Source organism: Vigna radiata, chromosome 3 (genome assembly GCF_000741045.1).
Source record: "Vigna radiata var. radiata cultivar VC1973A chromosome 3, Vradiata_ver6, whole genome shotgun sequence".
Lineage (NCBI taxonomy): Eukaryota > Viridiplantae > Streptophyta > Magnoliopsida > Fabales > Fabaceae > Vigna > Vigna radiata.
The window spans coordinates 10,330,522-10,382,802 of NC_028353.1; the positions used below are offsets into that span (position 1 = coordinate 10,330,522).

The 52,281-nt window shown below is 30.5% G+C and overlaps 7 protein-coding genes across 9 annotated transcripts; 4 read left to right on the top strand and 3 right to left on the bottom strand.

Moving 5' to 3' along the window:
* Nucleotides 1–278: 278 nt before the first annotated feature.
* On the bottom strand, nucleotides 279–2,626 carry LOC106757488 (60S acidic ribosomal protein P0-like). Its single transcript, XM_014640160.2, has 5 exons — nucleotides 2,211–2,626; nucleotides 2,038–2,106; nucleotides 1,280–1,378; nucleotides 799–1,191; nucleotides 279–640 (listed from the first exon to the last, which is right to left on the bottom strand). Exons 1-5 carry the CDS (start codon nucleotides 2,466–2,468, stop codon nucleotides 500–502), a joined length of 960 nt encoding a protein of 319 aa, XP_014495646.1. The 5' UTR covers nucleotides 2,469–2,626; the 3' UTR covers nucleotides 279–499.
* Nucleotides 2,627–11,211: 8,585 nt separating this feature from the next.
* Nucleotides 11,212–15,076, top strand: LOC106757063 (auxin transporter-like protein 1). The gene is made up of 9 exons (XM_014639647.2): nucleotides 11,212–11,852; nucleotides 11,947–12,128; nucleotides 12,405–12,590; nucleotides 12,720–12,832; nucleotides 13,004–13,187; nucleotides 13,283–13,380; nucleotides 14,065–14,272; nucleotides 14,384–14,641; nucleotides 14,728–15,076. The coding sequence occupies exons 2-9, from the start codon at nucleotides 11,958–11,960 to the stop codon at nucleotides 14,932–14,934; spliced, it is 1,425 nt and encodes a 474-aa protein (XP_014495133.1). The 5' UTR covers nucleotides 11,212–11,852; nucleotides 11,947–11,957; the 3' UTR covers nucleotides 14,935–15,076.
* Nucleotides 15,077–20,343: 5,267 nt separating this feature from the next.
* Nucleotides 20,344–24,880, top strand: LOC106757016 (anthranilate synthase alpha subunit 1, chloroplastic). Of its 2 annotated transcripts, XM_014639601.2 has the most exons (9): nucleotides 20,344–20,570; nucleotides 21,383–21,567; nucleotides 21,657–21,846; nucleotides 22,780–22,931; nucleotides 23,289–23,404; nucleotides 23,486–23,732; nucleotides 23,821–23,877; nucleotides 23,986–24,138; nucleotides 24,231–24,880. In XM_014639601.2, exons 1-9 carry the CDS (start codon nucleotides 20,390–20,392, stop codon nucleotides 24,720–24,722), a joined length of 1,773 nt encoding a protein of 590 aa, XP_014495087.1. In that variant the 5' UTR covers nucleotides 20,344–20,389; the 3' UTR covers nucleotides 24,723–24,880. The 2 variants fall into 2 exon arrangements, with proteins under 2 accessions (XP_014495087.1, XP_022635143.1); XM_022779422.1 differs by lacking the exon at nucleotides 20,344–20,570 and having other exon boundaries at nucleotides 21,503–21,567; nucleotides 21,668–21,846.
* A 456-nt stretch (nucleotides 24,881–25,336) lies between these two features.
* LOC106757017 (anthranilate synthase alpha subunit 1, chloroplastic-like) lies at nucleotides 25,337–32,542 on the top strand. Of its 2 annotated transcripts, XM_022779002.1 has the most exons (11): nucleotides 25,337–25,662; nucleotides 27,235–27,401; nucleotides 27,469–27,658; nucleotides 30,592–30,743; nucleotides 30,911–31,026; nucleotides 31,098–31,344; nucleotides 31,417–31,473; nucleotides 31,590–31,742; nucleotides 31,852–31,932; nucleotides 32,021–32,107; nucleotides 32,181–32,542. In XM_022779002.1, exons 1-11 carry the CDS (start codon nucleotides 25,434–25,436, stop codon nucleotides 32,511–32,513), a joined length of 1,812 nt encoding a protein of 603 aa, XP_022634723.1. In that variant the 5' UTR covers nucleotides 25,337–25,433; the 3' UTR covers nucleotides 32,514–32,542. The 2 variants fall into 2 exon arrangements, with proteins under 2 accessions (XP_022634723.1, XP_022634722.1); XM_022779001.1 differs by having other exon boundaries at nucleotides 31,098–31,473.
* Nucleotides 32,543–34,113: 1,571 nt separating this feature from the next.
* LOC106757618 (mucin-5AC) lies at nucleotides 34,114–39,428 on the bottom strand. The gene is made up of 5 exons (XM_014640331.2): nucleotides 38,821–39,428; nucleotides 38,525–38,642; nucleotides 36,552–36,666; nucleotides 34,894–35,991; nucleotides 34,114–34,711 (listed from the first exon to the last, which is right to left on the bottom strand). Exons 1-5 carry the CDS (start codon nucleotides 39,017–39,019, stop codon nucleotides 34,454–34,456), a joined length of 1,788 nt encoding a protein of 595 aa, XP_014495817.1. The 5' UTR covers nucleotides 39,020–39,428; the 3' UTR covers nucleotides 34,114–34,453.
* A 2,614-nt stretch (nucleotides 39,429–42,042) lies between these two features.
* LOC106757616 (arginyl-tRNA--protein transferase 1) lies at nucleotides 42,043–46,709 on the top strand. Its single transcript, XM_014640330.2, has 6 exons — nucleotides 42,043–42,312; nucleotides 42,999–43,037; nucleotides 43,495–43,645; nucleotides 44,091–45,209; nucleotides 45,528–45,843; nucleotides 46,342–46,709. Exons 1-6 carry the CDS (start codon nucleotides 42,201–42,203, stop codon nucleotides 46,456–46,458), a joined length of 1,854 nt encoding a protein of 617 aa, XP_014495816.1. The 5' UTR covers nucleotides 42,043–42,200; the 3' UTR covers nucleotides 46,459–46,709.
* A 2,296-nt stretch (nucleotides 46,710–49,005) lies between these two features.
* On the bottom strand, nucleotides 49,006–52,274 carry LOC106757782 (protein yippee-like). Its single transcript, XM_014640573.2, has 6 exons — nucleotides 51,471–52,274; nucleotides 51,292–51,391; nucleotides 49,942–49,985; nucleotides 49,528–49,636; nucleotides 49,387–49,442; nucleotides 49,006–49,291 (listed from the first exon to the last, which is right to left on the bottom strand). Exons 2-6 carry the CDS (start codon nucleotides 51,385–51,387, stop codon nucleotides 49,207–49,209), a joined length of 390 nt encoding a protein of 129 aa, XP_014496059.1. The 5' UTR covers nucleotides 51,388–51,391; nucleotides 51,471–52,274; the 3' UTR covers nucleotides 49,006–49,206.
* Nucleotides 52,275–52,281: the final 7 nt, after the last annotated feature.

Genomic DNA, 52,281 nt, shown 5'->3' on the forward strand with positions numbered 1-52,281 from the left:
TAACGTGAAAATATAAAAACAGTGTTTTTGTCGAGCGATCAATTGTACTTTTCTAAGTCAAATATTGAATTTTGTCTTTAAAATTAGTAATATAAAAAGGTAAAAGTTACAAAATCATATGGTAATAAATATAAAAAATTAAACTATTATTCTCAATGTATAAGTTTTTAATTTTTTCATGTAATCAAACTGGAAGGTATAGCAGACACAGGCTTCAAACATGGCTATAAGCCTTTTTCATTTTCCAATGAATTAACCTTTAACCATGAATAGTATAGCCCAAGGGAAGATAATTCAAGTTTCAACACACTAGTAAGTTATGTGAGCTTCTAATAATTTTCAAGTGTCAAAGGTATTAGTATGAGTGCGAGCACTAAAATTTATTATAAAGAGTAACTAAAATAGGAATGATCAAAACAGAAAATATATAAGAAAAAAACTATTTTTACCAAAACCAGACAGCAATATTTAAACTATACTCAACGTAACCACTGACAACTTAATCAAACAAACTGAAGCCCATGTCGTCATCGGATTCTTCTGGTTCTTCCTTCTTTTCCTCCTCCTTGGAGGCAGCAGCTGGAGCAGAACCAGTAGCAGGTGCGGCAACAACAGCAGCTACTGCAAATTTACTAGGATCCTGCAATCATCATATCAGTGGTTATGAGAAAGTTTAAAAATCAAAGCAATATATCTCAAGAATCAGCAACATACTCTTTTTCAGTTGTTACTGACAAAGTTTTCTGTCTAAGCTAATGTTAAATGACATTGGACACAGAAATATAGAGCAACATATACCTTCAGGTACTCCTTAACCTCGTCAGCCTGGGGGAACGAATATTCTGTGGCCACTGCAACGGCGAGGACGTTCTTAAAGGAATTAACGAACATGTGTGGTGCAGCTGCAATTGTAGGGTAGGAGATAGCCAACGACAGTGAAGAGAGCATGGAAACACCATCAGCAAACATATTAAGGAGGTCGTCGTCAGTGAGGTCAAGAACCGCAGGACTAAACACCGAACCGTTGTCATAAACAGAAACCACAACAAGCCCATACGAGAATGGCCTTATCGCAAGCTTCGAAAGCAATGCAGCTTCAGAAGACCCAACCTTCTCACCCTTCCTAATCAGTTCCACAGGAGTGATAATTTCCACAGTACCCTTGTTAATTTTTGTAGGAATGTTCAGTACCTGAAATTTGTATATTTGTATCAAATTCATGTAAAAGAACACCATACTAACTATATTCAGGTTCTTTGGAGAACAAGATTGCAGAAACCTGGAAAAAGGAAGTTTGAGAGGGATCCAACCCTGTGTTGCCTGGAGGAACTACAACATCAATAGGTGCAATCAACCCAACACGAGCAGGAGCTCCCACCTGTAAAAACACGTTTTCAAACGCCAATTAAAGCTAAACTTCTTCGACCAATCATAAACCAAAATATCAACAATATACTGAATTTTATATATATATATTATTTTCTCTCTTTTGAAGCACTTATACTTTTTCAACTTTGTAATTTCATCTTTAGATTTTTACCTGAATTAATATCCCTCGATTTTAATTGGAAAACGTTGATCTATAACTTAACATCATAGTTAAAACCGTGATGTTAAGCTCAGGAATGATGGAATGGAAAACTACAAGTAAATAGCAGGGATTAACTTGGCAAAAAATGGGATCTTTGGAAATATAATTGTATTTAAATCTATCACTTTAATAAAAATCAACACGTAGGATTATATAATATCAAAATCGATCACAAAGAAAAAACGTTGCAGCTGAAACGTGTAATGCGAACTACAACATTAACATGATGAATTAATGAAGCGCAATCAGCATAACTAGAGCAAGACAAGAAGAAGAACAGAATTCTCCGGTGGCAGTGGACAATTTTTGAAATGTAATTCCACAAGTCCAAGGAACAGTAAAAAATCAATCAAACCATGCATGCATTGGAAGGATGAATGTACCTTTACTTATTTCAACACAAAAGAAGAAAAGGGTAAAAACAGGATCAACGACAATGAGTGTACCTTGTACTTGGCAACCACTTCGCTGACCTCCTTCACGTCACCTTTGGTGAAAATCAACCCAACATTACCCTAATTCAGGCAACAATATACTTATTAACTTTGTCTTGAATGGTTAGAATAGTGTTAAGCATTAATCGTACGTATATTGTGAGAATATTAAAGCATGCACTGACCACTAGAAGAGGCACAAGGTTGAGGAAGGCCTTGTTGCCGGTGCTCTCAGCGTGGAGTTTGACAGAGCGTTTCATCATGGTGTTCTTTCCCATGAGCACCACGGAGTCGCCACGTAGACCCTGTCGGATGTTCTGAAGCTGGTTGGATCCCACGTTGTCCGCAGCCACCACCAGAATTTGGGTGTAGTTATCCAGAAGCCGACAGAGTTTGGCATCGTAGGCTATCTTCTTCTGCGCTTTTGTCAGTTTCACCGCCATTGATAATGCAGCTTAATTCTTCTACTTCCAAAGAGGACCAAGACAAAGTTACCTGGCTATGGCTCAGTCAAGGTGGACAGCTAAACGCCGCCGTCTCTTTAACCTCCTCTACGGTGGAAATCTATCTAAGACAAACAAGAAAATTGTTAGAAATGAACTGCAACTATCCGTGAATACACACTCTAACCTCACCACATTTGGTTACTAAAATAGCATTACTAAAATATCCCACGGTTATACTGGACCTACAATTATGTTTGACTAAATCACTAACAGAAAAACAAATTAATTCTTAATTACATTCTTATTCTTACTATTATTATTATTATTAATTATCAATCACGTCTCTAAAATAGATGACATTCAATTAAATAAAACACCAAATCTAAAAGATATCTACACATTGTTACGCATGAGTTAAAATATTGGTAATGGGCCTAGTCCAACTTACATTGCCAATGTGATTTCGGCCCAAATAGAAAGTCAAAGAAAATGCACCTCGCTTGACTTTTTCTGTTAGGATGTATGGGAACGGGAAGAGTGGTACGAAACAGAGGAATTAAAGGATAAATAAAGTACAGAAGTGGTTGGAAAGAAGAAAAGGAAATGACGATCTCCAATTCTTCGTTTTGCATTGATATAATTGTTGCAGCAGGACTGGACCAAGAACAAGAATCTTCACTTTAAAACCAACTGTACAAGTTCAAGGTATAATTGTTTTCAGAATTTCTTTCAATTCCATTTAACTGGAAATGAAATTGGAACAATTTTCTTAGTTGTTTGTGTTGTCTGAGGTAGCCACGTTGTGTAAGTTAAACATGAAATATTATGCATAAAGAAGAACGTGAATTTTACGCTCTTTTTATAGTAACTAAATCATGTTGGGGTTATTGTGTTTGGATTCGAATGTTATGCACCGCTAATGACTTAAAATACCTTTTTTACATTACTAATTCATAATATAATAACGTGTCACAGTATTGTGATAGATGATTATTCTTTTATGAATCAATAATATATAATTTTTTTTTATTTGTATTTGTCTTGTTTTATATAATTGAATAATTAAAACTTTTTAATAATGTTCTTAAAAGTAATTAATAATTATTTAAATATTTGTCTTTTTATTAAGAAAGAGATGGCTTTAATATCATAAAGAAAGGCAGTTAATAAAAATCTTAATTAAATTTTTTCACATATATTAAAATTGAATAAAATGAAGAAGTTAATAAAGTCATTTTATATTTAGGTAACATTAAGTTTAAATCCATTGTATTTAGGCATTGCTTATGACTCAATTTCCAATGGAAATAAAATGCGATGGTTGGGATTGGGTAGGGTCACCCCACATGCAATGAGAGCTACAACCTACAAGCCTAGAGCATTTTAGGGGTATCATATAGTGCTTTAGATAACATTTTTCACATTATAGAAAAGATATTGTCGTAAAATTAAAGATTTTAATTACTGAAAACACATTTTTTATTTCCATAAAAAAATATTTAAATTCTCTTTTCAGTACCTACCCGTTAACATTTATATAAAACAACAAGCGTGTTCCTACATCATTGAATTATAAGCCTACAAATTTTGAAAAAATGTATTATTAAACCAATAAAAATGTCCTTTTTCTTTAAAAGAATGGTGAGGAACATAATTGTATGTAATTCTGTTTAAATTCAATAAATAAAAAAGAACTTTGTGTAGTTTAATAATTGTAATAGGAATTCATTACTTCCTAATAGTTTTTTACCATGTTACACTGAAATTCAAATGTATACATATCACATGTACTACTCTCAGTATTTTATTTCTAATATAATTCTAATACGTGATAACACTCGGATTTTTTATTTTATTTTTTTATAACTTAAAATACGTACTACATTTGAAATACAAGAAAAAGCATATAATTGATAGTAACTTTTGGCATGTATAATTCTTTGACTAGTTTGAAAAAGGTATTATGTATAATGTAATATTGCAGTTGAGAAATGTTATAATTAATGGAATTATGGAGATGATAAATAGGTCGAAATCCGAAAAATGTTGTGAAATAAGTAGGTTGAAAAGAAAGAAGGAATCGAAAAGAGTAAAGGAGTGATTACTTGGGAGCCATGCTACTGTAAGAAAAATGATAGCCATTGAGAAACATGATGAAAGAGATAAAGTTAGACATAGATGAATTATAAAATATGAAGTCTAAGTCATTTTGTGACTTTCATTCATATATATATATACTTCCACTCATCTTTCCTCTAATCATAACTAACAAAATGGGAATCGAGTACTTCTATAGAACCCTATGGGACTTAAGAATTCATCATTCTTCCTCCCACACACATCATTATATCACATTTTAACTTTCAACTTTAGCCATACTTCAATGTCACCAAAACTCTATACATTTTCTTTTCAATCATACGTATCATTTCACCATTTAAATGTTCAACAATAAAAAATAATGTTATTTCTAATCATAGTAAAATATATACCAGGTTTGAATTGTTGATAATTCGTATCCACCACACACTTGTTACTTTGTATAGTTGTGATAAGAGGTTTTAGAAATTGTTGAATTTGACAGACTTGGCAGAAAAGAGGAGAAATTATGGAAAAGTGGGAAATGAATATGAAAGAGAGGTTCCCCAACCACTAACCATTTAGTTTGTTCATAAATAAGAAAATCTAATGGAGATCTTCTTGATAGAGATCAACCCCAACTTTCTTTTTCCCACTAATGATTTTCTCTCTTCTTTCTAATACTGTTTAAATATACATGTGTGCACAAAATTATTTTTTTATAACATACTATTCGTATAAAATTTTTATTCACTTTCTTCATAGTTATTTTTTATAATAAAATTAAATCATTTTCTTTAGTAAATTTTATATTTCAATATTTTTTGTCATCCACGATGTTGGAACCATTTTTTAGTTTATTTTTCCATTATTGAATATTTTATTTATTTTGTATGTATTTTTAATTGTTTATTGTAATAAGAAAAAAAAATAATAACGATTATTTAAAGTAATGTTAGTTTTCTCAGTATATATGATAATAAAAATACAGGTTTGTGGTGCGTCCATATTTCTATTACTCAATAAACATATTTATATTACGGAAAATAATTACGAAAATTGTTTAATACTCATGGAAGAGTGAGTAATTGTTACTTACACGCATGAAACAGAGACATAAAAGTAATGTAAATTCTGGGAAAACATTTTTAATTTAATCCCAAATTGATAAAATAATTGTAATCCGTGTAGATTAAATAATAATTTAAGTAGGGATGGCAACGGGTCAGGTCGGGCACGGATAGTGCCTACCCGCAACCCGACCCGTCGGATAAAAACGTACCCGTCATCTGACCCGCTATCTGCGGGTACCCGTTTAAAAAATATCCGCAGGTATTTTAAAACCCGCGGGTACCCATTGGATACCCGTTTTCAACACGCAAATATTTTAAAAAAACTATTTTATAAGTTTTTAAATGAAATAATCCAAATTAAATTGAAAAAAAAATTGAAATGTTTTAGATTTAAAGTTAAAGGTACTTATATAAAGGAAACTAAGGACAGAGATGTGATTTTAACTTCTAAGCGAGTAACAAATATCCGCAGGTACGGATAATACAAAACCCGATCCCGACCCGATAAGAAGCGGGTATTAAAAAACCCGCTAACGGGTACTTATTACCCACGGATACCAACTATCCATAATGGATTTAATCCGCGGGTACCCGCGGACACAGGTTTTTTTTTTCATCCCTAAATAAGAAAATAGAAAAAGAGTGGAAATGAAGAGATAAAAGGAAAAATTTAAGTTGTTTACATCAAAAGAAAGAAAATGGAAAGTGAAAATTATAATTATAATAAATTTAACTAATATAATGCAATAAATTTAGCTATATATTAATGTATTTTAAAATTTAATGTAAAAGATATAAGATCCTATAAATTTTTAGTTTTCAATTGATTTAAGGACCTATTTGAGTACTTTGTCTTTTCTAAATTGTTTTAACAAGTGTTCTTTGGTTTTAAAATATCTCGAATAACATCATCAAACGAAATTCATCACTCACATAACACAATTTCATAATGCATTGATATAATCCATCTATAGAATCAAATAAACTAAATTTACTATTTGTTACTCATTTAATTACAACCAACTTAGTCCACAACAAATACATATCAAACGTTTTTACCAATTTCATTGAACGTAATTAGTTTTATCTGATATATATATATATATATATATATATATATATATATATATATATATATATATATTTCTCTTACCTCTTAATTGAATAATATTTTATTTTACATAATTTACCAACAAGAAAGAATCTTCAAACAACTATTTAATGCATATCGAACTAAAAATAACTAGATTAGTCTTCTCCATTTTATGACTGACGAGTTAACTATTTTTCACTCATCATAATTAATTAGTATATAAATAGAATAAATTAACTTATCAAATTATATTTTTTAAAATTTTAATTTTTGTTAATAAAGTCATAAATTTTTACTTATAACTTTTACTTTTAAATAATAAAACATATAAGTGTTCTCTGTATTTTTTTTTTTACTTTTAAATCACCTTTTTAAGACTTCACATATGTTTCTTTTTTTTATAATAGAATTTTTTTAAATAAAACAGTGTAGTAATTAGTATAAATAAATGCACTATTTCACAAAAGTTATAGTGAGTCAATCAAATAAATTTATTGAAATTGACTTAATACGTATTAAATTAAAAATATTCAAGTTAATATTTTCTTATTTATGGGTAGTAAGAGATTTTTCATTTATATAATTAATTAGCATGTGAATTGACTTAATTTATTTATCAAATAATATTATTTTAAATTGTATATATATTTTTCAATAAATTCAAAACTTAAACTTATTCATTTATCTTTTAAATAATAAAATATCTTAGTGTATAAATTTGATTTTCTACTCTTAAATCAATTTTTTAAGACCTCACACTTGTCCTTCATTTTTTTTCTTATAGTAGAATAATGCATTTTTTTTTCTAATAAATTATGCTAGAAATTAGTATATGCAATTCACTATTTCACAAAAAACAAATACATTAATTCACAAACGATAAACTGAGATAAACTGAGTCAATCAATTAAATTTATTGAAATTAATTTAATATATATTATATTAAAAATAATAAAAGTCTTCTCCAATCTAATAAGTTATAGATTTTTCAGTTACCTTAATTAATTAGCATATAAATTAACTAAGTTAACTTGTCAAATAATATTTTTTAAATTATATATATTTTTCCAATAAACTCATAAATTTCTATTAATGACTTTGACTATAAAATAATAAAATAATTTTTCTACTCTTAAATCAATTATTTAAACTTCACACATTTGTCTTTCATTTTTTCCCTTGTCATAGAAGAATGATTTTTTTTAATACATTAATCTAGTAATCAGTAAAGTGAATTCATTATTTTATAAGTGAGTCAATAAAATAAATTATTAAAATTAAATTAATGTATATAAAATTAAAACCAATAAAATATTTCAATCAATCTATGACGAGTTACAGATTTTTGAATTATAGTAAGACCAAGTTGACTTGTTAAATAATGGTTTTATAAATTAAATTCTTTTAATTATATGCATGTTAGTAATAATATCATGATACTTAAATAACTATATTATTTCAATGAAACCAAGTAAAAATGAAAAAAAAAAAACATGTAATCCTTATAATAAATTTGAAACTTAGTCATTTATTTCTTTAAATATGAAACAGATAAAAGTTATGTAAAAGTGGGTTCATTTTTACAACCATGAAGTAAAAATGACAATATTAAATATTTTTAAATTTCTTAAATAATACACACAAAAGTTTTTCAGTATTATATTATTATTATTTTACTTAATTCATATATTTTTTTTCTTTATTATATATAATATCTGTACAGAATAACAATCATACAAGTTTAAATTATATTAATTTTTTCACTATTATTATATTTGCAAGTTTGATTTAAAAATAAAATATTCTTATTAAAGACGGGTAGTTTGATTTAAAAATAAAATATTCTTATTAAAGACGGGTAAGGATGTATGGTAGACTAGTCATATAATCTTATATAGCCTTTTAAGTAACTCATTATATTTTTACAATTTTTGCTTGTTCATATTTTTATAATTTTTTTTATCCATACTCCAGTTTCTCATTATTTAAGCATTAATATTAATATAATTTGTTAAAAAGAAAATTAAGAATCTTCTTAGGTAAAATTTCTTTAACCAATCTCAAATGCCAATCAATTGAATCTGCCTAAGCTTACTAGTCAATTAATAATTGTAAGGGAGTTTTGTTTTAACTCTTGCAATGCATTTAATGTCACACTTGAATCATTATCAAAATTTAATACTAATTTATAGTGTCATTAAATATTCTTAAATTATTTATAAAGTAATTCATTAAATATTTTAAAATGGTTTGATCTTATTTATTATATTTAATTAAGTTTTAAATATATAATAAATTTGTATATTTTAAATTAAGTCTCTATTAAATACTTTTCATCAATCTAGTATTCAAGATATTTATACTTTTCGATTGAGTCAATAAGATTTAATCATTTGATACTGAATAATTATTATTTTGTTTATTTATTTTCACCTATCAAGAAATATAAAGCTATATAGTTAATATAAAATAACATTGCATTGTAAAATTATAAGATATTTTATTGTTTTTATTGATCCGCTTTGAATGATAAAAATTATTTAATTATAAGGGTAGTTATAAGTAATGATACGAAAACATTAAACATTATTTTCATCACTGCATTAATATGATTTTGTAATTTAACATATTTCTAGCTAAAACAATACAAATTCCTAGTTATCTACTGTATTTTATATTAACTGTTAAATTTTACATTTATTAACACATGAAAATAAATAAAAAAATAATTGAAAAATATAACATTAGTATCACAATTAAACTGTATAAACAGTATAACTCAATTTAAAAAGTATAAAAGTTTTAAGTAGTTATAAAAATAAATCAATAAAAACACGATTAAAAGATTTCAAATTTATTAAAAAAATAATACTTAATTAATCATTCTTATTTTTCTTCAATGCTAATGTTATTATATCATAGAGACAAGAGGAACTATACTTATATGTTCATGTTCGTTCTATTTTTATGAAATAGTTATATTCATATCTTTATTCGTGTACTTCAAGTAATTAAAGTAATAAAATTTGAAATTTACAATTTTTTTAACAATTACAAAAGTCAAAATCATTGTCCTTTTAACAACCAATTTTCTTAATCACTACTTCAGAAAAAAAAAATCATGTAATTTTTAAATTACCAATAATTAATTTTTTCATTTATTCACCTTTTTCAAATGAATAATTAAAAAAGATCTGAATTATAATGTATTATTTATCATAATTTCAAAATATTATTTATATATTTTAAAAAAAGTATTTAGTTATTATAATTTTTAATTGCAACATAATTTCTACAAATTTTAAGTTTCCCGTTTCAATATTAAAACAACTGTATACCATTGTGTATTTATAAATTTCATAAAGTAATACACAAATGTTTTTCTTTAGTATTATACTTTTGTATACTTTATTTATATAAGTTTTTTTTTTTAATATGATACTTTTGTGTTTGATTTTGAAATGAGAAAGTCTCATAGAAGCTGTCAAGAATTTTACTGTATTTTAAATGAGTCATATATGATCTCATATGACTTTTAAGTAACTTATACTACATTTTTACAATTTTGTTGGTTCAATTTTTTATTTTCTATATATATTTTAGTTTCTCACCATTTAAAACATTAATATTAATACAATTATACGTTGTTGAAAAGAAAAAAATGAAGAATCTTTTTATGTAAAATTTCTCTGATAAATTCGAAACCTGAATCCAAATAAAGGCTTAAATTATACTTAAAGAAGGAGAAGGTCAACTATTAAGGAAATTTTAGTAGTAAAAGAAATTTAACGGGTTTGTTCCAACGCTTGCAACATTAAACACATATTTAATGTATTTAATGCTTGGATGTTTTTAAATCATTGTACGTTTTGACTTGTATCTTCCTTTATTTGTTTATTTATTTATCAGAGTTAATTACGTTTTAAATTTAGAATAAATTTGAACAATTGTAATAAATATTTATTAATTATTTTCATTAATTAAATTTTAATTTTTATAATTTTTTAATTGAATCTTATCCTTTACCATTTTGAGTGAACTAGAAGGGTTGACTATAACCATGATGGATTACTTTATTGTGTTAATAAATACCATAATATAATTTCATATTTTGTAACAGAATACCTAAAAAAATATAAAATATAAAATATTCAACAAATAAAAGAATTGAATCAATTTTAGAAGTATCCAATTTTTTGATAATATATAATATAATTAGGTAAGCTTATTTATCATGGCTATTATTTTTATTGTATCCTATACTGAACTATACTGAAGAAGAAAAAGTATTTATATTTTAATGTTGCTTCTCTTTTGATGAATTATTACTTCTACCCAAATCTTCATTTGTGGATACAGTTAATAAAAATGGAGGAATGAGTAGTGTCACTGTCACACAAATGCCTGAAAATTACTATTCTACTGTCACATTCTCATTTCTCACCAGCCATTTTAAAAAAGTCTTGAGTGACAGCCAAACCAAAAGGATATCACAGCAGAGACAAATAATAGCAGGAGAGAGAGAGAGAGAATGCAGAAAAAAAAGATCACACTATAAAGAGAAGGCCAAGCCAAACCAAAGACTGTGACAAATGTAACCACAGTTGAAATTCAAACACTTTTTTCTTGTTTTGCCTATTGCCTATGGTTTCTCTCCTGTACGTTTCTGTCAGATCTCCATTCTCCAACTCCAAGAGTTCAGCTCAGCTCCCCTGACTTCAACTTTTTCATTTCCCATTATTTAATAAACAGTAACTGTTTCTTGCTCACTGGGTTTCCGCTATCTACATGCATTGAAATTGCTACTACACTAGCTGCTTCTTCTGCCAATTTCTCCGCATTTAACACCCTGATGAACTCAAAAAGTTGGTTGAGGGTAGGAGTAATAAAGTGGAGATAGGAGTTTCAGTTTGTAATTATGAAACTTTACCCGAGTGAGTGGTAAAGCCGCAAGAACTGCCCACAGTAAGGAAATGAGATAAGTACTCTGGTTTGGAAAGAGTTACAAGGAACCTTCCCTGATTTGCTGCACCTTAAAGGACTACCTTCCAAGTTCTCAGTTATAAATCAGCAAGAGAAACAAACCCTTTCAACATTGTCCAACTTTCTTGCTTTAGTTGTGTTCTTGAATTTTTGGTACTATCTTTCACACACCAAAGTCTCTTCCCTTGTCAGGTTTTAGCATATTTTAGTTTAGATCCTAAGTCCGTGTCTCTATGTGTTTTAACAGATTGGAAAAAGATGTCGCACCAGAAGCAAGGAGAAGAAGCCATGATGTCCAGTCTCACCCAAACTGGCCAGCATGAAGAGGGAGAGGAAGTCAAAGGGGAGACGTCACAATTTACCTTAAAAAATGCTTTCTGGCACGGTGGTTCTGCCTATGATGCTTGGTTCAGCTGTGCCTCAAATCAGGTAAATATGAGTCAGAAGGGTGTGAAACCATTTGCAGATAACTATTCTCAAGTTTTTGTGTATATAATATCATTTGCTTGAAAGGTCATTTTTTTTTTCAATGAATCTCAATATTTACAAATTAGCTCTGGTTCTTGGCTTGTTCTCCTAAGCAAAGGAGTCAAGGATTTCTTGTGTCAAGATACGAGATGAGATTCTGAGGTTGAACACAGTTTTGATTCGTCTGAAGCACAAAAATGTAAAAAAGATGTTTTTTTTTGGTTTTGTGATGTGCAGGTTGCCCAGGTTCTGTTGACTCTGCCTTACTCTTTCGCACAGCTGGGGGTGGTTTCAGGCATTGTATTCCAAGTGTTCTATGGCTTGCTGGGGAGTTATACTGCTTATTTAATTAGTGTTCTGTACATTGAGTACAGAAGCCGGAAAGAGAAAGAGAATGTCAGCTTCAAAAACCATGTCATCCAGGTGAGATATCCAAAGAACCTATATAACAAACAATTGAAAGACTTTTTACCCCCTTTTCCACCCTATACAGTGACATTTTTGTTTTTACTCTTAATATATGAAACAAGTTTCCCTTCAATTTCTTTGCAGTGGTTTGAAGTGTTGGAAGGCTTACTGGGTCCATACTGGAAAGCCATAGGATTGGCCTTCAATTGCACTTTTCTCCTCTTTGGATCTGTTATCCAGCTCATAGCTTGTGCCAGGTATTAATTTCCTCATTACTTAAATGTATCTACTTCGATCTATTATACCGGGTTAGAATGTGCAACACTGGCCTAATAGATGAGCGTGAATTGATTGAACCAGACATGTATCATCGTATCCAAAAGGTTTAACTTCTTTAAGGTTACATAAACTCTTTTCTTTATATGCAGTAATATATACTACATCAATGATCACTTGGACAAGAGGACTTGGACCTACATATTTGGGGCTTGTTGTGCCACCACAGTGTTCATTCCATCATTTCACAACTACAGGATATGGTCCTTCCTTGGTCTTGGCATGACCACATACACTGCTTGGTATTTGACCATCGCATCACTTGTTCATGGCCAGGTAAGCAAAATCAACAAGTTTTTCTCCTGTGAGGTTTCTACTCTTTGAAATTGTCTCAACTAAACTTGGTTTAAAAACTGTTATTCTTTTGATAGGTTGAAAATGTGACACATTCGGGCCCAAAAAAGTTGGTTTTGTATTTCACAGGCGCCACCAACATACTCTACACTTTCGGCGGGCACGCCGTCACAGTGTATGTACCTTATTATAATATTTTGCTTATTAAGTTGGACAAAACAATCATGATATTGTTTTTTCTTTCTGTCTGGGGCAGACATCAGAGAAAGATAATTGGAGAATTTCACTGCACGGTTCCCTTTCTTCAATTGCACCTTTATCATCCTGCATTCATTTCTAATGACCCTCGGAAATAGGACAAACATTTTATACAACACTTTTGAATAGCAATTACTATGGTGTCTTGGCTCACAGTTATACTCTGTCATTAGCAGTGAAAAATTGTTCAGACCCCACCTCAACTTTTTTCTACTTCGTTTAGAACTAGATTAATGATTTTTCTTCATCCCGACGACTCCGTGAATATAATATAATTTTGTGGTATGTAAAATAACAAGGTAGCGACATTTTACCCTGTGGTACGTCCTAGTTATGTATTCCACTCGAGTCAAAGGTGCTAGAGACACATAAGCTGGAACATAAATACACACATTAATTATGTTTGTTTGTCTTTCCGGCATTGTCCACGGTAAATTGTCTGATTGTTCAACTAGCTCACTGGTGCCAAATTTTTGGCACCAACATTATCTTGGAAATTCAACGGGTGGCTTATTCTTCCTCTTTGAAATTCTCATACATTTGTAGATTTAAGTTAGAATGAACAGTAATGAAGAGCATGTGATACAAATATATATTTCAGGGAAATCATGCATGCAATGTGGAAGCCTCGGAAGTTCAAATATATATATCTGTATGCAACATTTTATGTGTTCACCCTCACTATCCCCTCTGCTGTTTCCGTGTACTGGGCATTCGGTGACCAACTTTTGGATCACTCCAATGCCTTCTCACTTCTCCCGCGTACTGGCTGGCGTGACGCAGGTGTCATCCTAATGCTCATTCACCAGGTCCTAATATACTTTTCCTAAATTACTAGATAATTCAAAACCATCACGTGTTAAGTTGAGATTAGTCTATATATCTTAGTGATAGTCCGTCTTTTTGTATGTGGGTTGCAGATTATCACATTTGGCTTTGCTTGTACGCCATTGTATTTTGTGTGGGAAAAAGTGATAGGGATGCATGACACAAAGAGCATATGCTTGAGGGCTCTAGCAAGGTTACCTGTGGTGATACCAATATGGTTTTTGGCTATTATTTTCCCTTTCTTTGGGCCCATTAATTCAGCTGTGGGGGCTCTTTTGGTGAGCTTCACCGTTTACATCATTCCCGCTTCGGCCCATATGCTCACCTTCAGATCTGCCGCAGCAAGACAGGTATCTCTATGATCAAATTACTAATGATATTTGTCTATGAAGACCGTAATCTGATTATGACTTATTTATTTTGGTATTTTAAACAGAATGCTGCGGAAAAACTGCCCTTCTTCATTCCGAACTGGACATTGATGTACGTGGTGAATGCATTGGTTGTGGTGTGGGTTCTGGTGGTGGGCTTTGGGTTTGGAGGATGGGCTAGCATGGTGAATTTCATCAAACAGGTTGACACATTCGGACTATTTGCCAAGTGCTACCAGTGTCCACCCAAACTCACCAACCATCACTCATAAAAACCATGTTTTTTTTTTTTTTTTTCTTTTCATGTTGTTGTATTGTCCTGTTTAATGTCCTCGTCATATTACTTTTAATGCTTTTGAACATATATGATATTATACAATAATTTCTTATAATACTTCTTACATGTTAACTTAACTTTTTTTCTCCAATTTTTTTTTTTAATATTTATGTTTTTAATCGCTTGGCCTCATCATAAACATCAATATGACTAGCTTAGGGATAGATGGTGGCCATGAAGGAACAGCTAGTAAAACCTGCACAAGTCCCTATGATAGCTTCCATTTTTAATTAAACATGTTCCTCAAAACCTTCAATCAATGAGACTGTAACCAGCTGGATTCTGATTACTCTGCTGGATATTTAATCGCATTAAAATACACCATTATAAACAAAAAGTTAATGAAATAGTTCAGAAGTAATTTAATTTAATTCCCATAAGGTTATGTTATGACTAAATTTTGTTGTAGGAGGAGATTATTTTGTATTTCTATATGCTTGAAGCAGAAATTTTTCTTTACAAATTTTAATATATTTTATAAAGAAACTATTAAGCACTACAAATTTTAATCCATGACAGATTTGCTTGGCATAGAATATCATGAACTAAAGGTTGTTGAATGACTGTGTTTATTGAATAAGATAAAGCTATTCTTTTATACAGCCATTTCCGAAAATGACATCTCCAGTCATTTTTTGAACAAATCTGAACTTTATCAACTCAAACATTGTATTAAAATTAATAATGTTTACAAATTTTATTGAATAAAAAGTTAATTAATACTCATGTTTTATGATGATATTCTGTATACATAACTGATTGAATTATGTAAAATTTTATATTTGCACGTATAGAATAATATGCATGATTTAATATTGAAAAAAATAAAATAAAATGATGTTCTCGAAATATTGAGAAAAACATTATATCTAGAAAAAAAAATAGCATAAACCATATTTCACAAAAGAAACACGAAATACATGATTTGATGGTTCATCACAAATTTCAAAATCTCCTTGTTTTAAACAAAATACAAATTTAATTGTATTTTTATTGCACCAATCAATATTTTAAATAATGATAAAATAAAAGATGATTATTTTTAAAAATTTAATTATTTATAAATAAAAACTATTATAAAATAATAATAAAGTTTATAGTAAAATATAATAATGTAAGTTTTTTTAACCTCTATTGGAAACTTCTAAAGAGAGTTGTTTTTGTGTTTCCATTAGGAAGAATAGAAATGTGTCATGAGCATGTGGATCATATTGAAAGCACTCCAAGAGAGTCTATTGATGCTTATGAAAATTGATTATAAATGTAAACACTTCAATCACTTATACAAAACATAATACCGTTGATATCTACATGGGGGTTACTCCCTCCACCTCCCCCATTTCCACCCTCTACCTCCCCAACTTTTGGCCTCTTTTTTTTTATTACAATAATATCCTTTTTATTTACTTTTTTACCCTTTTAACTTTTTTTTTTTTTTTACTTTTAATGTATTTAGAGTAACCCTCAATCTTATTAACTTTACTTTTACTCTCACAGACCCACCTCCCCCCTAATTCTCCAAATTGACATCCGCTTTTACTTCATTTTGATCCAAACTCTTCAAACTTTGCTTTGCTATCCTTGGGTGCGGGTGCGGTGGTGTGGTGTGGTGGTGTGCCCTGTTCCTGCGTGCAGTGGTGTTTCGGTGGTACGACAGTGGTTGGCATTCGTAGTGCGGGCTACAGATCGTTTGATCGTTGGTCGTCTAACAGGTGTTTCGTCTCCCATGCTGTTCTGTTTCTGTTTCTGCTGCTGTTGTTGTGGTTTTCGTTTATGGCGTTTTGGGGTGGTGGAGTGCTCAAGCAAGGAAGTTAAGAGAGCCATGAAAGATAGCCTTGTAAAAGCAAAAGGGTAATTCTCTGTGTGTTTCATAGAATGAAAAATGTTGTCTTTTGAACAAGTTTTGATTTTTTTTTTCTGTATGAACAACAGTAGAACAGAGTATCTCACAGATGAGTAATAAAGAAGGATGTAGAAGGTGCAGGATGTGGTGGAACACCCACTCATGCTTTGAACCTACAAACGCCTGAAATTAAAAATGCACTTACCTCTGCTACACTATTATTGGGAATGTAATAAATAAATATAGGGGAAAAAACCAAGTGTTAAGTTTGCTGGAGGGTTTTCAATTGTATGTTTGAACATTTCCTATATACATGTAAATGGAAAAAATCCGATAATAAATGTTCTTTATGGAAAAAATCCGATAATAAATGTTCTTTAATTTTTTGTTTACAAGAATTAATTATCAATAAAAATATTATGTGCAGAAAACTTATATTTTAACCCATTGATACTATTCAATCTAGAGTGTTCCATCCTAAACAAGATAATAATTTAAGATATAGGAAAAGGTTGAAAAAGCAAGGTAGTTTTGTTAATTAATAATTAATTGTTATGAGAAGAGGAACCATAGAAGAGGAACCATTGATAAGATGTGGATAATGAAAAGATGGAGCAGAACAAGGATTTGTAGTTTGTAATTGCATTCAATATAACGAATGTTGTCATTCGTTTAAGATAATACGAACGTTGACTTCCGACAACGAATGTTCATATTCGTTTGTTTAAAAGTTTTCACCTTATACGTATGAAAAGGATAAATTAGGAATGAAAAAATAAAAAAAAGGGTAAAGGAGGAATGGGGAGGTAGAGGAAGGAAATGGGGAGGTGCAGGGAGTAACGCCCTATCTACATGTACATGTACCACTGAGTTTTAAAACACTAATTTCAAGTGTAACTTGGGCTATATATGTAAACTTTTTTTTTTTTTTTATAACAATTTGAAAGTTTTTTTTTTTTTTTAATTTTTTACATTTCACCTACATATTTAAAATTTTATTAAGCCCATCTAACTTTTTCAAAAATTCATTCTTTTAACCTTAATAAATATAATATATTTTTTATTTTTTCTTTCTTACTAAAGTCACTCACCTTTTTTAAGACATTATAAAATCTGATTTACATTTTTTTTCAAAAATTTATTTTTAAAAATAATGTAATTTAATTTAAAATTTTAATATTATGTAATATATGCTTATATTTTAGTAATAATTAAAATGTATTTTTATTAACATAATAATTATATTAAAATATAAAAATAAAAATAATTAAATTTGAATTAAAATTTAAAATATATTAAAATATTAAATTAAATTAATAAATATTAAATTTTAAATAAAAAACAAATTTTGAAAAAAATTGTTCATCCAATTTTAAAATCCGTTAACATATTTAACGGGTTTCGAAATATTTTTAAATTTTTTATTTTTTAAAATTTAATAATTAAAATATAAATTATATTATTATAATAGTTATATTAAAAAATTAAAAATAATTGAAAAACATAATAATAATAAAAATAAAAAACAAAAATAATAAAAATGAAAAGAAAAATAATAACATAAAAATTGATTTAATATATTTAAATATAATAAATTATATTAAAATATTAAATTAAATTAAATAATTATTAAATTTTAAATAAAAGAATTAGAAAATATTACTCATCAAATTTTAAAATTTGTTAGTTTGTTATCGTATTTCAAAATTTAATAGTTTTTTTATTGAATTTCAAAATTTATAATTTTGAAATTCAACAAAAATATAGTTAGATTTTAAAGTTGGTTAATCATATTTTGAAATTTATTGGATATTTTTTTTTTAACTAAGCACAATGAGCATTTTAGAAAAATTGGAGAGCATATTGGAAGACTTGAGGTGTAAGATGAAATTGTCTTTTTTTTTTATTAATGGTTCAATGTAGATTAGATTCAAACCACTTAATTTAATCTTGAAAGGAGTTGTTTTTTACTGTTTCTTTGATGCAATTTTATTTTTAACCATTTTTTTCCTTCATGCTTTTCCTACAAGTACACAAAATATTCCTTTATGTAATTTTATATGAAAGATGGTTAATTGAAGAATAATAAAAAATCATGATGCTGTATTAGGTATTATATTTTTTATTTTATATATATATATATATATATATATATATATATCATTTGCTAAACCATTTGCTGCATTTATTAAAATTATTTATTGGAATTTATTAAAATAATTAATGGTAGAGTTAAAAAAAGAAAATAAAAAAACTTAGATTTAACTATCATATTGTAGATTCAATGTTTTTTACTATAAAAATATTAGCAATTAACATTTTTTTATTATAAAAAATACGAAAATACAAAAAGTATATAAATTACAAAAGAAAAAAAATATATAAAGTATTAAGGGTGTAGAAGAAAATGGAGGTGTAGAAAATAATTACCCTCTATTTTAAAGCTTTCTATTTTTCTCCAAGGGACATAAGCATGCACGGAAAATAAAAGATGGAATATGAGAAAAAGAAATCCATACTATATGTTCCTCACTAGAGAACAAGATACATGCATATATGATGGATGTGTAATTGGTGAAAAAATTTGCATGACATGTTCCTATAACTTACCAAAATCAAAGTCATTAAGAAAACTTATGTGACATAAATAAACCCATACTTAGATAACAATTATAGAAGATGGAGATAACAAGAAATGTGTGATATAAGGAAACCACTCACACATGAAAAAGTTTTCTAAGAGTATGTTCAAAGGCATGTGAAAAAGAGAAGGAAAATGCCAAAACAAAAAGTATGTCTTTTCTTTTATAATAATCATTAATTATACGAGATTATTTAGATTTTTTTTTTTAATTTTTTTATAATAAAAAAAAACTTAATTTATTTATAAAAAATTTTCTTCCAATATTAATATAGTTATTTAATTGGCATGCCCTCATGAATAAAGGTAAAGAAAAAAAAGATATAAATCATATTAAATAAAGTAATTAACATTTAATTTAAAATTTTACAAATGACAATAGAATAATTATTAAATTCAAAACAACTCATGAGAATGTAAATGTCGAAACAAACCCATCATATGTCCAGACAAATCAGTTACTTTATTATATTCTATATCTATCAAAAAGATGTTAATACCTTCATATTTAACATTAAACTCAATTCTTATAAACTTAAATGCATTTATCAATGTATTATTTGTTCTTCGCATTTATTATATATATAAATATAATAATAAATAATAGATATAATATAGGATAATTAAATCACCTGCACTACCATTACACTGCATGTACTTATACTGTCATCATAAAGTAAAACAAATGGAAAGGTTGAATTGCATATTAAATAAAATTAAATGCTCTAGCATTGGAACTTGTAACATAAAAATAAATAAATAAAAATTAAATATATATATATATATATATATATATATATATATATATATATATAAAAGGAAGTTTTTAATTTATTCAGAGAATGCATAAATCTTTTGGACATTAGAATTAGAACTAGAAGGGGTGGCAGTACCTGAATTTGAAACATGCTCTCTGTTACATTTTCAATGTCTCCTACTGCAGTCATGCCTGCAAAGACCTCCCTAGCCTTCTCCCACCACATTGTTCCTTCCGGCAAGGGTCTTTATCCGATAACATTCACGGGCGCTTCATCCTCACGCGCTCCTCTTAAGTGGAGGTGTTCTTCATTTCCAAGCTCTTACCATGGTGAGTGTTTTTTTTTTTCTCTTTAGGTAGTCTTGTTTTGAGTTCCCCACATGAAATTATAGGCAGAATGACAAAAGGTTACTATCTAGTTCATAAAGATTCAATCTTTCATTCTCAATAAAAAAAAATGGTGATTTGAAAATATTCTTTTTATCTTTACTTGGATCTCTGTTGGCAAGAATGATAATTGAGCTAGTATCTTGAATGAAGTGTTTTATGAACTGTTTGTTGAAAAAGAAAAAGACAAGAAAGGAAGAAAAAGATTATTGGTGAAGAAATGTTGATATTAATAGTTTTATTTATTATTTTTAATTATTTGTTATTTACAATGAAAAAAAGGTGAAAAAGACATATCAATGATGGTTATTTCTCTCACACCAACACAAACGACTGCGACTTTCCTCATCTTTCTCATCACCTTTGAGCTGAAACTATAGTCAATGGAATCCACAAAACTTTCTTCACCAATCCCTTCAAATCAGTTCAAACAAACCACTATCATCCTTTATGATTCTCTTTATCTCCACCCACTGCAACGGCCCTAGCAAACTTTTGATTTTGTCAATGGAGACTTAAATCTTTTCTCCATGTTTGAATAAACTTTTGATATCCTGTGCTGAATAATAGATGAGTAGGGTATCCAATGAAATATAATTATGTTTGATTAATTTTAGATGAATGAAAGAATCTTCGAATAACTTTGGGGCTGCCATTCATGAGCATTTGGTTAACTGTTCTTCTTATTATTGATTGTAACCATTTTTTTTGTTAATGTCGGGCTAAACGTGTGGCATGGATATTATATTTTTCAGTTGAGGAAGAAGCAAAGTTTGTAGAAGCTTCAAAGAATGGGAACTTGATTCCACTCTGTCAGTGTATATTCTCTGACCAGCTTACTCCTGTTCTTGCTTACCGAATTTTAGTCAAGGAAGATGATCGAGAGGCTCCAAGCTTTCTTTTTGAGTCTGCAGAGCCTAGCTATCATGCTTCAAGTGTTGTGAGTGTGCTTTTGGTGGTTTTATGATATAAAATTGTTGAGTTGAATATATCTTTATTAATATTCTAGACTGGATTGGTTGATTACAGGGACGCTATAGTGTTGTGGGAGCTAACCCAACCATGGAAGTTGTGGCCAAAGAAAATAAGGTTACCATAATTGACCATGAATCTGGAAATTTAATAGAGAAGAATGTTGATGATCCTATAATGATTCCGAAAAAAATCTCAGAGGACTGGAAACCCTGTCTCATTGATAAACTTCCGGATGCATTCTGTGGTAAGAGTTCTATGATTATAACTTAAGAATATCAAGATAGAATATTGTCAAATTATGATTCATTGTTCATATAGACATAGTGTTGATATAAAATGATAAGGTTGAAAGGTATTTTATTTTTTGTTATAATTTATTTATGAATACATTAGCATTGACATATATGTGGGGTATTTACAATGGCAAAAGATCCTAAGATAGAAGAAAACATTAAATCGACTTGTCCTTTGTGCTATAGCATCTGCTTCTAAAACTTACAGGTTTTAGATGATTAAGTTTCTTTTACTTGAATCTTGACTTATCCAAATTTAGGTGACAGACCGATTTAGATGTATTTGTTTGGATGTACATGTGTATGTGCATGCACATTAAATTGCCTTTGTTGTTTATGCTTTTATATGGTATCTGCTTCTGAAATCTAGACATTGTACATGATTAAGATTCTTTTATTAGAATCTTAACTTGTTTGTGGTTACGCATGTACATGTGTTTGTTTGCATGCACATGTGTATGTGCATGCACATTAAATTTGTCTTTGTTGTTTATGCTTTTATATGGTATCTGCTTCTGAAATCTAGTCATTTTACATGATTAAGATTCTATTATTAGAATCTTAATTTGTTCGTGGTTAGGCATGTACATGTGTTTGTTTGCATTCACATGTGTGTGTGCATGCACATTAAATTGTCTTGTAGTTTTATGCTTTTATATAGTTTGTTCTTCTGAATTCTAGAGGTTTTAGATGATGAATATTTTGTTATCAGAATCTTGACTTATCTGTAGTTAGGTGACTTATTTACACATTTGTATGCATGGTGTATGTGCATGCACACACATGGACTTGTGTTTAAGGCAGAGGATTGTAACTATGAAGCATTTTTTTTCATCTAAATATATTATCCATAGTACATTAACTTGTTTCAACTGCTTGTCTAGGTGGCTGGGCTGGTTATTTCTCTTATGACACAGTTCGATATGTGGAAAAGAAAAAGTTACCATTCTCAAATGCTCCAAAGGATGATAGAAACCTTGCTGACATACATCTTGGTTTATATGAGAGTGTGATTGTGTTTGACCATGTGGAAAAGGTTTTTTTTTTTTTTTTCTCTTCACAAATATTCCATCTAGTTTGGTGTTTCTCACAAGACAGTTTCTTAATCATTTGGAGAAAAATTCAATTCAGATGCTTCATAAACAAAATGTTATATTCTTTTCATTTTATTTTTTTGATTGGATGTTTTTTCATTGAATGACTAAGGGAAAATCTTATCACTTTTTAGTGTTCACAAACATGACTTTTACATCTTTGGACATATATTTAAAGGGTAAAAATTGTGAAATGACTCTCTAATTATTTCAGTGTTATTTAACTGCATTGATATGGATTACATTTAAGACTAATTATGACTTGAATTTTTATTTGATACTCATATTGTATGTAACAGAAAGCATATGTGATTCTTTGGATAAGAACTGATAGGTACTCCTCAGTTGAGAGGGCCTACAAGGATGGAACCGAAAGATTAGAAAAATTGGTGGCCAAATTACAATATGGCCAACCGTAAGTAATCTATTACTTTTCCCTCTAATGATATACATGTAATGATTGAGGCAAAATTAATTTAAAGTGTGGTTTTCCTAGTCCAAGGTTGGCTCCAGGCTCTGTGGATTTACAGACTCATCATTTTGGTCCACAATTGAAGAGGTCGAGCATGACTAAAGAAGCATACAAGGAGGCAGTACTTCAGGCAAAAGAGCATATTAAAGCAGGGGATATTTTCCAGATTGTGTTAAGTCAGAGATTTGAGCGAAGAACATTTGCTGATCCATTTGAAGTTTATAGAGCATTGAGAGTTGTGAACCCAAGTCCATATATGGCCTATTTGCAGGTTTATTATTGTGTAACATCTTAAATTGCTTAAGAAGGTTTTGTGGGTTCAACTCCTATCTTTTGATGACAATCTATTTGCTAAACAGGCCAGGGGATGTATTTTAGTTGCTTCAAGTCCAGAGATTCTTACGCGTATAAAGAAGGTATGCTCCTTATATGTTATAGATTTTTCAATTGAATTATACTGCTTTCTTGGCTATGTTAAATTACTAACAGATAGTTATATTTTTTTATTTTTTTTTCTGAAATAGAACAAGATTGTGAACCGTCCATTGGCTGGGACAGCTAGAAGGGGTAAAACACCTGAAGAAGATGCAAGGTTAGAATCATTACTTCTGAAAGATGAAAAGCAATGTGCAGAGCATGTGATGTTGGTGGATTTGGGACGCAATGACGTAGGAAAGGTTGGTCTTACATATTGATTTGGCTAAGAAAGTTTTTGTATATTGTTACAATTTGAATAGATGGTTTTGAAAAGAAGAATTGGCCTTGATAGGTTGCTAAAAGTGGTTCTGTGAAAGTGGAACAACTTATGAATATTGAACGATACTCGCATGTGATGCACATAAGCTCAACGGTAAGTGGAGAGTTGCAAGAGCATTTGAGTAGCTGGGATGCCCTGCGTAGTGCATTGCCAGTGGGAACTGTGAGTGGAGCACCAAAGGTGAAGGCGATGGAGTTGATTGATGAGTTAGAGGTGACAAGAAGAGGGCCTTACAGCGGAGGATTTGGATACATATGTTTCTCCGGCGAGATGGATGTGGCTCTTGCTCTGAGGACAATGGTATTTCCGACAGGAACAAGGTATGACACAATGTACTCATACAAAGATCTCAACCAGCGACGCGAGTGGATTGCTTACCTTCAAGCTGGTGCTGGAATAGTTGCTGACAGTGTTCCTGAAGATGAACACCAAGAGTGTCAAAACAAAGCTGCTGCTCTTGCTCGTGCCATTGACTTGGCTGAGTCCTCATTTGTTCATAAATAATTAATCGCTGCTTCTTTCCATACAAACTTTATGGAGTCGCAAAAATTATATTATGCATTTTATAATAACTTTTATGTTTATTAGTATTATTAGTAATAGTTTCGTATTCAATGCAATGTGATGTCTAAAGTTATTAGTATATTTTTATTAAGACCTATCAGAGGAGATATAAATCATTAGTCTATAGTTTTATAATTACTTTTATGTTTATATTGTTAATAAAAAGAACATTTTGAAAAGATATTTTGAACTTTTTAGTAAATTATTTGTCGTACGGTGACTTAGACTAAGGATTTATATCTGTTTTGAAGGGTCTGGATTTAGTTAATAAAAATATTATTAATAACAAGGAATATGTTGGCATAACTTTATTCTTAGAAATAAAATAAATAAATAACGACAAGTAAGCTTGTTGTACAAATTTTGAAACGCATCTAACATACTACTGGGTTGTTAATAAGATTTTTGTTCACTATGATTGTTAGAAAAAGAATGATAAGTTGATAAGTTAAACATGGAAAATTAGTATTTTCTGACATAAGAATTAAAATACAAACAATGTTTAGAATAATAAACATTAAAGATAAATATAATAGTGGACAAAACAAATTGAAAATTATTTCCGACCTTAAGCAAAAAAGAAAAGTTCAACACGATTATCCTAAAAATTAGGAAGGAAAAGATTCATTGTGAACATGCATAAATTTTTGCATGCTAGAATTAGAAGCAGAAGTTGTTAAAGTAACAGAGTTTACACAGATGTTTTCTGCGACAATTCCAATGTCTCTTACTTCCTTCACTCCTGCAAATGCTTCTCTATCTTTCTCCCGCCGCGTGGTTCCCCCCGGAAGCCGTTTATCTCCGGTTGCACTCACTGGCATATCCTTCTCACGCGCTCCTTTCACGTTGAGGTGCTCTTCCCTAAAAAATTCTTCCCATCGTAAGTGTTTTTTTTCGTAATCTTGATCCCAGATTCCCACGTTAAATTATATGAAGAATGACAAAAGGTGACTATCTTTTTATAAAGATTTACTATTGTTCCATTTTTGAATACATTCTATGTCTGAATGGATATTTTGTGGTGCTTTAACTCTTAAGGAAAACATGACAAATGGGTTAGTAGATGTTATAAAACTTAAATTAGAAATTTATTGTTGGTTACTGTCCCTATATAACATTAATGGTTTAGGTGGCAGATGCATCATAACTTATCTTCTAGGCATTTGAAAAGGCAAACTTATAACTTATCTTCTAGGCATTTGAAAAGACAAAATTTTGATTTATCTCTAGTATGTGAAGAGGCAAATCTCTTGGGCATAAATAATTGTATCAGCTCATTTTTATATCTCAATAGAGCTCATTTTTATATCTCAATAGAGGTATGTGCTTGAAATTTTAAAGAAATTTAAAATGGAGGATTGCAACCCGGTTTCTACTCTAATAGAATCAGACACTAAACTCTCGAAGTTTGATGGAGGAGAACGAGCTGATTCTGGAAGATATCGAAGTTTGATCAGAAGTCTAAGGTATCTTACAAGCACGAGACCCGACTTAATGTTGAGTGTTGGGATAATGAGCAGATTCACGAAGGATCCAAGCTATACACATTGGAAGGCCTTGGAAAGAATTCTGAGATATATTCGAAAAACCCTATCACTTGGTCTTTTCTATTCAAAATCAGATGATGACTATCGACTAGTAGGTTACTCGGATAGTGATTGGTGTGGTGATGTTGATGATCGAAAAAGTACTTCGGGTTATGTATTCCTACTCGGAAATACGGCTTTTACTTGGCTGTCTAAGAAGCAACCCATTGTAACCCTGTCTACGTGCGAAGCGGAGTATGTGGCGGACTCTTGGAGTGTGTGTCATACAGTTTGGCTTTTAAATTTATTAAGACATTTGGGAGTGATCCAAGATGAAGAGACTGTGATCTGAGTTGATAACAAGTCGGCGATCGAGTTGGCAAAGAACCCAAGTTAATCACGGAAGGAGCGAGTACATCAACATTCGTTTTTCATTTCATCTGAAAATAAGTAAGAGAAAGAAAGGTCAAGCTGAAACATATTGAAAGCCGAGCTCAAGCCGCGAACATTTTCACCAAATCACTACCAACCACATTTTAAATAATTGCAAAAGACTTATTGAAATGAGAAATGGAAAGAATATTTAATTTTAAGGGGAAGATTTGTTATAAAACTTAAATTAGAAATTTATTGTTGGTTATTCCTAGATATTATTAATGATGGTTTAGGTGGCAGAGGCATAATAACTTATAGGCATTTGAAAAGACAAACTTTTGATTTATCTGGCATGTGAAGAGGCAAATCTGTTGGGCTCATTTTGAAAGCATGCAGAAAAATTAAAGTTGTTAATTTTGAAAAAGCTGTCAACGTCTTTCCCTTCTTGTTGTCAAAAGTAGATTGATCATCAAGTTATAATCTTTTGGACTAAACATGTATGGATCGATGGATATTTTACTTTTTTTTTTTTTATTTGGCATTTGGGAAAGGAACAAAGTTTGCAGAGGCTGCAAAGAAGGCGAACTTGATTCCTCTTTATCAGTGCATTTTCTCCGACCACCTTACCCCGGTCGTTGCTCACCAGATTTTGCTTGAAGATGATGATAGGGAGGCTCCAAGCTTTCTCTTTGAGTCTGATGAATTAAGCTGTGATGTGGTGAGTATTTTAGCAGTTTCATGATTTTGAATTTGTGATATGTTTTACTTGAATTTCTTGATTGCAGGGTCGCTATAGTGTTGTTGGAGCTCATCCTGCAATGGAGGTTCTGGCAAAAGAAAACACGGTTGCGATTATTGATCATGTAACTGAAACTTTATCTGATCAAACGGTTGATGATCCTATCATGATTCCGAGAGAAATCTCAGAGGGTTGGAAACCCTATCTCACAGATGAACTTCCTGATGCATTTTGTGGTAAAATTCTCTCACTGTATCATCTTTCTTATAATCATGCATTAATGTTGACTTTGTCGTAGCATATATAGCATCTTTCACTTTTCTTTTAGATACAAACTTTCTAAAGAAGAAACATATATTGATAACTCCATTTACTCATTATATTATAATATTATTATACAAACTTCTTAAGTAAGAAAGATATATTGATAATTCCATTTCCCATATTATATTATAATATTATTAAATGTTCTGATACATTATAAATACAATAGTACACTGATATAGAAATTTCTATAGAACAATTTTACCATGGATTTAATGGTGATGTAATTATTAAAAAGCAAAGTAAAATTTTGTAATTATAAAAAAAGTTGGAGAAACAATACTTTGTCTAAATCTATTACTGTGCCAATATATCATTCCTTTATGAATCACTTGTTAAATATATATATATATATATATAAACATTTAATTAAAAATTTAATTTGTTATGTAAATAATTTGACATTTTTAATCCACTAATGTATTTAATTGAATAAACTGAAATATTATTATTTCATTACAAACAATAACTGAAAATTTAATTTACAAGAGTTGATGATTGAAATTATTATATTCTTTTCATACGTGTATCTTCCAAACACTTCAATAGAAAAAAAAAACGATTTTTATTTTAATTTAAATTATAAAATGATCTATCCACTAAAATCAGTTTCAAACTTATGAAATCCATTCTGTATCATTCCTATCTTTTTCCAATAAAAATGAAATAATAAAACTAAAGCGTTTTTGCTATAATCCCAAATTAGCAAGGAGAAAAGTTGCGAAAATTAACTTTATGTACAAAGATATTGTCTTATACCATTATTTAGAATAATAAAAATGATTTCTTAAAACATCTTAGAAGATTACTAAAATATGTTTACAACCACCTCTCAAAATAATCTAATTAATAAAATAAAGAATTTAATAATTTGAAATATAACAAATAACAAAATATACAACAATCACCAACATATTTCAAAATATATCTAAATTAGTAAAATTTAATACAATATTTATATAGTAAATCAGAAAAAAATTCTTAGAATAAGATGTTGAAGTCTGCTAATCCAGCACAAATGATTAGCTCATTACAAATTAAGCAAAAACTAAGTCACCTCGATTCAATCTAACATGAATTTGTGGTTTAGTCAATTGATTCATTTAAGAATGGTTTATTATTTTAATTTCTTTTATATATTGTACTTTCAAACTTATTTTTTATTTAATAGTAATACAATCAAAATATTTACCTATTTTATTAAATATTATTATAAAAATAATATTTAAAAATTAAAATATCAATTTATATGCAAACAAATAAATTAAACACCAAAACTAATAAAATATTATTTAATAACATTACAATAAAAAAATCAAATTATCAACTTAAATAATTAAAAATAATAAATAATTATAATAAAAATACTTTAAAAAATAATAAAAAATTATTGGTGGTGAATTATGATTCAACTCATCTTTTCTAGTTTAACCAATTTAATATGTGAGTTAAGGCAATTTAATTCATATTTTAATAATTTTAATTTTTTCTAAGCTTCAACTTGAATCTAGATAGATTGACTCATTAGATTGAAACTCTATCTATATGTGTATCAATTGTACTACACCTTTATTATCCTTCTTCCATTATAATCCTTCTTGTTAATGTACAATCATAAAATTATGGAAATATATCCAGATATACTAATATTTTAAAAATCTAATTATATTAATCCTGCATAAGCAACTTTATTTAATACTCTTAATTGATTTCAGCATATCAACATATGCATTTTTTAAGTTATACAATGGCCTTTAAGAGATATTAAATTTGTTAAACATATAATTTTCTTAAAATCATGTAAAACTTTAGTTTAATCTGTTAGTGTTGCATTGTTTAGCATCTTCTCAAATCATATAGAAAATGGTTGAAACTTATAATTTATTAATTTAAGTCAATTTATAATGCTAGAAAAAACTAGTAAATGATTTGTTGTTAAACTTTATTCATGTGATATTTGTTATCATCCGTTGTTTGTGTTTTTAATTGCCTTGAGTTTTTTTCCATTCAATGTTTAATACAGTAACCGTAAGCACGATAAATTATAATTTCATAATATTATTACTATAACAAAGTAACACTCAACAGTAATATGAAGTAACATGCAATAACCATTCAGACTCAAATAACGACACTCGTGTATTATTTTATTGTCATTTGGGCCAAAAATAAATTACTGAATATTTTTTTTCTACAATGGAATACACCATACCATAATTTAAATTACTTCTTAATTATCCATATTATAAAATGAATTAAAACACCTTTTAATTCATACTATGCATACAACATTACCAAATTAACCCTTTTCTAAAAAATCCAATCTATAGAAACATGTTCTATCATAAAATCCATTTTTTAAAAAATTTAAATTATTTTAGTCACTTTAAAATCAATGAAATATCTTTCAAAAAGGAGCTAATATAGTCATTTACGTAACCCTACATTGATCAAACTTAAATAATTAAATTACCCATTTGCATATCAAAGTTTCACTCTTTATCCAAGCCTCACCCATAAAATAAAATAAATCAATATTAAATTACAAGTAGTTTACAGAAAATCCATCACACCATCTACATAGAAATAACATCAAGACTAATACGTAAAATATCTATTTTTTTCTAACCGTCAAAATAAAATACTATAAGTTTTTAACGACCACTTAAAATAATTTAATTTAATCGAAGTGCATCAAATTATCCGACTCAAACAATTTATTGAAAAAAAAAAAATCCTTAAGATTTGTATTTTCTGATTTTGATTTCTTTGGTTTAAGACGATTAAGAGATTTTGGTTTTGTAATTGATCCATTGTACATTAAGTATTGAAGCTACTGTTGTAGGTGGTTGGGCAGGTTTTTTCTCATACGATACAGTTCGTTACGTGGAAAAGAAAAAACTATCATTTTCAAATGCTCCATCGGATGATAAGAACTTTTGGGACATGCATCTGGGCCTGTACGAGAGTGTCATTGTGTTTGACCATGTCGAAAAGGTACCTTTAAAAATGCTGTCTCAATGTTGATATCTACCTTGGTAATTCTTCCATTTCTGATGTCGAAATTTGCAGAACAAAAACTCGATTCACACACTTGTACAAAATGTTAGAATCGTATTGATATGGGTTGGTTTTATTTAGGACTAATTGATAACTGATAACAGAAAGCATATTTGATTCAATGGGTGAGGATTGATCGCTACTCCACGGTTGAGAGTGCTTACAATGATGGAATGGAAAAATTAGAAAAATTAGCTGCCAAATTACAAGATGTTAAAGCGTAAGTCATTTGTGTCTGTCGTTTCTCTCTTTGACGATGTTCATGTTATGATTAAAATGGGTATTTCTCAGTCGAAGGCTGGAGCCAGGCTTGGTGGATTTACACACTCACCATTTTGGTCCACCTTTGAAGAAGTCGAGCATGACAACTGAAGCATACAAGGAAGCAGTCCTTCGGGCCAAAGAACACATTAATGCAGGGGATATTTTCCAGATTGTGTTAAGTCAGAGATTTGAACGAAGAACATTTGCCGATCCATTTGAAATTTACAGAGCACTGAGAGTTGTGAACCCAAGTCCATATATGGCCTATTTGCAGGTTTATTTCATTCAAGAAAGTTTTTGTTGTTTTGCTTTTTCCTTTTCTGATTATTATGTATTTCCTAAACAGGCTAGGGGGTGTATTCTGGTTGCTTCAAGTCCAGAGATTCTTACTCGTATAAAGAAGGTAGAATTATGTACATATCTATTTGATCTATAAACTAAATTAAACAAAATCATATTAGGTTTGCTAGATTAATCTGATTTATTTTTTTAATACAATTGGGATATTTTCATGAACAGAATAAGATTGTGAATCGTCCTTTGGCTGGGACAATCAGAAGGGGAAATACACCTGAAGAAGACGCGAGGTTAGAAGAAATGCTACTGAAAGACGAAAAGCAACGTGCAGAGCATGTAATGTTGGTTGATTTGGGACGCAATGATGTTGGAAAGGTTTGTTATAGATAGTGATTTTAGTGGATAGTCCTATTACAAAGTAATTTACTCCGACATTCTGAAAAGATGTTTTATTTGGTTCTGAAAAAGAGATGACCTTTTGTAGGTTGCAAAATCTGGTTCTGTGAAAGTGGAGCAACTTATGAATATCGAACGATATTCCCATGTCATGCACATAAGCTCAACTGTAAGTAAAGTGGTTGTTGGTATTGAACTAAGTGAGTATTGAATTGAATGTTGATATTTGAGCATAAAAGTTTGATTATTTATTGCAGATAACGGGAGAGATGCAAGAAGATTTGAGTTGCTGGGATGTGCTGCGTTCTGCATTGCCGGTTGGAACCGTGAGTGGAGCACCAAAGGTTAGTGTAAGTTTGAGGTGATGATTTTGGTTGAGATAGGAAGATTATCTAATGCAATGGATGGTGGATGAAGGTGAAGGCGATGGAGTTGATCGACAAGATGGAGGTGACAAGGAGAGGGCCCTACGGTGGAGGATTTGGATACATATCTTTCTCTGGGGATATGGACATTGCCCTTGCTCTAAGGACAATGGTAATTCCGACAATTACGTATGACCGAAACCTCGACCGACGTCAACGTCAGGAGTGGGTTGCTTATCTTCAAGCTGGCGCTGGTATTGTTGCTGATAGTGTTCCTGCTGATGAGTACCAAGAGTGTCAGAACAAAGCTGCTGCTCTTGCTCGTGCTATTGACTTGGCTGAGTCAGCTTTTGTTCATCATGGAATTCAAACATCTCCTCAATAATATACTCATAAGCAAATTCTTACATTACAAACCTCATAAACCTCCAAATTTAAACTTCATTCAGATTGCTATGTTTTCTTTAAATTCAATTTTCATTTGTGGAATGAAATTAGTTTCTTGTTTGAATCTATACGCATCACACTCTTGCACGTCAACATTCAATCATTACAACATCATGGCTATCTTTTTAAATTTTCACGTTGTGGTATGAATTTTATGCCATGATATATACCTCAAGCTTTTGTTTTTCGCAAAATAGAATTCAGGTACTTTTGTAGCGTAGAGTATTTAATGAATATTAAGAGGAAGACACACATTTTTCTTTATTTATTTGAAACATGATATAAAGATAAATAATAATAAAAGAGTACATTTAAGTTTTTTTTAATAATTATAATATTAAATTAATTTAAAAAATTATGTGTTAAAGTATTATTTTTTATACTTAATTGAATAATGATATACATACATATTTATATACATTTAATTTTTCTTTTTATCTTTCTCTTCTTATCACATTATATAACATAAATCTATATTTTCACTCTTTCTTTATGTTTATATTAAGTGTTGAAATACTTTTTTTCATCCATGAGTCATTTTTTTACTTAATTATCTATATTACAGTTCATGAAAAAAGGTAAAAGAGTTGTGATGGATGTATCTCACGTATACATCGAATTCACACTACTTATTTATATTTAATTTACAATTATATTAATTTAGTCAAAACATTACACTGATTTAACTAAAATGTTATGGTGTAGAAAAAAAAAATTACGACACCATGTCTCCATCATAATCAGATAATAATTGATTTTTCAATATCACAAGGTTGATGATGATTATAAAGATTTTAGAAGGTCTTATGTAATGCTTGGATGTGTTAGAATTTACACATTGGTTCATATACGAAATTAACAAATAATTATAATAATTTTTAACTTGTAAAAGTGCAGAATGGATATATCCAATGGAGGTGTCTGTTTATCATTTTTTAAAGAAAAATAGTGATTGCTCAGTTCTATAACTCATCCGGATGGCAATAAATATTTCCTATTAATTAATAGCATTTAAAAATAAATATTAAATCATTTATATATTTAATACAAAAATAATTTGGTAACAATATATATGTTTTTCATTAAAGTTGCATGTTCTTTATATTTTTTTTTTTGTTTCAAAACCAGAGATGTATTTTTTATATACGACTTTGATTTTTACTTTTTCCAACATTTGATCTAAAATATATTTTTAGTTTTAAAAATACAACCATATTTTGATTTTACCAAAGAACTTTTGCTTAGTTTTTTTGTCTCTAAAATAAATTTTCACTTAACTCGGTTGGTTGTTTTTCGTCCCTGTATTATGATTTAATTTTCTTCAACTATTTAGTTCTGAATATTATAAAAAGTAATTACAATATCCACTTTAATTTATTTCAATGAGTACAACTTATTTAATGATAGTCAACACATATGAACAAGCCTCAATAGTTAACTTCTAAGAAATGTTGTTTGGCAAAATCTCTTATTTTTCATCCATTTCATTCATTCTTATGCTTATAAAGCTGTCAATTAAAAAAAAAAGGGAAAGAAAGAAAGTGAAGCATAATGCTAATTTGTGAAGCATTTACATCGAAATGACATAGGATATGATCTAGCTTACCGTTTCCAGATACTAAGCTCAGTTTTCATAAATGGAGGAGAAACCTCGGTTTGTTTCAAAAAATGAGCATTACCGCTACAACAGATAACCCATCATCTAACTTAAAATCAGAGTACCTCCCATTACACGAGGTTACATCGCTTCCAAGAAGCTTTACATTAATTAGTACAAGCGTGGTTAGCTGATCTACAACGCAAATCCGCTATGGCTGAAACTAGGATAAGAGCACTGGTGCTATTTAAATACGCAGAATTCCCCTAAGTGCAAAAGGTTTACCTTCCCCGAACACTGGCAGGGGATTGACCACATCTCTCACTGCCAATATCATCATCTACTTCACTGCTATCTAAACAAATTCCATTCTGGTTTACGCTCAGTTCAGAACTAGCATTACTGCTTGTGGCATGTGGAGAGCCTGAAACACTGATTGTTCGGCCATGATGAGATCCAGATCTCACGCTATACAAAGAAGACGCCGGAATATTTGTCATCAATGGCCGTAAATTGCCTGGAATGGTTCTCCTTATATCCTATTCAAAACAATTAAAAATCATGATGTCCGGTAAAGGCACTAAAGAAAATTGAATTACAGCACTTATCAAGAACAGATAATTAGCAATTATAAAAAATTATTTATATGCAGGTATGGCATGGTAAGTAAGTTTGTTTTCATCAGGAAAGACAATAAATAGGATGCAGAGAGGATGTTCACCATATGCCTAATCGCCATATCCAACGACTTCTTTGAAAGTGTTCTTCCAAAACCTGAGCTATCTGGAGATGAGGTTGACTTGCCGGACAGATTACTACGCGGAGAGTTTTTGTCATCAATCATTGGCGGTGCTAGTTTTCGCATATTTATTACCCTCTCAACCATTTTGTTGCCCATTACAACGGGACTGACATTGTCATTTACTTTGGAGCGCCCCCGACTAACTGCCGGCATAGAGTTTCCACTGATATGAACAACACCATTGGAAGTCCGTCCTCTTGAAGGAGAGCATGACTGTCTCCTGGGTCTTCCACTAGAAGAAGGCTCCACAGATGAAGAACGAGAAGTTGGTGCTCCAGGTCTGCCCCTAGTTGCTGACAGAGGCCTATCAGGTAATGTTGTTCTCAAATTAGGTGGGGCATCAAGTGAAAAGCCTGGCATGTCAGATGGCTTCCATGGTCTTGATCTCACTGTTGGTGAACTGCCACGTGATGGTACTGCTGGCTGCCTTGAGTTCATAGGAGCTGGCTTTCTTGTTGTCACAGGAGTTGGCTGCCTTGACGTCACAGTAGTTGGCTTGGGGCTCAAAGAAGCTTTAACTGAAGAAGCAGACATGATGGGTTCATTTGATGGTAATGAGGGTCGCCGGGTTGGGGTAGATGCTCTTGATGTGGACCTGGAAGGAGGTAAAGAGGGTCTGCTAGTAGGCGTAGAAGATCTTGCACCAGATCTTGACATGGGCGTAGAGGATCTTGAAGGAATTGTGGATTTAGCAGCAGGGACTGGAGTCTTAGCGGCAGAACTCAAAGGCTTTGTGGTAGAAACTGCAGGCTTGGTTGTGGAAACTGTGTTCTTGGATGCAGCTGCCATGGACCTAGTTGAAGGTATGGTGGACCGTGTAGGTGTTGAAGGTCTTGATGATTTTGAAGATGCAGTTAGTGTAGGGCGCCCAGAAGGAGTTCCAGGTCGTGATCCCGGACCCCCTGATGATGAAGGCCTCCTGGTTCCCCCACTTGAAGAGCTCAACCCAGGAGAAGAAGCAGGTTGTTTAGATACAAAATTAGTCCTCCCAGCAGGCTCTGACTGATGATTTGCTAACTATAACCACAAGGAAGGAATAAAAAATATTGAAATACTGACACTAACAACAGCCAAGCCAATTCTCACTGAGAGAGAGATCAGTGACAACAATAATCAAAGAGCGTCATCATTTTTATCATCATATAAAGTTTAATAAAAATAATGGACAATTTACCTGAATCTAAAAGTCTTGATACATATTCAACGCAATGTGATTATTAGAAGTTATATCCCAACCAAAGCATGTGGAAAATACGTAAACAATGCAATATGACGAGAAGCTATTTTCATATAGGCTAAGGGCGTTATTGTAACGAGAGGCAGAAAATGATAACAAATCATATCTAGTAGGTCATCAGTAACCCAAAATATTGATCACATGTTAAGCATATCAACTACTATTGCTGAAAGTCCAGACCACATTCATCATGTAGACAGGATAATAATAATGATAAAGTTTCTAAGACCAAAAATTACAAGGAAAAGTACCACTCCATTTTCAAACCAGACACAGAAGACGTTCACCCACGATGAATAAAATAAATCACATAATCTGAAAGCTTCACTGAAATGCTTACCCTGGATTTTAATGCTACAGGACGTGTGGTTGGAGTACCAAGCTGACTCATAACAGTCTTTCGACTTTCCATTTCCAAAGAAGGGAAAAGAGGAGTACCAGGAGGAGTGAGAAGCCTGAAACAAATTAAACATACTAAACATCAATTTTAATAACTCTATATGTTCTCATATATAAGCAAAAGAAGTTATCTTCCCACAAATTGAAGAAATCAGTTAATGCATTAAATTTTACTAATCTCTTAATATTTTTCTTTCTAAAATGGTGTTATTGTAAAACAAAAAATACATATTATGGTAGCATAACCAAAAATCAAAACATTAATTATAGTTAAGATACTGTAGGAAAAATACCACTAAATGAAATACTAGTTAAAATTTACCTGTACTTGAGAACAAGAAAATTGTGATTTTTTTTTCTTATAAATGAAAACAGAGGTAGTAATAATTTATTTGGCTTTACTTTGCATTTTGAGTCACAGTTAGAACAAAGTCCTCAATAAGCACTACTGAATAATGGGGGGAAATTAGAGAGGTAAAATGAATCAAACTTCCATAAATAAAATCAACTTTTAGATCACATCTAGTGGAAATATTAGACAGGGGAGTTTACAAAAAAATTTACAGGTGTACAAGTAAATTTCAACTTAGGAGAGACATTCTTTTACCTCATTAATTCATTATAGTTCATCCACACTGACTCTTAAAAATCTAACATGCTATTTGGTTACATAAATAGCAATTGAACTAAAAGATAAATAAATTATCATCAACAGTAGACACAGAAGCAATAGAATTTAAAATATTATATATATATATATATATATATATATATATATATATATATATATTTATATATTTTAATTTCAGGATGTTGTAAGGGATTCTTGCAGCTTCTGTATATGGGTGTCTCTTTAGGTCAGATTTATATTAGGAGTTTTACATCCTAATGCAATCCATTAGTAGCAAGTGTCATTGATTACATTTTACAAATTGTTTTTGTGAAACTTCTTCAAACAACCATTATCTGTTAAGGCAACCATACTAGAAGTATAACTAAAAGAAAGGTTATTATACGCAAAAAATAATTACATTCAATTGAAATATTGAAATTATCCAAATATATTTAGCACTATGATCTTCTCTTTTATTTGATAATATCAGGGTAAAAAAATACTACATCATTAGTCCACGCACCCAGGTCTTGAGGATTTTGTTTATGCATTGAAGCAAACCATACTCCGTTTCTCACATTCTCTTTTTGTCTTTTACTGAGAGCATAGGTGAACAAGCTCAGCCCCATGGTACCAAATTTGTTCAGAGAAGTTTCTGTCATCAGATGCTAGGATCAAATTGCAAGGTGTGGAAATATAGTTCCACACTAGAAGTATGTTTCACCTAAGCTAAGTTTATTATCAATAGCTAACCATATCTCTCACAGATGCAATCAAGCAACTTGGGTGATGAGGAAACCAGCATATCACAGATTGCCTAGGATTCTAGTGTGGGGTAAGGTCTTTTTGTAACCACAACACCTAGCTCTCATGGTGTAGTTTTCCAAAAGTTTTCATCAAATACTAGCGGCAGTGTTGTTTAAATTAAAAAGGAAAATCACAAAGGGTCAAGGACCATAACAAGAAAAAGGCCATATATTTCATACTTATATGAAATATGGTACCAAAAAATGTGTACTATTAACCAACCACAAGCTGCTTGATAAAAGGAAAAAGAAAAGACTTCTCCATAAGGAAATGCTCTAGAAACACAATGAATGAGGAGTTATAAAGCATGTTAAGAACTCGTGAAACATCAAACCTTTCCTGTGCATGAGCTAGTGTGATTAGGGGGTCGTGCCTATTAATGGTGCCCTCTAGAAGGCCACCATATTGGGATGTCATATAGTCATACAACAAAAACTCATTATTGCACAAATATACACATGGAATCAAAATGCTACTAGAAGGGTACAACTTACCAGTCATAGTCATTCTTATCATTCTCCGAATTGAGAAAATCATCAACACCAGTCTTTCTCACAGGTGCCGGTGTAGACGAAGAAATGTTAAATATAGGATTTGAGCTGGCATTCAACCCTGCAACCATGAAACATGCAAGATAACAAGCAGAAATGCAAAGCAACACAATCATTTTCTAGTTCTTCGTCCACTTAAACAGACACAAGTTCACATGCTCGTCTCAGTTCACTAAAACACTGCACAAATCCTCTAAAATCTCAAAACCAAAAACACGTGAAGAAACTTATAAGCATACCTAGAGGTGCATCGAACTCCTCAGAGCCATTAAGCAAAAGATCACTCCGTTCCTTCTCGCGCTTCTTCATCTCCAGAAACAATGCTAGCTCCTCCTCCTTATCCTTCATCACTGAAGCTCTAAAACCCCCAAATTGCTGCTCCCTCCTCTTCAAGGAAGAGTGCATTTGCGACTCCTGAGCCCTGAAACTCCGATTCATCCCCACAATCCAAACTACAGGAACCCTAAATTTCCAACCGAAAAACCTAACCAAGTTTTTCACTCACCCAACAGACAAACACAGACAACCACGATTTGCTACCCAGAGAACTCTACAAAAGCTATAAAGAAAGAAATGGTTGAATCTCTCACAAAGTTCAAATCTCAGCAAGAAGAACAAATCCCTCGCTGCTAGAACAAAACGACATTGTCATAAAGAGATAAAAAAAAGAACCGCATTCTAGAAAACGCCAACATCGCGTGGAGAAGTAGGAGCAAGAAGCGCGTGGGAGAGAGAGACCGGAAAACAACGGAAAGGTTGAGTTTGACGGTGGAGACACAGTGGCTGTGAGTGTAATATGAGTAACTGTTGAGATGCAAAATTGGGAATATATTGTGGATAGGACACAGTAAAGAGGTTGGTTTCTATTGGTTTGATGCCACATTTCATGGTTCAGTAGATAATTACCAAAATGTCCCTATCTTAGGAGTTCTTTTTTTGAATTTTAGCAACCGTGACTTTGGTCAGAAGCCATGCACTGTACCCAATTTGAATATTTTAATGAGTTTATATTTATTGTTTAAAGTAATCATATCACAAAAGAAAAATATACATTAATATTATTTATTTTTGAAACGGAAAACAGTGGTTGCAAGCATCCTTTGTCTTCCTTGGAGACTTTGTCTCTTCTTGATATACTCCAATTATATTAAATTTTCCTAATTTTTCTAGCATTCATATATTTTTTAGATTTTCCTGTTTTAAAAACACAATTTGTAGTTTAAGATTAAAAATCATAATATTTTGATAACTTTTTATAATAATATTTTGATAATTTTTATAATAATATTTTGATAATAATACATGATCTGTTTGAATTTATTTTAAAAAATATTTGAAATGAATGAATATAAATTATTACATATATTATAAGCAATTATAAAAAAAAATTGTTAAAATAACTTTTTATTAAGATTAAAATAAGAGAGGTGACAGCAATGTCCCATCAAAATAGTCAATCAGATTATTTTTTTTAGCTTATAGAAATAAATATGATTCCATGTGTAATAATTTCTCAGTATGTCTGGAGTGAAACTTCAAAATGTGTTATTATTTTCATCCTAAAATAGAACACTAACACAAAACTACGCAATTACTGTGCAGGCATATGTCTTAAACTTTAATATTTTAATAGTATGATAATTATTTCTTGAACTAATAAATTATATTATAAAAATATTATTTACTTTAATGAAGAATGTCACATTTTACTTTGTTTAGGATAGTGAGGTATATAAGAAACCTTTAATATTAGCTTCAGGCTACTCTTAAAAATACACTCCAGGTCACTATAACAAATCAAACTTTAAATTTAATTAGTTTTTGTTATAATTTTCATATTTAGAAAAACTTAACTTTGATCTAATTCTTAATTTTTTTTATGTTTTGTAACTTTTAATTGATTAAGTGATTATTTTGACAATATCTTAAGTACAAATATTATATTGACATTGAAGGAAGAAAAAGACATATTTTTGAATTTCAAAAGGTAGAGAGAATAAAACTGATGAGATTGTTACAATGCTGTCTCCTTTGCTAAGCTTAAACATTCTTTTTGTTTGGTACTCAAAAATTAATATTTTCAGTTGAATTTTGAAGCAAAACTTTTACTTCTATATGCAACAACTCAAATTACTATGTTTCACCTCATTATTTTGATAATAAATATTAAATAGTTCACTTATAATATATATTTTGAAATAACCATTTTCACCTATACATTAAAATAATAAAAAATTTGTAATGATAGATATATGCATTATAAGTTGTTATCTACTGTGAAAATTTACATAACTGAAGAGTGTATTTTTTTTTTCTACCGTTGTATAAAATAATAAATTAAAAAAATCATTACTAAAACTGTATAGATCAACAACAAATGTTTTATAAATTATTTAATGAACTACAATAATTTATGTATTTTATTGTCAATACCTGATAAAACATTATAATTTATATTAGAGTAAATAATTGATTTAATACGACAAATGTTTATATTTTTCATTTTTAATATAATAAAACAAAAATTTTAATTTTAATTTTAATTCATCAAATTTATATTATCAATCTTAACTACTTAATATATACATTTATCTTGCGCTGAATGAATTATTATAAACAGTGAATTAATAATTTTTTTTTTCATATTCGGTAAAACAAATACAACACATTAAATTTAACTTTGTATAATTTTAACATTATCTTTTCAAACTAATTTTGTTGGAGTAAATGTTAACTTATATATATTAAATTATTTATCAGTATAATAATAACATAATAATAATTTTAGATAAAATAGAAATAAAAATTAATTCATATTTAATTAAGTTTTAAGTTTTTTTATAAATTTATATATTTTCAGTTCAGTTTCTATTTTTTTTTTTACTTTACTGAATATTGAATATTATTATATTTTTCAACTAAATCTTATCATTTATTTTTATGGTAGTTGAGTTATATAAATGAATTTTTGTCCTCTCATTTATTATATCTATGTATTAAAAGTGATAAGATTTTATGATCGATATAAAATGATAACCTCTGTAAACATGTTATCTAATACATTTTTAATTAAAATAATACAAAATATTTATTATTTTATACTAATTAATGTTTTATTTATATTACATAAAAAATCTCATAATTTTTAATTGGAAAGACAAATAAGTAATTAATAAGATGACGAAATAACATAATTATTATATCCTTTGGTTAATAGAATTTTTTCTTGAAGACTCAATTAAAAATTATTATATAAAAATATTTAATAAAAAATTGATTAAAATATAAAATTTATCAAAATTAAAAATTTAATTACACCTTAAATTCAACTTCCTTTAATTGCAATGAAAAATTTACTATCTCATTCAATTATAAAGAATTATATCGTTGTAAGAACAAATTATGAATTACAGTTCTAATCACACCCAATGTGGTTTGAGGTTGACGGGCTTTCTCTGTGTGTACTATGTAATATTTTAGATCTCCAAACAAACAAAAATTGGAAAACCTGTTTGAAAGAAAGAACCTCCTGTTTACTAAGAATGCACTGGCATCAATGAATATCTATTAATACGACGTCGTTTCATTCCAAAACCTCTGAACCAAACTCGAAGAAAAAATGGCGAGTAGCAGCACTAACATGCCGAAGGAAAGCGTGGTCGAGGATTGCGGAAGACGTCGAACCTCTTGCGGCTATTGCAGATCCTCGCGTCACAACAGCATCTCTCATGGTCTCTTCCCTTTCTCTCTCTCTCTTCAATTTGATTCTGTTCCTGAATTGTCCTTTTTTTTTACCATGAACTGTGTTTTCGGTTCTTTATTGGATTCGGTGCGATTCTCGTTTTCTCCGTCAATTTGATGAATAGCTGGTTTGGTTGGTAGAAATGAATAATCTTCTGCAGAAAGATAGCGATTTTAATTTAAAAACGTAAACTCATCCTTCTAATTCGCTTTGCATAGTTAGTTAATCACTTAATCCTGTTATGACTATGTAATTGTAGAAAATTGCTTCATTTATTGTTCAAAGGTCCCATATTTTTCAATTTTTGTTTACTTCAATAATCTTATACAAACTTAATTGTTCTGAGTAGATTATAAAAACTTGTATTGTTGATAGACATGTTTTAACTGCAAATTAACATTATGTTATGGGCATATGAATTATAAACGGATGAGGGGGACAAATGATCTACATTCAGACATACACTTCTGCTAAACTTGGCGAGAGCACCGAGTTGTTAATGCCTATGAAGGATTGTGGGTGTTTAATTTCCTTTTGGAAAATGCATTTCCAATTTTATTGATAGATGAGAGTAGATATCGTGTTTTTATTATTTTCTTGCCTTCTCCAGACTTATTACACTAATGTGATTAATCAGTTGTCTAATTAGTTATGTTTTTTTCCCTCTTATCATAGGGATGTGGGCACATAGCCTTACAGTGGATGACTACCAAGGTCAGTACAGTTTGTTCTTTGCTCATGCTTGACACTCTACTCAATTCTAGAATGGTCATTTTTTTCTCCTTTGCATTATGTAATGTCTAATTTCCAACTATGAGTAAGATAATTTTCGAAGCTTAGATTAACAGGTCTGCTTTTTGCTTCATGAAGTATAGCTAGGTGACATGCTTTGGAACCCTATATTCTTTGTTGCAAAAAAAATGATTATTTGTCCTAAAAAAATGTTTCTAATGATAGTGACTGCTTTGTAATTGAAATCATGATCTTTGCTTCATGGTTTAATTTTCTCTTTCTTTCTTGACCTTCACATTACATTATGTTCCAAACTTCTGTTTTCAGAGAGATGTATAGTTTTTATCTCTTAGCTGTTGGTTAATAGAACTTTGATTTGAATGAATTTGTGGGTATTTTGTTCAGACTATTTAAATTTCACTTTATTTTCTTTTTCTAGATCTGCTTGATCGCGGCTGGAGAAGGTCTGGATCTTTTCTTTATAAACCAGAGATGGAAAGGACATGCTGCCCTTCTTATACAATTCGCTTGAAAGCAAGTGACTATGTTCCCTCTAAGGAACAACTTCGTGTATCTAGACGAATGCAAAGGTATGCAGGTTTGATCTGATTTTCTTAATGGTTTGAGCCACATTTTTTTTAAAATTGAAAATGATGAAATTAAAAAGTGTTATTTTTGTTAACTATTTTATAAGTTTATATGTTTAAGCATCTCTATAGACATAATATGAGAAACAATTATTACATTATTTTACAAAAGAAAAACTTTTTTTCTGACTTCGTTCTATTTTCTTTTGGGATTGAGAATAGGTGGTTGGAATTTTGAAGTGCTTCAATATATATTAGCTTAAGACGTTGCTTCTCCTTTCTTTCCTTCATTTATTTGTGTGAGAGTTATCAAGTAGGCAGGGTACATTGGAATTGTATTTTCTAGCACAGCAAATTCACTTTATTTGACATTTGTAACCCATAAACATACACATATTCTTCGTCCATCAATAAACTGTATTTTTCATCAGCAATTCTCTCTGCCTAGGTTTTTAGATGGAGCCTTGGATGTAAAAAGAGTTGAGGCTATGGAGGACCGAAATACTTCAACCAAATCAGAAAACCACTCCAGACCTATGTCAGGAGAATCCCTAGCTGCTGGCAATGATGACAAGGATGAAGTTGAAAAATCTCTGCACTATTTATCAAACAAAATTGATAGTGTAATAAACATCTTCATCGAGAAGGGGGAATTTCCTTCTGGTATTCAATTACCAAAAGCTTCAGTAAACATAGTCTCACAGGGAAAAAGAAAGTCCCTAGCCAATGGATCTGAAGATCTCTTATACAGTAGCAATATAGCCTTCCAAATTGCAGCATCTATTAAACGAGCACAATCATGTGACAAGGTTGGCAACGATTCCAACCCATCAATAGTTTGCAAAAAGGAGAATGAATTGTCTCCTAAAATTATTGCAGAAAAGCTAGTGGCGTCTTTAGATCCAACAGTGAATGGTCTTTCAGTCAGGGCTTGCAATGGACATATTAATTTCTATGCTTCTAGTAACCACTTTTCCCTAACCGGAAGTGGTAAAATTGCTTCCATTCCCAAAAAGTCTAGAATGGAGCATGATGTTGGAGGAAATGGTTTGATTGGTTCTCAACATTGTCAAGTAAAAAGGCGAAAGCTCGAGATCCGTTTAAACAGATCCAGTTTTGATCCAGAAGAATTTGCTTTGTACAGAAGATATCAGCTCAAAGTACATAATGATAAACCACAAAATGTCACAGAGAACTCATATCGCATGTTTTTGGTTGATTCTCCATTATTACAAGTTTTTCCCAATGGTGATAGCACAGTTCCTCCTTGTGGTTTTGGCTCTTTCCATCAACAATATCTAATAGATGGCCAGTTAGTGGCAGTTGGTGTTATAGATATCCTTCCTAAATGTTTGTCAAGTAAATATTTGTTCTGGGATCCAGATTTTGCCTTTCTATCGCTAGGCAAGTACTCAGCGTTTCAAGAAATAGGTTGGGTGAAAGAAAACCAGGTTTATTGTCCTAGTTTACAATACTATTATCTTGGCTACTATATTCACTCTTGCAGCAAGATGAGATACAAAGCTGCATATCGCCCTTCAGAACTTCTATGCCCTCTTCGCTATCAGTAAGTTATTCCATTTCAGTGAGCTAATAAAACCACTTCTTCACCATGTTTGCACTTTATTCTAGAATTTATAGAGCATTTAGTTTGTCCAAAACCCTTGGGTTTGCTATCAATTATATCCATTCTCCTCCTCTTTGACTACAAATCTTGGTGTAATCGCTTGAGGAATAAATAATGTAAAATGATAGTTGTATCTTTGTATTCTTCTGGTATATGTACACAGATCATACTATGTTTTTCCGTGAACTTTGAACAGTTTTTCTCTGCTCCCTTGTCCCTACATATTATACAAGTCTGACAGCAATGCACGACCTCCAGGTGGGTTCCATTTGATGTTGCAAGGCCTCTGCTTGATAGAAGAGCTTATGTTGTATTATCAGATGCTTCCATTTCACAAAAAGGAGAGTCGTCCCTACCTCAAGTTACTGATGACATAATGGGAAGGGAGTTTGATGACGGTGGCCAAGAAGATGCAAATGATGTTCCAATGCTTGAAGATGAAGAAACAGTTGACTCCGAATCAGAATGCTCTGATGATGAACCTGATCTAGAAACTACTTCATATGATGATCCAGAAATTGGTGATGTCGGCAAGGTTTTGCTGGGGATAAAGGGATCGCATGTGAGATACAAGGTATGCTTAATGGTTGTTGAACAAAAACCTCTATTACTTCCTGCACTTTAAGCACCTGATTGTTCTTAAAGAGCATATAACATTTTCCATTTTAACATGTTTAACTTGGCCATAATGGAAGTGCTTTATTAACGAATTTATCTCACTAATTTATAGCATTTTTTCAGACGCTATTTGAAATGGCGTTTGAACATATGATAGAAGTTAAAAAGGAAGGAAATGGTGAAAATAACAATCTTCTTTCATCATTTTGGGTACAAATATTTGAATAAAGAAAGTTAAAACATAACACTCCTGTAATTATTTGTAAATCATGAAATGAAAACAAATAATGCATTGTCAAACAGAACAGGATTACATGGGATACTAGTCATTGATTTGGCAGACCTTTATGTTTAACAACAGGAGGTAATTGCTGTATGATTTGTCCCTTTTCAGCTGACTTTACTTTTGTCTACTTTTTTTTCTTTGCATATACTGCCGTTTTTATTTCTGAAGGATCTGCGGATTGCCTTGGGTCCTGAGCAGCGAAGTTACTTGGAATCACAATTGCGGAGATACAGGAAGGTTGTGGGTACAGTGCTATCTGAGCGAATAGTCTATTCTCTTGGATAATATAAATCTCAGTACTTGAATTTAATAAGAAGCTACTACCAATCTCCTAGGGAAGGAAGGAAACCACTGCAAATATAATTCACGCGTTCTTCTCTGGGATAGTCTTATGATAATGGCAATAGCAATTGTGTGAGCCCTGAAGTTTTTCGTTAATGGATTGTTTCATTTTATATCTTGCTTAATCAAATTTATCTTGTGTTTGCATAAATGGAGTTCAATGGTATTTATTTTCCGGTGCATTAGTTAATTCATTTCTGTTAATAGTGAGTCTAGAGGTGTATATTTTTTTTTGTTTTTGGAATAAAATTATACTCAGTTTGAAAATTACTATATATTGAAATCTTATTTAGATAATGAATTTAAAAACATTTTCAAATTGTAATTAAACATTTTAAATCCTACTCGACTGGATTGATCTGCAAAGATTGGAACTCGTCAAACCAGTTATAATTATGTTAAGAAAATGTGAGATATGGATTCTTAAAACAACTACTTATTAACAAAATTATCTTTTTTGTTAAAATCATTTTAACATTTAATTCAATTAAAAAACAAACTCGTTCTTAATTTATAAATTAAAAGTTTCCAAATTTGGTGTCAATGTTTTTTTTCTTCAACATCGACGAAGAAGTTGACTCTATATAATACTCTATTAAAAGTACTTCTTTTAGAAAGAAAAAAAGGCGGTAATTTATATGAAATAATTTATAAGTGAACTGAATTTAATTTATGATGAAGTTTATTTATTTTCTTTTAAAAAACGTTTATGAATAAAATTGTGGAAAGATATAAGAGATGAAACATTAAGGTCAATGGATGTTGAAGTAACAGTGAATTTTGCTTCATCTTGCATTCGTGGTGATGTGTTGTTGTTTGAGAAAACATTATAAACTTAGTTACTCTAATCATTGATTTAAAACTTCTCATCACGTAATTGAAGTCGATGATGTTTGATTTAATGTAAATACCACGTGACATTTCATTAACAACTTTATTTTAAAATATGATATATCTTTTAAAATATTAATAAATGTCAGTTCTATTATAGTATTAAAATTTTCATAATACATTAGGATAATGATATTTAGACAACATTTTTTTGACAACATTTGAACATTGAATACGTGTCAATATGTGATTGGTCGTAAATTACTCCCTAATCAATAATAATAATAATCATTAACACTATTATGAAGTAATTTACGACCAATCACATATTGACACGTAATCAATGTTGAAATGTTATAAAAAAATGTTATCTAAATATTATTATCCAATGCATTAAGCTTGTAATTTTTTTTCACTTCTTGATTATTAAGCATATTCACCCACCTGAAAAGGATTAGTCTTATGAGATTATTAAAGATATATTTGTATCTTGTTATACCATACATGATTATATACAATGTATAGCATAATAAATATGTTACATAAATATGAAGATCTTTCTAGTAAGCCAATTTGGGCCAATAATAGAGAAGTTTAGCTGTCTTTCAAGAACTTACAACAAAATCGGGGTATCTTTTCCCCCTTGGTCACATGTATATCCATTCACTATTGAAAAAGTTTAAATGGTTCATGAGTCAAATTTTCAGGATATGCAAGAAATATATATTATAAATTCTATATTCTAATATTTTTCTATGGAAATGTATTTCGAATTTTTTGAATATACAATTTATGATACATTTCTAAATCTAAAAATACATTTAAAATTACATAATTTCGAAATACATTATAAATTATAGCATTTGAGAAGTAATTTAGATTATAGATTATGAAATCCAAAATGTTTTCAATCTATGGACAATTTGGATTTTCCTCACACCTGTAGAGGTACAGGAAGAAACCAAAGAGGTGCTAAAAGAAATAGTCCAAAATAAGATTTTTAACCGTTCTAAACAAGACCAAACATTTATACAGATCGGATCAGATCAGACTATAAAAGAACATTTATAACAGATAAATAGAGCTTATTATTCAAACTTTGTTTTCTTTACAAAGGTTAGATCTGGACAGCCTGATTCCACACTAGCTAGAAGCTACCAACAATAACTGGAGAATATAGTAGAATAAGGGAATCGATAATAGCTATCTTAAAAATAGGAAGAATTACTTTCCAGCCAACTGACTTTAATGATATTGTCTTATGTAACTTTTATGTTTTTACCAACCAAATTAAGAATTTTACCAAATAACGTCTTAATGTCAGCTCAAATTAACAACATGAAATTGTAATTTCAATTTTTGAAAACCATACACAAGTAACTAAAATACATTAAAGTTTTCTCCTTTCAGTATATCTCACTCAACCACTCATGCAGTAAGACTAAGACACATCCGGTTAGGTCAATATACATTCAAGCATAGTCTACTTGGCATCAGAATTGATGAAAATCTGTTTCAAGAAGAAACTAGAGTGAGTTCAGCCAACAAAGTTTTAGTTATACATTTTTGAAGCAGTCTTTTGTTTCAGAACATACTATTTAGTGAGAGTCATAATCAGGGAACTTGAAAGACTTTCTTCATCAAAATATGTGCTACAAATTAAAAAAACAGGATACATTAGAAGTTTGAATCGGTTTTTTATTTTAAAATAAAGCATTAAACCAAGAATTAGATGTACTTAAATAACGTTATTGACAACAGAATTTGACAATGTGTTGTTTTTGTGAAATTTCCCCCATAAAGCTAAACTCATCGAACAACACAGGGTTGGGGAATGTACAATTGTGAATGGTAGGATGACTAAGCATCATCTGCATCACTTCCACCAACATGTGCCTCATGACTCATCCAATAATTGCTTCCATCCGGACCTGACACTTTGTACCTGCTCAATAATAGAGCTTATCTAAGCCACTACATACTTAACACTAAAAGATGACTTCACTTTGATTATATTATTATCACTACATTTCTACTAACCGTTCAAGCACGGATTTTCCTTCCTTGTACTTCTGGTTTTTTTCATAGGCAGTTTCCTGAAAAGCATCATTTGAGTAACTAAGAACTACATAGACACAGGCAAAATACCATCATGTTTGAAGCAGTGCTTCATAATCTTACATATTGCCAACCCACAATCGATCCACAACCCACACAGAAAATGTCAGCCACGGTATGTAACCCTGTTATCATCTGTCTGTCCTCCATTTCTCCAATAGAAACATTCACACTGACAAAGAATAAAAGTTTAAACTGTACCCGAGAAAAGAACCGACTGCAATATTATAATGTGACACCTTTAAAGGTCCAAGAGCCAAGTAGTCATGAATAACTTAACTGTTATGCTTGCCAGTTTTCTTACACATGCTACACACAACCACTGAAACAGTTCACAAGACTGATAGCTGTAACGCAATGTTTTTGTCACGCATTTGTGATTCACATACAATTTTATGATTTCCAATATGATTACCGTGTACTAAACGCACACGAGAATTTACCAGTGGTAAGATGCGCAAAGTAAGGATAACTTACACCTTATTGAAGAGATAAGCTTTCCCATGTCTGCAGTGGAATGTCTGAATATAACAAAGGAAAAAATGATAGTCAGATAATGTGTTCTTATGAAAAAAAAAAAAACTAAATTCAGAATTGGGGTCCAAGCAATAAAATCACAGATAAAAAAATGAAAATATTAAATTTTGGAGAAACTAAACTCTAGCAGCATTTGAAAGGTAATGTACTTCATATGACAATCTATTAGGTGCCTAGATAAGTGGCCCTTGTGAACCGATAGAAGCAGACTTATATCTGATATTACTATAAATGCAGATAACAAATTGCAAGAATTGAAGATGTATCTATGCTAATGCAACCAAAGTCTGCCTAAAACATAACTAAATACACTAGAGGTAACAAGTTGCAACATTTAAAGATGTGAAAGCCGATTGAGGTCTCCCTCCGTTCTAGTCAGTAAACAGGAACCTTGAGTGGACACCAACCTGCACTTGATTAATTAAAATGCTACACAAGTTATTAAAAACATTTCAAAGAAATCGGATTCCATATGGCTTTCTACAGTTTCCCTGTGAAATAGCCATGTCTCATCTCAGGAGAAGGTTAAATTTCTAAAGGACATCCATCATTTCACCGTATAAAGAAATCCAGAAATTTATCTGTTTTCTTCTGCACCATTTTCATAAAAAAAAAAAACAAAAAAAACAGAAAAACACAGCAAGTATCAATGTATTATATAAGGGAGAAATGCCACACCTCTCTAGTCACTTCGGTCCATTTACTAAAAAGAATGACAAACAAACATATAATAATCGATATCCCCATGGCTTCAGGGGGGCATTAGTTGCTAAATAAACAGTCTAAAACCACCAAAAGCATGATATGAGAAGTAATAACCATTTCTAAGGTTGTTACAGGCTAAGCGCCTTAACCAAACAATCGGGTAAAGAGGAACAAAATCCTCGTCTCCACCCGAACACGTAACTACAGCTGTAAATATAATTAGTTTTATCTCATAAGCAGTTAAGAGTAAATGAATACAATTTTATACAATTATCGAATTGTGTTTGCGACTAATGGTTATGCATGCTTTAGCAATGGCTATGGCTTATCAGAATCACGAAGTTATTGAAATGTCTGGTGGTGGTTAACTTGAGGGGTGGATTATTCTTTAACAAACCAACTCTGGTTAAGTCAAACATCAAATTTTGTAAAGCAATAGTCAATCAAGGAAAGAGAAAAGCATTACACAGCAAGACCATCCATTCGAATTTTTTCAAGAGATGAATGAAGAAGAAGGGGATTGAAAATGTCATACCCAGAAAAGATATAGAGGAGAGAAAAGAGGGGGACGGATAAAGATGGAACCTTTGAGTAGATGTCATCGTAAAGAGCAAGATGGGTATGACAGTGTTTGCAGCTATAGATCTTTCCTTCCAGATTCACCACAAACAATCTCCCCATTAGTCTGCACTAGTAAAGACAATTGGGATAAAGGAGAAAAAGGAACAAGAACAAGAGGAGAAGATTGGTTTAAGATTATTTACCTGTGTTGTGACAATTGCTACAATGGTTGAAGATTATTGTGTTTTTTAATATTTGTATTTTCATATTTTTGTGAAAGGCGATAAGGCATAGGACACTGCTAAGGTTGTTCATTTGTTGGTTGTTATATTTTATTTATTTTGTTCAATCGTTTATGATGCATATAAGGAACATACCTACCTACTTTACACACCTTACTTGTACTTAAATAATATAAAACATACTGAATTTGGAAGTTAAAAGAGCTTAGGTCATTCTAGTTTTATTTTTAAAATGCTTGGGTTGGTTTGGATTCTGAGAAAATTAAATTTGATTGAAATGTATATATAAACAATTCTTAATTAAAACTTTCTTAATGAAATGTGAGTTAATGTACTTGTATCTATCTATACGATTTAGTATATCATTAAATATTAATAACATAATACTTATATCGCACAATAACTTCTCCATAGTTTATATATCCAATTAGTTATACATGTTTATCAGAGTAATACAATTTCAGTTGTTTTTAAGAAACATTACAATATGAGGCCAAATGGAAGTACTGTCCACTGATATTGGGCATTGGGGACTATTGATGGACTCTCTTCATGGGGGTTAGCCATGACAAACATTTGACACAGTGAAGTAGATAATACAGCATATCCGAAGAATTCATAGTACTTTGGGCTTTTATCACCATCAATTTTAGGCCCTTTTCCAATGAATCCATCAGAGTATACTTTATTATCTACCGCACAATCTAGCTCACCAAGAGCACCCAGAAATCCAGGCCTGCCAGAATGGTATTCAAGTACCATATTCGGAGTT

Bases quoted from the DNA above. Each gene is read 5' to 3' on its own strand.
- LOC106757618 (XM_014640331.2), bottom strand. From the start codon at position 39,019: ATGAATCGGAGTTTCAGGGCTCAGGAGTCGCAAATGCACTCTTCCTTG. The intron at 36,667-38,524 runs GTAAGTTGTACC...AATTTGTTTCAG, and splicing joins GATAAGAATGACTATGACTG to GCTTCTCACTCCTCCTGGTA. The intron at 35,992-36,551 runs GTAAGCATTTCA...TTGTGGTTATAG, and splicing joins CTGTAGCATTAAAATCCAGG to TTAGCAAATCATCAGTCAGA.
- LOC106757488 (XM_014640160.2), bottom strand. From the start codon at position 2,468: ATGGCGGTGAAACTGACAAAAGCGCAGAAGAAGATAGCCTACGATGCC. The intron at 2,107-2,210 runs GTCAGTGCATGC...TGCCTGAATTAG, and splicing joins ACCTTGTGCCTCTTCTAGTG to GGTAATGTTGGGTTGATTTT. The intron at 1,192-1,279 runs GTTTCTGCAATC...TACAAATTTCAG, and splicing joins CTCAAACTTCCTTTTTCCAG to GTACTGAACATTCCTACAAA.
- LOC106757016 (XM_014639601.2), top strand. From the start codon at position 20,390: ATGCTCTCTGTTACATTTTCAATGTCTCCTACTGCAGTCATGCCTGCA. The intron at 22,932-23,288 runs GTTTTTTTTTTT...TGTATGTAACAG, and splicing joins TGTTTGACCATGTGGAAAAG to AAAGCATATGTGATTCTTTG. The intron at 23,878-23,985 runs GTATGCTCCTTA...TTTCTGAAATAG, and splicing joins TTCTTACGCGTATAAAGAAG to AACAAGATTGTGAACCGTCC.
- LOC106757782 (XM_014640573.2), bottom strand. From the start codon at position 51,387: ATGGGGAGATTGTTTGTGGTGAATCTGGAAGGAAAGATCTATAGCTGC. The intron at 49,986-51,291 runs GTTCCATCTTTA...TGTTATATTCAG, and splicing joins ACGATGACATCTACTCAAAG to ACATTCCACTGCAGACATGG. The intron at 49,637-49,941 runs GTAAGTTATCCT...ATTCTTTGTCAG, and splicing joins GCTTATCTCTTCAATAAGGT to TGTGAATGTTTCTATTGGAG.
- LOC106757063 (XM_014639647.2), top strand. From the start codon at position 11,958: ATGTCGCACCAGAAGCAAGGAGAAGAAGCCATGATGTCCAGTCTCACC. The intron at 13,188-13,282 runs GTAAGCAAAATC...TTCTTTTGATAG, and splicing joins CATCACTTGTTCATGGCCAG to GTTGAAAATGTGACACATTC. The intron at 14,273-14,383 runs GTCCTAATATAC...TGTGGGTTGCAG, and splicing joins TCCTAATGCTCATTCACCAG to ATTATCACATTTGGCTTTGC.
- LOC106757017 (XM_022779001.1), top strand. From the start codon at position 25,434: ATGCTAGAATTAGAAGCAGAAGTTGTTAAAGTAACAGAGTTTACACAG. The intron at 25,663-27,234 runs GTAAGTGTTTTT...CATTTGGGAAAG, and splicing joins CCTAAAAAATTCTTCCCATC to GAACAAAGTTTGCAGAGGCT. The intron at 31,743-31,851 runs GTTTGTTATAGA...GACCTTTTGTAG, and splicing joins GACGCAATGATGTTGGAAAG to GTTGCAAAATCTGGTTCTGT.
- LOC106757616 (XM_014640330.2), top strand. From the start codon at position 42,201: ATGGCGAGTAGCAGCACTAACATGCCGAAGGAAAGCGTGGTCGAGGAT. The intron at 43,038-43,494 runs GTCAGTACAGTT...TTCTTTTTCTAG, and splicing joins TACAGTGGATGACTACCAAG to ATCTGCTTGATCGCGGCTGG. The intron at 45,210-45,527 runs GTAAGTTATTCC...CACGACCTCCAG, and splicing joins CTATGCCCTCTTCGCTATCA to GTGGGTTCCATTTGATGTTG.